The following is a 72,089-nucleotide window of genomic DNA, read 5'->3' as shown; positions in this document are numbered from 1 at the left end:
GCATTGAGTGGCAATGATGTTCGGTCTATAATCTATTTTCGTCACACATCTTTCAACCCGAATGGGTCCTCCCAACATCCTTTAATTGATGGTCCTTTCTCTCTCTGCATTTTCCCCCAGCTTGTGAGGCTGGTTTCCAAGCTGTGGAGCAGAACTACTGGTCCTTATCTCTACTACTCTTGGGTGTTAGTCTCCCATTCTTCTACTGTATATTCCACAATTGAGTGCAATCTTTCTATGCCTGTTACTTTCTTTCTGAATCATTTCACTTAACATGACACTTTCCATGTTGATTCACTTATAAGCAAATTCCATGATTTCATCTTTTCTGACTGCTGCATAGTATTCCATTGTGTAGATATACCAAAGTTTCTTTAACCAGTTCTTGGGCACTCAGTTTTTGCTCCAGAGTTTGGCTATTGTAAACAGTGCAGCAATGAACATAGAAATGCAGATGTCATTTCGACTATACTTTTTTGCCTTCCTGGGACACACTCCCAGGAGTGGTAATTCTGGGTCAAATAGGAGCTCAATTTCTAATTTTTTGAAAATCGTCCATATTGTTTTTTAAAAGGGCTGAAACAATTGGCATTCCCATCAGCAGTGAAGGAAAGTCCCTTTCTCACCATATCCATACCAGCACAGGTTGCTTTTTTTCTTTTGGAAATGGGCCAGTATCTGTGGTGTGAGATGATATCTCATTGTTGTTTTGATCTGCATATCCCTGATGATTAGTGATGATTAGCGATGTAGAGCATTTTCTCATGTGCCTTTTAGTCATTTGGATTTCTTCATTGAGAAAGTTTCTGTTCATTTAATTTCACCACACCATTTTTTGATGGGGTTGGATATTTTCTTCTTGTGCAGTTCAACCAGTTCCTTGTATGATATGGTAATTTTTAATATAGACATGTAGTTATATAAATTGGAAAATTGAGAATGGGAAAAGGAAAATATTTCTGATACCATCACTATAGTTTAATCAACTATTTATTATTATCATTTATTTATTTTTAATATTTTTATTTATTTAATAAATATTTACTTACTAAATATGTGTTTATTTTATAAATAAAATATTTATTAACAATATTTATTAATAACAAATGTATCTTTGTTCCCCATCTAAACTGTTCTCGCCATTCTACAAGGAAGTGATCATCAATGTAAAGAGAGGAGTTTGGCTGGATGATACAATTTCATAGAAACTCTTTAGTGCCACCCTTGAGGACGTCATGCGATGCCTGGAATGGGAGGGAATGGGAGTGAAGATAGACAGTCAGCAACACCACCACCTCTGCTTTGCTGATGACATCATTCTAAAGACACCAAACATTAGCCAAGTGGCACAAATGCTGAGTGACTTCAACCGTGAGTGTGAAAAGGTCAGACTGCAGCTGAATCTCACCAAGACAATGCTTATGAGAAACAGACTCGTTTCTCATGTTCCCTTCGCTCTCAATGGAATGAACATCTCCAAATGCAGCAGTTATGTGTTCCTAGGTTGAGAAGCCAACATGATGAATGACCTGGCATCTGAGTTGTGCAGGAGGAAGACAGCGGCCTGGAACACCTTTAAGAGTGTCGAAGAAATAGCTAAGAGGACAAAGAACCTCCAGCTCTGGGCACATCTCTTCGACTCCACCATTTTTACTGCATTAACATACGCCTCAGAGACCTGGGCCCTACAAAACAGGATGATAACGCTATTCAGGTCTCCCAAAGAGGAATGGAAAGAGCTATGCTTGGATATCACACTTTACTCAAGTGAGAGAAAGAATCCAGAGTTCCGAACTCCATTGATGATCGAAGATGAGGGACTCTGCCTCGTTTGCCAAGGTGTCAAAAGTCAGATTGGCTAGACACATAATGCGATTTGGAGACGACCGCTGGACTAGAGCCATTACCGACTGGATTCCACAGGATGTCAAAAGATGGCATGGCCTCTCACCTACAAGATGGTCGGACTTCTTTGTCAAGACCTTGAATGAACAGTTTGAGGCTCTTCGTTTTCCTGGAGTGAGCAGATGTCATTGGGCTACACTAGCATGCGACAGGGACGGATGGAGAAGTTACTGGTGCCCGCTGGAGCAAATCAGTGAGTAACGAGATGTCAAGTGTTAAGTGATCAAGTGATCTAAAGTTGTTCAGTATCAGCTATGCAAAATTGCACAGAAAAATATTTTTAGAAAACAAATTTCTGAAGAACCTTTTTTAAACTCTGATCTCAAGGTGAAAATAAAGACAGACTGAAGTGGGCATATCATATTGCTAAAATATATAACCTTTAATTTCAAGCTTAGTAGTTAATGCTGTATAAAATAAAATTATAAAATTCCTTGAGTAGAAAAAATCTATAGCTTTAAATTCTATTAAAATATATTTATATAAAATGCTAGGAGTATTTTAATATGCATATAGCTATAAAATTATTGCACTCATTCCGTTTTACAATCTATGAATGTTTTAAAAGATTCGGAATACAGTGCTTGTGGCTCTGGTGAGGTAGTACCAAAGGTAGGATACTTGCATTGCACATGGCAGACCAGAGTCTGATCTCTGGCATCCCATACGGTCCCCTTAGCTCTACCATGAGTGATTCCTTGGTGCATAGCCAGTAGTAATCACTGAGTATTGCTGGGTGTGTCCTTGAAGCAAAAACAAAATTAATAATATTCCAAAATGAAAGAGAAAGCATATTATAAAGAATCAACATAGGGGCTAGTTATAATAAGGAAAAGCAGCTCTGATTGTCCATAAACCAGCTGTTAGTAAAATATCAAAATGGTAGTTTCACTTTGAGTGTTGAAATTGGTATTTAGTATATCAATACAGCATTAAGAGATGAAACAAATTTAAAACTGAATTCTAGGTATTTCTACGTAAATATATTTTAACATTAATTATCCAAGTTTATGTAAATATAAATAAGTTAGATTACATTTACCATCAAATCGTTTTAGTGTTTTGTAAATTTATATTTTGCATGTTCTAAAATTAGACAGAATTCAAATATCTGCTTTAATACAAGTAAGCAATGGATTTGGTTGAATAATATAAAAAAAGAAATTTCAGTCTCACTCAGATTATAAGAAAAAGGGGGGTATATTTTAATATTTTTATGTCCTGATAATATTTGTCTTTAATACTGTACTGACATTGATATGTGATAATTGCTGCAAAATGAATCTAGAAATGCACCTATAACTTTTCCATCGATTTTACATAAAATTCATTAATCTATCTTGCAATTTAACTACAACATTTACCCTGCACAATTTAACAAAAAGGCCTTATAATATAAAAATTTTATTGTTACCAAGTTATTAAAACATTTAAAAATTCGTTTTATTAGACAAATTAAAAACGCAGGTTACTAATTGAATGTTGAGATTGTAATAGTGTAAGATATTAGATTATAGGTTTATATTAGGTTTACTGTAATGAAAACCTAGTTATAGTATCAGTAAATTTGCTTTAGGTATTTTCTCTGGTGCTTAAGTATTATGGTTAGTATTTTTCAGCTTTTATGTTCTTAAATGAAAAAAGAAAATTGATCCTTTGAATAATGCAGTGCATCATACATTATTTATGTGAGTTTATGTCACAATGGCAGGACCAAAGATCAGTGAAAATGGGTTCTTTAAGACTGTAGCAAAAAAACAAATTTTTATGTGTACTTGAAAATTTGGTAGTGCACCTGGTTAAACTATAGATTTAGTTGAAATGCTAGTAGATAAATGCTTGTATTATACATGACATTGTACTTTGTACATTTGTACTCTATATCACAGAAGATATTTCAGTGAATATAGTCAAAGTATGTTAGAAATAATACTATAAGTTTATTCATAACAACTTTTAATTCTGTTCATAAAGAATTTGAGATCATTAGACTGATTCAAAATAATAACTGATGGTGATGCAATGTAAGAATATAGACCCTAGATTATTGTCAATGACACTAATCTGCTTAAGCCCAAATAAATGTTATATTCTAATTATACTTTGAAAATAGTAAACAAAAAATTCTTACATTTTCTGAATGAATCACAATAAAAATAAAAAATGGGCATGAACATATAATATTTTAAAGAGTTAATCCATGAATTCACTAATTCCTTTTATTTATAAATAGTATGGTCACTGTCACTGTCCACTGTCCTCCCATTGTTCATCAATTTGCTCGAGTGGGCCCAGTAACGTCTCCATTGGAGACTTTGCTGTTACTGTGTTTGGCATATCGAATACATCACGGGTAGTTTGCCAGGCTCTACCTGCGGGCGAGATACTCTCGGTAGCTTGCCGGGCTCTCCGAGAGGGGCGGAGGAATCGAACTCAGGTAGGCCATGTTGACTGCATGCAAGGTAAACGCCCTACCACTGTGCTATCGTTTCTGCCCCTGGTGTCAGGAGTGGGATAAATAATAATAATATATGAATGCAAAATATCTGGTGAATCAGTAGTAGTATGTAAATAATTGCAAGCAAAATTATATATAGCATACAGAAATTTTCTTCAGAATCTAAACTCGCTTACTGCAACTTATTTAAGAGACGGATTTCTGATTTGTGGGTTAGGACTTTAATTCACGGAATGAGTCTATTTGTTCTCCTATACCGTTACAGATATTTGTAAAAATGAAGAAATATTACTATCAATTTGGAACATAGTTCCATGATTATCCATATTTCATAGAAAATCTAAAGATAAATTATAAATAATATTTGAGAAAATACAATAAAATACCCAACAGACACATGACAAAAAATTTTCCACTGATCCCACTAGACTTTATCTCATTTAATTTCTTAAGAATGCATTGGCAGCTGTTCTTTGGAGTAACTCCATAGGTTGACCAAGTTTATGTATTACTCCTCATAATTCATCCCCAACAGTACATTTCTTGTAATAATTTCACAGAAATGAGATATACAATACTTAAGGATTTTTGAAATGTGTATTAAACTCTAGGCAAAGGATGTAAGAATAACATTACTATTAGCAGTATATTCTGTATATTTAACATTCCATATCTCAATTCTAACACTTAAGCTGCAGGCTATTTCAAATCATTCACAGAAACATGATTTCTATGTTCTCATAGATTACCAGTAAAGCAGTAGAAAGAAAAGTGTGCTGAAGAGGAGTGAACACCAAGTTAAATATTTTTGTGTGTAGGAGAAAAGATATTAATAACACATTGATCATTTTAATTTCTTCATATAATTAGCACAGCTTTGTGATATGAATCATAGAGAAGAATCTGGATATATCATTAATAATGATATTTCAAGATTAAGAATACTCATCAGTGTAGTAGATCACTATCACCATCATCCTGTTGTTCATCCATTTGCTCAAGCGGGTGCCAGTAACATCTCCATTTGTCCCTATCACGCGCTAATGTAGCCCAATGGCATATTGGGGACTCTTTCAGGATCAGGAGAATGAGAACCATTATTGTTACTGTTTTTGGCATATCAAATACACCACAGGTAGCTTGCCAGGCTCTGCCATGAGGGCAGGATAGTCTGAGTAGCTTGCCGGGCTCTCTGAGAGGGATGAAGACTTTTGGGGCAGCCTCTAATCACCTTTACTGGTATTCCCAATCAGGCATATATGTGGGCAGGATGCTCTCGGTAGCCTTCTGGGTTCTCTGAGAGCAAGATCTAGACAGTAAGTGGTCGTGCAGCCACAAATGCAGCCGTGCACTTCCAGGAGATTGGTTTTATAGTCTCCGGGCCGTTGATGGGGTTACATGGCAGATAGTGGGTGTAACTGTCTAGCTACTGGAAGATGGTGGATCTGGGTGGAGAAGGCCTAGTCCAATCAGAGCAGGCTTGAAGATCTCAGCCCCAGGTCCCAGACTCCTGGGTTCCTCTGCTAGTTCCTTCATGTGTGAGGCTCATCTGAGTGTGTGGAAAGTGGTTGTTAGCATGCCTGTGGCTGGGTCCCAGATGTCTTCAGCTGCCGGGGCTCTGCTCGGGGTGAAGAGGAAACTTAACCCGCCCCCCTCCAAGGGGTCCTGGTGAGGACAGCCAGGCACAGGGGCAGGAGACTTTTCCCATAAGGAAAACCTTATGGGCCTGTTATTGGCATTTATCATTCTGCTGATATTTGACATTGCACCTTTATGGAAAAATTAGTCTATCCATTTAGCTTTATTTCTGCAAAATACAGGAGCAGATTAAACAAAAAGGATTTAGTATGGGTTTAAATCAGAATTTCTCTCTATTTTTAAGATCAAGAATGGAAGAAAAAAAAACAATCTAGGGTGCTACAAGAGTTCAATGCCATGTTGAGTGTAGGATAAAGGAAATAGAAGTTGATGATACAAAAGAAAATAAGAAAGGAAATTTCTGTGACTTTCAATTGTATCTAGAGGGAAGACTATTAAGAGCAAACTTTATAGTAAAGATGGTGTGGAAGCAACCTTATAGGTCTAGATTCCTTTGGATCTAGATTTTTTTTGTAATGTGCAAAATGTGGCCCTTGGGATGTGACTATAAGTTGTTGGTCATTAAAATTGAAGAAATAAGCTATAAGAAAAGGTTTTTAAGCAGACCATCTACATTTAGAATAAAATGGCACATGCCGTAGAAGAAAAAATTAATAATGCTGAAATATAGAGGAGAGCTCATTTCTGATAGTAAATTATGTTGTTATAGGCAGAGTACTATTAAATTATGGGTTTAAAAAGCCAATAAACAGTCATTTTAACTGAGTAAAAAATTAGTAGAGATAATATGTCTATTAAATGACAGTGGGTATGTACACTAATGCTGATCATTATTTTCTTGACACGAAGGCAGGTACTGAAATGATAAGTCTCTACTACAGAAAACCTCAGAAAATGATAAAAAAAAAAAAGCTTTTCTTCTCTTCTTTGTATAATTAAAGCTATGGTTTTCCTTTTCTGATTCTGCTTACTAATATTTATTTTAAATTTAATAGTATCTCCAAATTTGCCTAGAATCACATATATATGCGCACACAGAAATATATATATATACATATATATAATTACAAAATAACTGCAGCTGGAAAAATAATACAGAGGGTGAAGCACTACCAGATGGCCGACCTGATTTCAATCACCAACTTCCTATATAGGCCTCTGAACCACTCAAGAGTAACAATGAGTACAAAACCTGGAGTAAGCCCTGAACACTGGGTATTGACTTACAAAAAAAGTCAAATGTCTGAAATTAATAAAATTTAAATATTTGTCTAGTAAGCCACATTTCAGGTTTTCAAATATGGAAATGAGGATAAGAGAACTATAAATAATGCAGAAATATAATGGTTTGTAACATAATTTATGTGAATTAAAATGTAAACGTACATTAATTTACATCTATTCAGATCATGTAACTTTAATTTTTGAAATATGTCCACACCTTTTTTTCGTAGCTCTTAGTACAATAGCCAGATTATGGAAACATAAAATTCAACTACACATCAATAAAAAAATAAGTTATGATATATGTCTGTAAATATACACTTGCTGGAATACTAAGCAGCTGAAAGAAAAGGTACAATCTTGCAGTCCACTGCAAGCATGAATGAAAATAAGTATCTGTGTAAGCTCAATGTTCTAGGGATAAGGGCAAGTGTTAATATTTTACCTAAACTATAGTTATCTTAAAGATAATAGAAAGTCTCATACTGCATCACAATGGAGAAATATTACAAACAGGCAGAGATGACAATAGTGATTCTTTAGATATAATTTGAGAGTTAGATGGAACTGCCTACCTTTCTAAATACAATAACAAATATTATACATGTATATGTACATTATATGTACATATATACATATATCTTATGATTTTCTAAGATAAAATGTAATGCTAAACATTTTACCAACATGTATTATGTATTTATATAAAAATCTAACTTCCCTCTATATGATTATGACACTTGATGAGTATGTTCTAAATACTGAGTAAAGAGTACAATTGATAACATTTTAAAGAAAAGTATACGGGTTCAAAGAATGTAGGTTAGTGTAGAGCTTTTATTAAATATGTGTGAGACTCTGAGTAGATCCAAAAATTTCAATGATGCTGGATTGTACTTTTCTTTTTTCTTTCTCTTTTGTTCTTCAACTACACCAAGCAGTGCTCAGGGCTGATTCCCAATCTCAGTGCTGAGAGATAATTCCTGGTCATCTCCTCAGGGGACCATGTGTGACTATATGTAAGGAAAATGCCCCACCCAATGTCCTATGACTCGAGCCCTGTAAATCTTATCTTTCTAATATAATTTTTTTTCAAGAAGAAACATGAGATATACTTTCGAAACATGATAAAATCCATTAAAATCAACTCATGATTTTTAGACAAAATTGCCATGTTTTGATCTTTGATCAAGTCATCATTCACTACTTTTGAGAAGTATAATTGATGTCACATTATTTTTGTAGTTCTTGATGATTCACACTATAATTTTGGTTGCCAAGCTGTAGATCTTATTTGGAAATATTTCTCATTGACTTAAATAAGAAACTGGTTTTTCAAAGATGACTGAATTACCCTATACACTACACACTCATTTGTCTAATAGTAATTTTTAAAAGAATGCTCACATGATAATTATTATCTCTTTTGTTTTGACAGCTACCCTATTTTAGAAACATAGAATTTGTGATGCTACATGTGACACTTTTTGTGTTCCTCTTGTTGATGGGTGAAAAAATGACTAAATCGATTTAAATTAAATTTAGGGAAATCATGATTCAAAGTTTAAGTACCTACATGCCAAGTTTCAGGGAAAAGCAAATAAAAACATTCAAGTTATAAATCATTCAAGAAGGGGAATTTATGATGGAAATAACAAGCTGACTTTAACTATAGCTTCTCAGTTGGATGCTGCTCTATAGAATGGTTATAATAAATCATACACAGAATGAATAGAAAATAAAATTCTTTTAAATTTTTAAGGAGAGGCTCCTGAGACTTTTTCCTAAGTGTACACATTTATGCACATATCTTTATTATTACAAATAATTCATACTGTATTGACTGTACTAGATTTATCATTGTTTAGCAAAGTAGACATCTGTGTATGATCAGATATTCAAAATCTTTCACCTTAATTTTATATTATATATATTTTAATTTTATATGATATATATTTATAAATGTAACAAAATAGATAATAATTATCATGTGAACATTCTTTTTATATGATATATATTTAATTTTAAATGATGTGTCTCATTCTCCTGACCCTGAAATGTGGCCTCAAATGTGGCATTTTCTAGAATCTAATGGCTAGGATGAAGGAGACATTACTGGTGCCTGCTCGAGGAAATCGATGAACAACAGGATGACAGTGATACAGTGATATATTTGTGCATGCAGTGTCAGGATTTTAGTATATTTAGAGTTAAGAACATTTACTCTTATCTAGTCGTTTTTGAAGAAACTATGTAGATCTTGATTTCCTCATAGCTTTAAATGCATTTGGTATGTTATAAACAACTAGGACAATACTAAATATCCTCTAAATTTTTTATTTGATTTTAAGTTTATTGAGATTATTCATTTTAGTCTAATCATTATTGTTGAGTTTATTTTAACAAATGATTTGGTTTAAGTGATAAACTAGATTTGGCTTAAACAATTTTATTTACAATAAGTATGATTTTCCAATTTCATTTACATTAATCAAAAGAGAATAAAATTTAGGAAAAAAATGGTAGATTTAATCAAATAAAAGAAGGGATACAAATTGCTGATAGGTAATAAAGTGAAAATGTAAAGAGAAGACACGGAAAGAAATATATTGATAGAGAGATGAAATGAGTAAAGACATTTAAAAATATTTGATGATGTATAAAGGGTGTTTGGAGGATCCTCCCAGGAGGGGAGATGCATGTCGAAAGCGGACTATGGACTGAACATGTTTGCCACTCAATGCCTCTTTTGCAGACCACAACACCCAAAAGGAGAGAGAGAACACAGGGGATTGCCCTGCCACAGAGGCAGGGGGGGATGGGGGGATGGGGGTGGGGGTGATATTATCCATGGTGGTGGAAAATGGGCACTGGTGGAGGGAGGGATGGGTATCTGATCATTGTATAATCAAACCCAAGCACAAAAAATTGTAAATCTACAACTGTACCTCATGGTGTTTCACTAATAAAAAAATATTTAAAAAAATTTGATGTAAAGAACATGAAAAAATAGCCTTCTAGTACAAAGTTTTGGTACTAAAACTTCCAAATGTTGTATGTACATTTGGCACCCAAAAACACCATGGGAATGATTATAAAAAGCTTAAAAAACTGATGATTAGTTAACACATAGAGGGAAAATTCACATTTCTGAAAATTTTCTTTATTGTTAACTACCAATCAATAACTCTAGCTTACTAAGATAAGAAATCCTTAAAACGTCTTATTCTGATGCAGTGTCTTGAATTTAGAACACAATAATAACCTTAATTTTACTTTGTACTAGATAAACAGGGATAATTGTTTTCTGAAGAAACACTTTTAAAGTATCTTTTTAAAGTTTCAGGCAAAAATATTTTGTAAAAACTATCAGAAAGTACAAGGGTAAAAGCACTTGGATATATCATATTTGGTACTCCAGCTCCAAAAAGAATATATATTTTTTTCTGGACTTTATTGTAAAAAATTAAACAGAAATAACCCCTGAGTACTATACACTGTTTCCCACCTTCTCAAAAACTGCTTTTATAACTAGTATATAGATGAGACCAGCATAATGGTTCCCTGTTCATTTTTATTAGCTGTATTATATCAAATAACTACTGTGTGGTTTCTATGAATATGCATCTCTACAGTGAAATCCAGAAAAAAAATTTATGTACTGTCTACTTGCATTTCAAAAGTTAATTACAAAGTGAAAGGAGGTTTGGGAAGCTGAACCATCTGTGGTTATTCTTTGGGTCTTGCTCATGAGAATGAGCAAAGGATCGGGGGATGGAGGGAAGAGTGTAGGAAGGAACCAAACACTAATAAGTCAGTAGGAACAGAATGTGGACAGCATGACAAAAGGAGAAAATTTCTAATACCCTAGATTTCATCATGCCTGTGAGATTTAACAGAGAGCAGAAGATGGTGTGGAGAAGTGGTGCACCTGGTACTTAACTAGGCATTAAATCACTGAAAAACATTAGACAAGATTTATATGCAAATATAGATTTTTGAATTCATATGACTGAATTTTATTTAGAATCAACTATCCATGAGCTCTGCCAAGCAATTTAGTTTGCAAATAACACTCCAAACTTTGCTTCTACAATAATGTTCTAAAAGAATAAATGAAAAGAAATATCAAGGTTATTGAGAGGTGCAAGTCTACACAGCAGGACAACTTTTCTATTCACTGTCGTAGAAAATGCAGCATATGAAGTGGAAAAACGCAATGGACAGGGATTTCATCTTGGTACTGTCATTAATTAGCTATTTGGTCATTGTGTCTTGGTGTCTGTCTCTCAATCCAAATTTTCTCATCTGTAAAATTAAACAGTTGTTACTACCTATAGCCATTTTCAGTGATAAAAAAAATCTATATACATTGCATTCTCTTTTCTAGCAGCATAGGTTGATTTATAGCTGACCATTCCCATGCACTTTTCTCTTCATCTGTGAGTAATGTTATGCTCCAATAACTTTGACAGACATTGTTTACAGATATAGACTCTGGCAGAGGACTCAAAGATTCAATCAAGAATCAAAATCAACCTCCACTGTCAATTAACACAGTCTCCAATCAATGAAGTACCATTGTGATACTGTGATGCCTATGATTCCTTGTGGATGTTATATTTCCATAATGTCTAGTTGATGAGAATAAATTGCATATCCAGAGAAATAATCAATTGCAATTTCAACAAGTGGACAAGTTACATTTTCTTGAAAACAAAACTAGATTATTTTGCTTCTTCTATGCTATCTTTATATAAAATGGAAAGTATAGGGAATAATCAGTGAATTAAGATGATTATAAATGAAAAACTATAAAGTCAAGTATATTTCCATGAACTAAAATAACATCCATAATTATGTTTATATTTTTAATAAGTCTACCATTAAGCACAAATCTCATAGGGTAAAATGAGAATGCACAGTATATACAAAATAGTTAAAGTTACTAAGTTATAGCAAAGAATTAGTGAATAGTTCATATAAAAGTATAGAAATTAGTTAGAAACATTTATATAAACATTATAGATTACATATAAATTTATAAACACATGTGAATGTGTGGGCTGGAGCGATAGCACAGCAGTAGGGCATTTGCCTTGCACGCAGCCAACATGGCCAACCCAACTTCGATTCCTCCGCCCCTCTTGGAGAGCCTGGCAAGCTACCGAGAGTACCTCGCCCGCACGGCAAAGCCTGGCAAGCTTCCCGTGATGTATTTGATATGCAAACACAGTAACAAGTGTCACAATGGAGATGTTACTGGGCCTGCTCGAGCAAATCGATGAAGAACGGGAGGATGGTAACTGATGTGAATGTGTATATTGATCTATAAAGTTTATATACAAAATGAGTTTTTCATTATCAAGAGATAAGGATACTATAAGTTTTATATATTTACTTTTTTTTAAATTTTTGGGTCACACCCAGAGATGCTCAGGGGTTATTCCTGGCTCTGCACCCAGGAATTACTCCTGGTGGTGGTTGGGGGATCATATGAGATGCTGGGAATCAAACCCAGGTTGACCGCATACAAGGCAAACACCCTACCCATTGTGCTAACCCTCCTGCCCTATATATTTACTTTTGATTGCATGATTCCAAGATTTTGCAAAATTTATTTAAAAATTTTATTTTAGTCACCTTGATTTACAGCACTTACTACGATAGGATCACATGAATCAGTGTTCTGACACCACACCATAATATCTTGCACGAAAGTTATATCACTGTAAGTGTCCAGTGGTATCCTGAGGAAATGTTGATACACTGGTGTTACATTTTAATAAATAAGTTACATTATTTTTGCATTTAACAATCTGATAACGATGTGGTAAATGACAAATATACTTTTGAATAGTATTTTACACTACAAAAGAGTAAACAAATTTATTCCTCTTTAACAAATCTAAAACGTTTATGGCAACATTTATGGATATGAAAAAATGAGAAGTTTAGTTTATATGTATATACTTTGAAAGCACTTTGTTATTAGTGCTTTCAAAATCTTTTTTAAGTCATATGTATTAAAAATATCATAAGAGAATGAAGATAAGTCAACAGTATTCAATGTGATTTATCAAAAGTGATAACTAATGAGTCTATATAATGATTAATGAATTAATTGATCAATAGTGGTTCAGAGTCAGTTTTAAGCATTAATAAAAATGCATATCATCAGCTTCGCTCCATCACAGCCCCATTGTCGATGGACCAGTAAAAGCAAATTGTTCTTTCCTTTTCATCTATTTTCTTCTTCTCTCCCAAGCTCTCTGCAATATAATTTAAAATATTACTATTCTGAAATACTATTTGACTTGAAAACTACTGATTCTGTCCAATCCTATTATTTCTGAATTCACTAAGTTCTAGAAAGTTAATATGACTTTCTGTGATCAAATGGTTCAAAGAAACTTAGTTGGAACCTAGGTCTCATGACTTTAAATGTAGCAATTATATTTTCACCTTTAATCATTTTTCTTTTAGCCATTGTGTTGGCTAAAATCAAGAAAAATTATTTTAAAATATGATTTTCTTATGACATTTAATATTATTATTGAACTATTATTATTATTGATGATTATTATTATTGAGATTATCACACCGAGCTCCTGGGAGAGAACAAGGCAGAGTCTCCTACCCTTTGCCTGACTGTCTTCACCAGGGCCCAACAGCTGAAGACCTCCGGGCCCCAGTCAAGGTCATGCTGGGACCACTCTCCACATACTTGGATGAGCCTCATGCATAAAAGAACTGACAGGGGAACCTAGGTGTATGGGACTCGGGGCTGAGATCTCCAAGCCTGCACGGTTTGGGACTGGACGTGCCAGTAACTAGACAGTCACCCACCAACTGCCGTGTAACCCAACAATGGCCAGGATCCAGATATTATCACACCAAGCTCCTGGGAGCATTCGCGGCCACTCAACATTTTATTTACATTTATTTAATTTTTCAGGGTACCTTAAATATCCCACCCACATGGCAGAGCCTGGCAAACTATCCATGGTCTATTTGATATGCCAAATCCAGTAAAAAAAAAAAAATGGATCTCATTCCCCTGACCCTGAATAAGGCAGAGTCAAGAAGGATGTAGAAGAAGAGGCTGATAAAATCCCAAGGCAGAAATAGGCTGCCAAAATGAAGAAAGACAAAAATGATTGTCTGTACGTTCAATGCACGTATGCTGGCATCTGATGCATCCATCGAGGACCTGATGGTACAAGCGCAAAAGATCAGGTACGACATCATTGGTCTGACCGAAATGAGAAGAGATCAATCACATCACGCCGTTTTCGACACTGGAGAAGAACTGTTCCTTGGAACATGTGACAAAAGAGTGTCAGTGGTGTTGGTATCCTTGTCAACACAAACTTAGCCATGAGCATTGATTCATTTGAATGCCTAACAACGCAAATAGGACAATTACACTTGAATAGATGTGGTTCACTGCTGGCAGTTTCTATCTTTGTTGTCTATGCACCAACATCCAATTATGGTGAAAGAGAAATTGAGAAGTTCTACATGGAGCTGGAGAAGTTCTATAAAGAAGATCACACCTTCGACAAGATCATTGTCGGTGATTTTAATGCCAAGATAGGACCAAGAAGATCAGTCGATGAACTCCACATCGGGACCCATGGCCTAGAATGGAACGAACAGGGTGATAGACTGTCTGAGTTCATCATGTCAACCAAGACCTTCCATGGTAACTCACAGTTCCAAAAGGCTGAATCTAAACGTTGGACATGGGAGTCTCCCGGTGGAAGGTCCCACAATGAAATAGACCACATCATATTCAATCGGCGGTTTTGCCTAACCAATGTTGCTGTTGTCCCAAAATTCCAAATGGGATCAGATCACTGTCTCCTTCGTGCAAAATTCTACCTCACAGAACAGGGAGAAAAGAATGCAAAGTTTAAGAGAACTCCGAGAACGATGACCAACTGGGAGTTCTTTGGCTCTGTTACAGCAACATGGGAAGATTCCGTCATTGACAGCATTGATGAGGAATATGATTGAATAATTCAGAACCTCCATGATTGTGTGAGGAATGCCAAGAGAGTGATAACCACAAAAAACTGCCTTTCTCCAAACACTCTTGAACTTATTCGCCAACATGGCTTGGCACATGCCTCAGGCAACCACAAGCGAACATCCGAGCTGGCAAACAATTCAGAGAAGCCATCAAGGATGACCTCAAAGACAGGAAAATAGCAGTGCTGGTAGATGTGGCATAAGCCGGGAAAAGCATTCATAATGCCCACCTGTCCTTCACCAACTACAAGACCAAGATGACTGCCCTCCGACATCCTGATGGATCTATCACATCTTCCAGAAGGGCAATGGAGAAGATTATTCATGACTTCTACTCAGATCCCTTTAATAGTCACATCCACTTGCCCACATACCACATTCCACATGATGGATATATTGTTTCCAATGTTCTCCCTTCCGAAATTCAACATGCCATCTGGTAGGTAAAGAAACAAAGAGATCTGGCCCAGAAAAGATCAGACCTAAACACCTAAAGAACTTAGCATCAGTACTCATCAATACACTGGCTTGGCTCTTCACACACTACCTGTCTGAATAAAAGATTCCATCCCAATGGAAAATCAGCAAGACTGTACTATACAAGAAGGGAGATATCCACGACATTGGCAACTATCACCCGATCTGCCTATTGTCTGTCATCTACAAACTGTTCACTCGAGTCATCCGGAATTGGATTAGCAGAACACTAGATGAAGGACAACCATGTGAATAAGCCGGGTTCTGAAAAGGATTCAGTACCATCAACCATTTCCACACAATTACTAAGCTCATTGAGGTTTCTCAGGAGTTCAAGATGCCGCTCTGTCTAACGTTCATTGATTTAAAGAAAGCCTTTGATTCTTTGAGACGGAAGCAATCATAGAAGCCCTAGCCAATCAGGGCATACAAACTCAATACATCAGGATCCTCCGTGAGCTCTATTACAGATTCACTACCAGGATCTCACCATTCTACAAAGAAGTAATCATTGATGTCAAGAGAGGGGTTCGGCCGGGTGATACAATTTCACCAAAACTCCTCAGTGCCACCCTCGAGAACATCATGCGATGACTGGAATGGGAAGAAATGGGAGTGAAGATAGATGGTCGGCAACTACACCACCTCCACATTGCTGAGGACATTGTTCTAATAACACCAAACATCAGCCAAGCGGCACAAATGCTGACCGACTTCGACCATGAGTGTGGAAAGGTCAGACTACAGCTGAATCTTATGAAGAAAATGCTTATGAGAAACAGCCTCTTTCCTGATGCTCTATTCGCTCTCAACGAAACCCGCATCTCCGAATGCAACAGTTATATATACCTAGGTCGAGAAATCACCATGATGAATGATCTGGCACCTGAGTTACGCAGGAGGAAGAGAGCAGCTTGGAATGCCTTCAAGAGCGTTGAAAAAAATAACTAACAGGACAAAGAACCTCCAGCTACGAGCACATCTCTTCGATTCCACTGTTCTTCCTGCATTATCATATGCCTCAGAGACCTGGGCCCTATGAAAACAGGATGAGAACACTATTTGGGTCTCTCAAAGAGGAATCGAAAGAGCTATGCTTGGAATATCACGCTTCACTCAAATGAGAGATAAAATCTGGAGTTCTGATCTCCGTCAACGCTTAAGAATCAGGGACGCTGTCTCATTTGCCAAAGCATCAAAAATCAGATGGGCTGGACACGTAATGAGGTTTATAGACAACCGTTGGACTAGAGCCATTACTGACTGGATTCCACGGGACATCAAAAGATCGCATGGACGCCCACCTACAAGATGGTCAGACTTCTTCATCAAGACCCTGAATGATCGGTTTGAGGCTCTGCATGTTCCTAGAACGAACAGATGCCAGTGGGCTACGCTAGCACGCAACAGGGATGAATGGGGATGCTACTGGCACCTGCTCGAGTAAATCGATGGATAACAGGGGATCAAGTGATCAAGTGATGACATTCAACAACTTGAGTTTGTTCAGAAAGTCAGAACTCATATATTTTATGGAATTAATAGCACTGCACTGTAGCACTATCCTTCTGTTGTTCATCTATTTGCTCGGGCAGGCCCAATAATGTCTCCATTTTTAGACTCATTGTTACTGTATTTGGCATATTAAATACGTCACGGCTAGCTTGCTAGGCTTTGCTGTGCGGGCGAGATACACTTGGTAGCTTGTTGGGCTCTCCAAGAGGGGCGGAAAAATCAAAACGGGATCAGCCAGATTGGCCCAGTGCATGGCAAATGCACTTCCTGCTCTGCTATCGAATACTATTCAAAAGATGAACTTAACCAGGCACGAAAGGGGACTTGGGTTTGGGATAATTAGAAGCAGATCCAATAGCTCAATAGCATTTACTGTGAAAATATGAAGTAAACTATAAAAGACAGGTTCAGGTAAACTTGCCCATTTGAAAACAAGTGAATAATATATGCATACTGACTGAGGATTATAAGAAAAGTGGCTCCATGTAATAACCTGTCTTAATATCGAGGCGAATGCTCTCAGAATTTTTTTTTAATCACATCCAGCGATGCACAGGGGTTACTCCTGGCTCATGGACTCAGGAATTACTCCTGAGAGTGCTTTGGGGACCATATGGGATGCTGGGACTCGAACCCAGGTCGGCCGCATGCAAGGCAAATGCTTTACCCGCTGTGCTATTGCTCCAATTACATCTCAGAAAATTTTAAGTTGTGAGAAGCATAACCATTAGTAAATGTTTCAGAAGTAAATGGTGATTAACTCAACCCTTGCCTTCTTAGATTCAATGTATAAGACCATCTACTAAAGACATACCAGGTGACCCTATTAAGGAACCACTAAAACAAATAATAAGAGCTCTACATTTGTATTATAATAAGTTTCTGAAAATTTCATAGTATTCACAGAGAGAAACAGTCATCAATAGGTTATGGTTAACAAAAACCTATGCAATAATTTTGACAAACACTACAAAGATTTTATGTTGCTCTATTCTTCATTAAGAACAATGTAGAGTTAGCTGTAGTGCTTTTCTGGGTATGTATCCAGGAGTTTGGAATGTGAACACTTATAAAATATAAGTAAATATTTGAGACTAAAAGCCCAGCCTTGTACAGTAGATTAATGTGAACCCAAATAATTTTAAAGCTTGCTCTTAAAAACATATATTCAGGAATAAATATGTGATGGTTTCTACTTGTGTTTTGACACTTAATTTAGAAATAATCATACACAAAAATCACAAGAGATGATGGCAGTAATATATATATGGGTCTATTACCTCTACCTTCCAACGAGGCACATTATTTTTCAAAATGACTAGAATATCCATAGTCTGATGACTTGAGAGGGAGTGCCAATTTTTTCCTCTGTGATTCTCATCTTGCTTTTTAAACCCGATCCATTAAGCAAAGGCCAATTCTCAGCAGGACATGCTGTATGTCATTTGGATAGTCTCCCTATTCAGCCTCTGAGTTGATTCATGTTCTAATCATATAGTCATAAAGGAGTGTAAGTAAAAATGGAAAGACTGGTTTCCTTAACCCTCATTTTAAGATTGGCACAAGAATAGCACTGTTTGGTAAATAACTAAGGAAATGTATGATACATATCCCTGACTTCCTCCAAGAATAAACTTTTTTTTGAATTAATAGCTTTCAGAAATGTCAAGGGAGATACAGTGAGGTATTGGTATCTGGCAAGAGACTGATGTAGCCACAAAATTTGCAGCAGGCCAAATAATATCAGACAAATTTGAACCTTGAACATAATTTATTATCAGAATTCTTTATAAGTAAGTATGTTTTTTAGTGTCTTAGAATGTACAGCTACAAAATAATAATTGTATAATAGTAACTGTAATACAGGTTATTATTTTTATTCATTGGATTTTAATGACTTTAATTGCAATATAGGTTATCATTTTTATTCATTGGACTTTAATGTCTATGGAAAAGGAATATCAAATAATCAACTTTCAAAGGACAATTTTACTTTTAACAAACACTTGAATCTCCATGTATTTCATTATTCTCAATCTTAGATGATGACATATAATAGCTTTTTCTGTTATTTGAACTCTGAACAACATATATATTACTAAACAGTTCATAAGAAAATGAAATATTGAAACACTTCTTTGGAATATAGAGTAACTATCTAAATATGATATCCAGAAAACTCTGGACTCTAAGCCTAGAAAAAAAATCTCCTGAATCTTCTGCTCCCACTAGTATTCTCATATAAAATATAATAACAATACCTACAGTACATTGTAAACTTGTAACTACTACACTTGTAACTAGAAAAATACTACAGCTTTTCTATTTACTCTTATAAAACAAAACCTAAATTTAACTTTTCAACATTTTAATAGTATTTATGCTCTAGCTTACTGCCAGTTGAACTATTACAGCCTTGAATTGAATTATGCAAGCTAATGAACTATAAGTAGGAAAAAATGGAGCTTTTAAATAAAATATTTTGAATATGATAAAAGATGTGTTAAAAGCGCATTGCTAAAAATTCAATGAAAGTATATCTACAAGGTTCTTTTAATGAAACATTTAAAGAAATTCTTTCATTATCATTTTAGGTAATGTAACCTGAAATCATAAGTGATATATATATACATTTATAGATTTATGGGGACCATAGTGATAGTACAGAGGCTAGGGCAATTGCCTTGCATGTAGCCTTTCTGTGTTCTATCTCAAGAATGCCATAAGTTTCCCCAAGCTCACAGGTATTGATTCCTGGGTGTACAAACAGAAGTAAATAAGCCATGACCACTGCCAAGTGCGGCCACAAAAAAATAAATAAATAACAAAAAAAATAGATTTCTATAGGAAAAACAATAATAGAACTCTCACCAAGTAAACTAAGACTTCTAAGACTTTAACCTCGTACAATGACATTTTGTAACAAATGCCAACTTATCTATATTGAATCTAAATCATAGCAACAGGTGTTTGTATATGGGGTTGTATATCTGAATGCAAGACCCCCCAAAAAATTCATAAAATATTTTTGTTTTATTTTATAAACCACAATCTGGAATGTCTTCTGATGGGTTCATGGGACCATATGGGATGCCGGATAATCAAACGCAGGTTGGCCACAAGAAAGGCAAATTCACTACCCACTATACTAACAGCACTGTAGCACTGTCCTCCAGTTGTTCATCGATTTGCTTGAGCAGGTACCGGTAACATCTCCATTTTGAGATTTGTTACTGTTTATAGCATATAGAATACTCCACAAGAAGCTTGCCAGGCTCTGTCATGCAGGTGGGATACTCTTGGTAGCTTGCCAGGCTCTCCGAGAAGGATGGAGGAATCAAACTCGGGTTTGGCGCATGCAAGGCAAACACCCTACTCACTGTGCTATCGCTCCAGCCCATACTAACAGCATGGCTTCATAAATGCCATTAAAAAGTATTCTCTATGGGAACTGTAGTGATAGCACAGCGGCTAGGGTGTTTGACTTGCAGATGTCCTGACCCAGGTTCTATTCCCAGCATCCCATATGGCCCCCCGAGCATGGCCAGGAGTAATTCCTGAGTGCATGAACCAGGAGTAACCCCTGTGCAGCACTGAGTGTGACCCAAAAAGAAAAAAACGTATTCTCTATGATCTATCATCATGAATAAAAAAATGTTCCTTGAGGGATAGCAAATAAGAAGGTCGAGTGTTTGCCTTGCAGACTCCACAGCAACCTATATGGTTTCCTGAGTACTGCCAGTAGTGATCTCTTAGTGCAAAGCCAGGAGAGAGTCCTGAACACCACTGACTGTAATCTAAAAGCAAAAACAAAAAAGGCAGGCATACTTTTATGTTTCGTTTTGGTTTTCAAGACCACAACGTTATGGGGCTCTTGGATACCATATGCAATACTACGGATTGAACCTGGTGGGGTGCAAGGAAATTTTCTTACCAGTTGGACTGTCACTCTGGTACAAACTTGATATTCTTCTTAATTTGTTTTATTTTGGTTTTGGGCCACTGTGGTTAAGGATTACATCTGGCTCTGTACTCAGGGATCACTCCTGGTAGGGCTCAGGGGACATTGTGTACCAGGGATTGACACCGAATAAGATATCAACTCTACTATCTCTCTGGCCCCAAATGAGATACTCTTGATTTAGTCTTTTCTTTTTTATGAGGAATTTTGAATTTAAATAATTATTTTAAACAATAATTAAAAATCAATAAATGTAATGGTTAGAGATACAGCCCTGTGGCTAAGACAGTTGTCTGGCATGCAGCAGACATGGGTTGCATTCCAGTCATCGCATGTGATTCTCAGACTACCAGCATGAGTGTTTCCTGAGTAAGCCTTGAAAAGTTCTGTATATAACTGAAAACCAATAATTAAAGTATATAATCATATAAGTGGTTATAAGTCTATGGATGTGTAACGTATATTTAAGTGATTTGTGAATTAATATGTTTTGTTATAGTAACTGAGAAACTATAACTCCAAATTCAAGTTGAAACAAAATATGTATATATGGAATATTTATTATATACATATTTTGGTAGAGAGTGCTGAGGTTTTGACTTTGACTCTGTGCTCAAATATCACTCTTATCCCAGTGCTCAGGGACCAAGTGCAGTGTCAAAGATCAAACCAGGGTCAACTGTTTGCAAATCACATACTTTAATCTTTGTACTCTCTTTATCTCCAGTACCTCTTATATACATTTGTCTCAATAATAAATAATGGTGTTGACTTTCTCTTCTATCTCCCATTAATTGGCAATATTAAGTATTCAATTGTTCTACAATAAAGTAAAAGGTCTATTCCTTATTAGTTTTAATTTCAATGCTTGACATGAAAATTGAGAAAATTCTAGAAATGCCCATATGACATAATATAAACTATAAATAGTTAAAACAAATATAGTTTGAGGGCATGAATCACAACTTGAAGCAAGTTAAATCCTAAACCCCATAAGGAAAACGTTGCAATGTATTTTTGCTTCAAGTTTATATTATGTCATATGACATAGAGCTCATAAAGCATAAACAATTTTCTGAGTACTTGGAGTATCTAACATTGAACTCCTTAATCTCTTGGAATTTCAGAGGTTATAGAAAAATTTTGTTTTATTTGGTTGATTTTTGCTTGCTCATAGATGGGGCTAGTCACCAGAATGACCATGCTATGACCAAGGGCTTGGAATTGTTAAACCCAATAATTTTCACATGAGATAGAAGAAAGGACTTGGAAATAGTGCTCTAATTGATAACATCTTACATGACAATTCTCCCATAAAAAATTCTAATAAAATTTCGAGGAGCTTTGTGGTTGGTAAATAAAAGCTCCTCAAAATTTTACTAGAATTTTTAAATAAAATTTATGTATATATATATATATATATAAAGTGGTACTTCACAACTACATAAGATTTGAAGATATTGCACTCAGAATAGATACATCCATACTTAACCTATCTATTTGGTTCTTCATCTGTGTCCTTTATCATATCCTTTATGACAGTCATGTAGAGCTTACAGGATTTCAGTCAATCAAAGACAGCATTTACAAAATTTCTTCCAAAACTTCCAATGTGCAGTGAAACAGTGGTTATCATAAGGCTTTTGACATTATTCTCATAGATTGTGAATGTGTCTACATTTCTCCAAAGGGGTGTTTTCACAGTGTTTGATTTAATTGTGTTATTTTGTCTATTATGACCTCTAAGAACACAGATTTTACTGCTCACCTTTCCTTTATTAGGTCATATTGAATGAATCGGCTGGAGCAATAGCACAGCGGGTAGGGCATTTGACTTGCATGCAGCCAACATGGCCAACCCATGTTCGATTCCTCCGTCCCTCTCAGAGAGCCTGGCAAGCTACTAAGAGTATCTCGCCCGCCCCGCAAAACCTGGCAAGCTACCCGTGACGTATTTGATATGCCAAACACAGTAACAACAAAGTCTCACAATGGAGACATTACTGGGCCTGCTGGAGAAAATTGATGAACAATGGGAGGACACTGACAGTGACAGTGACAGTGACAGTGATTGAATGAATTAAATGTAAAGAAAATTAATAAGAATACAAAAAATGGAAGGCCTGTTATTATTGCTAGTCAATTAGGCATGGCACATTCAGCCTTGAATTAGGACAAAGTGAAAAAAGCTATTAAAGAACTTTCTTCATTGAAAGCAACAGAGTCAGGGGGAGGGTTGGGAAGGGGTTGTATACTGGGGAGATTGGTGGTGGGGAATGTGCACTGGTGGAGGGATGGACATTTGATCATTGTGTGATTGTTACCCAACTATGGAAGCTTGTAAGTTTCTCATGATGATTCAATAAAATTTAAAAAAAAGCAACAAAACTAACAAAAAATCAAGAAAGCACTATATTACATATTGAGATACTTCTATTGCTTCAAATTAAATAAAAGAACAAAACCCATAACCCTGTAAGCACTAGTCACTGTCACTGTCACTGTCCTCCCATTGTTCATCGATTTGCTGGAGCAGGCCCCAGTAACTTCTCCATCGTGGGATTTGTTACTGTGTTTGGCATATCACGGGGAGCTTGCCAGGCTTTGCTGTGTGGGCCAGATAGTCTGTAGCTTGCTGGGCTCTCCGAGAGGGGCAGAGGAATCAAACCCGGCTGGGCTAGCCGGCTGTGCACAAGGCAAAAACCCTACTGCTGTGCTATCCCTCTAGCACTAGGATCACAAATCACAAATCATACTGTTATTCGTCGATTGCCTCGAGCAGGTCCCAGTAACGTCTCCTTCATCCTAGCCCTGAGATTATATTCAAGGCTCTTTACGAGAATGAGACCCATAATTGTTACTGGTATTTGGCATATTGGGTACGCCACGGGGAGTTTGCCAGACTCTGCCGTGTGGGCAGGCTACATTCGGTAGCCTGCCAGTTTGTCCAAAGTAGGAATGAGATAATAAGATGTCATAATAGAACGTCATCTGGGAGCTGGTTTTTATAGTCTCTGAGTCTTGGCCGTTGATGGGATTACTCGGCACCAGGGGGCCAGTTGGTGGGTGTGACCCCCCCCTACTGGAATTCACCCAGCCCTAGGATATTCATAATCAAAGATTAAAACTTCTTAACCCACTGTTCTGTTGAATTACTGCTAGATTGAGTGACTTAGAGAATTGTTGTTCATTATTTAGCTGTAAACTTTCAGGAAACTCCAAATAAAGCTAATTGTGGTATACAATTATTTGTTAAAGCAAATCTATAATATGGATAAAAGCTCCCTATTTTGTTAGTGAATCACTAAAAGAATTATCATTCAGATGAACACATAAAAGGAAGTTTAAAGTTCAAAAAGGAAAAGAGTTTGCTTGGAGAAAATGCTACAGGCTACAAATTAAAACCCTTTGTTATCTGATAAAGTAACAATCAATGCTCCTCAATTAGCTCAAGAAATACCCATTGCAAATGTCCTATAGGAGCAGTAAGAGGTCATTCTTGGGGCCAGAGGGATAGAACAACACAGCCACAGGGGATGGGATTGAGTGCTTGCCTCTAATGTGACCTGGGCCTGACCAATTTGGCAACATATATGATGCTCTGCCATTCCTGGACTGATCCCTGTAGAGCCAGAGGTAAGCCCTGATCATGACAGGAGAGTGTCACCCAAACACGAAGAAGCAAAGTTATTTTGAAATCACTTGTTGTGATTTATTCTCTAGCATTGCTATGCAGATAAATAGAACATAGCTGTTTGCAAAAAAATAAAATTAAAAAAAGTCTTTAAATTTTTTTGTAGTTATTTCTTTGTATGTGTTTGTTTGTTTTGTTTGGATGCTGTACCACAGAGGTCTGTGCTAACTCAGTGAGACTGACAGAAATTGACTTTCTGTTCTGAGCTGGAAATGATACAGAATTTTATCAGTTCTGCTCTCCAGGGATTTTACTTCACAGCAACACTGAGCCACACATGAGGCAGTGCTCTTTCTTTCTTGTCTCCATCCTCTCTCTTTAAACTTCACCTTTTCATTTACCAGAAACATCACCAAGCAATGATGTCTAAAAGACACTCATCAGATTCATCAATAACATCAAAAAATTTACCAGGGGAAGGAGACTGCAAGAATCAAATGTAGATGTATAAGGTCTGCTGGGGTGGGAATCACAAATCGTGTTACTGAGTATGGATACACTGCACTGCACTGCCCTCCCATTGTTCATAGATTTGCTTGAGTGGGCCCAGTAACATCTCCATTGTGAGACTTGTTACTGTTTTTTGCATATTGAATACACCACTGGTAGCTTGCCAGGCATTGCCATGCCAGCAAAATTCCTTCGCCCTCTTGGAAAGTCTGGCAAGCTACCGAGAGTATCCCGCCCCCACGGCAAAGCCTGGCAAGCTACCCATGACATACTTGATATCCCAAAAACAGTAACAAGAAGTCTCACAATTTGTTATGAGATGTTACTGGTGCCTGCTCGAGCAAATTGATGAACAATGGGAGGACAGTACTACAGTGCTGTTATTTTATGATATAAAAATAATTTTTTGGAATTGTCCACATATTATATTTTTAGTGAAAAAAAGTAGCCAAATGCTTTGTATAAATGATAAGGTATAGATCAAATGTTAAATTGATAAAATCAGAGATAGTCTTTTAAGACCCAGGTACTACTTAGCTCTGGGTTCTGACACTAACTTCATGCAGTTTCAAAAGTCAGTCAGATAATAGAACATCTAGCTGGAGCCACTGGTGCACAAATCAATTGTGACTTTGTTCCATGTATAATTTATAACTTGTTTTTAAACATAGAGGTACAAGAAGGACAGTCAGGCAGCTTCTGATAGTAAGTAACAATTTTAATGAACAAGAGAATTTACTTTGGTGAGTTCTATTGGTGAGTTCTACCAAATTATATTTGGTGACCACAAGAAGTTTAGTTCTCTGTACCACTCTTGTGTCATACCTCAAAATATAAATAATATAAATTATCTATACATGGAACTTTAGAAATAGCCCAGAAATTTTTATATGCTAGTCTAAATTCTTTATTCAATATAAATAAAGGATAGGATGTCCTATAATTTAATCTCATGCATTTATAAATCAGATAAGTTTCAAAATAGTATATATAAATATTTTGTATATGTATATGTATATTTTGTTAATTATATTTATTTTACTTTACTTGGTTCAGAAATCACATTTTAAACTTGAGAATTTTAAGTCAAACCAAATGATTTATATAAATGCCCCATGAATATTTGTAAATAATGTGCATTTTGTTATTGTTTGTGGAGGTATTCTACCAGATACCAATTAGGTATAGTCATTTATTGTATTGTTCAAGATATTTTACCACTTACTACTTTTATCAAGTTTTTAAAAACTTAGAATCTCCTATCACAATTGAGAATGCAAATATATTTTTTAACTTACATTAGAAATGTTACATGTATTTTTCCGCTTTATCATACATATTTAGAACAGATATTACTTCTGCTGAATCATTTTATCAGTATAAAATTACTACTTTTATCACAGGCAACATTCTCTTCTCTGAAATAAATTTTATTTGAAATAAAGATATCATTATAGATCCCTGCAACTTAAAAATGAAGGAGGAAAAATAGCAAAGCTAGTTTAATTAAGATCAACACATATAATTTGGAGTATAAAGATTCCATTCAAAAACACAAGATATGACCGAATAGGAAAACAAAATAAGAAAAATTTTTTAGGGGAGAAAAAGAGGATGAGGCACGTATTAAAAAGGGTTAAGTAAACACTGATTATGGTATTGGTATTAAAACACTATATGCCTGAAACTTAATTATGATTAACTTTGTAAATCATGGTGCATTAGCATAAAAATTTTAAAAAGTGCCAGTGGTAACAGGCTTTCAGTATTATTGACAAAATAAAATTTATTTTTAAAGAACCAAATGAATGCTGAAATATTTTATCTTTCATTTTATAGTTTATAATTCTCACCTCCAAAACATTTATTTGCTAGATGATTCCGGTGTCTCACTAATAAAAATTAAAAAAAAAAGAAAAGTGAAAACATAAAGTAATATCAATGTAATAAAGTATTAATCGTAAAAAAAATACATTTGAAACAGTCACTCTGAAGATTTTTGGCTCAGTTACAATAAAAGAGGTAATGCTTCTTGGTAATGCGTCTCTGGTTTCCGTTTTAAAACGACCTTACAGGTGTCAAATTCTTACATTTCCTTGAATGCTTTTTGTATGGAATATAAATTTTTCTTTCATTTTATACTGTTTTTATAGATGATACACATTTTATGATTATTGATTTTTGTCTAACCAGATATGCTTTGATTTTAAATAATCATATTTATATTCTGTTTTATTTTATCATTTAATTATTTTTATGCCATCACCAATTATTTGTTGTCTGTTTGTCCTCAGTCATTTTTAAAATCTTTCTATGTATATATTATTTTTTACATAATTATTTCATATAATATGATTATTTTCTTATTATCTAACAATCTATGTTGTCATTATTTTAGTAACATTTTAGGTCTATAATGTGTACTTTATTTGTGTTAATTTGTTACATTATAAAACTTAATTCACTCTATATCCCCCTTTTGCAGTCCCAACATTATGCATTATACTTGAAATATACACACACACACACATATATATATATATATTCATTATTACCTTATTTATTTATTTTGGTGCTTGAATTGTGTCACACCTGTAAGTCCTCAGGCCTTCCCCTCGTTTTGTGTTCAGGAAAAATTTCTGATGGGCCTCAGGAGTCTATATGGCATGCTATCATGGCAGAAGGCAAATATCCTACATACTTAAAATTGCTCTGACTCTGTAACTATATTTTTAAATTCACAATTAAATATCATTAAATGCATTAACATTTGCGGGCAAGCATAACTGATATTCATCTCCAAAAGTTTTCAGAAATTATAAATGAAGGGGGTGATATGGCCCAAACCTCGAACTCTAAAAGCTATACACTAAAATTCTGTGTTCATTAAATACTAATCTCTAATTCTCTTTTACCTTAGTCATAGATAGCCATCATTCCACTTCCTACATTGTAAATTAAACCATGATATTACTTCATATACAGAGAATTATTTTTAAAAAACTATTCTTTTAATCTCGGATCACTTTAGGCAGCATCTCCTTTTTTAAAATTAATCAACTGTTTCCTCATGTATAAGAATTTTATTCCTTGTTGTAGCATTGTAGCACTGTCCTGCCATTGTTCATCAATTTGCTCAAGCAGGCACTGTGTAAACTCACACAAATAGGGGGCACGGCACCCACAGCGGCGGCGGCTCTATCTCTCCCGCCGCCCGCGTTCGGTAGTCTCACCCTTCTCCCACCCCAGAGAGGTCGATGGCGATGGTCAGGAAGAGGAAGGAACGAGGGCCAGGCTGCTAGGTATTAGTCGTAGTTTATTCTGATTCTCTCCTCATCTGTCTCTCTATCTCTGCCCCCATTCTTCCTCCGCCAGCTACTTCATTCTCCTTCTCCATTCCCCTTCATCCTCCTTCTCTGGAGTCTGGGTTCTGATCCTCTCTGAACTCTCTTCTTCCTTCTCCTCAGCCCCCTCCTACAGTACAGTTAAATCCTCTCTCCATGAGGAATTGGGGGAACAACTACATAGGTGTGGTCACAATCAATAGGGGTGGAGATCAACAGTGGTAGAAATCTTAGCCTCAGGGAAGACCGCTCCTAGGACAGATCCTTCCTCAGCAGGAGGACCCACCCTAGAGCAGAATCCCATGGGCGTGCCTCTCCTCTCCTTGTCCAACAAGCATATAAAAATATAATATAAATCATTTTGTATGGATACAGTAAGAAATATCTTAAACTTATAGAATTGCTCTCCTAGGGCCATCTTGATCTCAGACTACGGTGCTCAGGCCAGATAGTCTTTCCCACCCCTAGCAGTATCCTAGTCTTGTCGTTACCTTGGATCATGACAGCATTTGTCCATGATCAAACTCTTAACTTATAGTTAAGAATCGTGGCACTTTGGCCTGGCCCATTTCGCTGCCAGGGTAGCTCATTGCTTGTCCTGGGTCCATTCAGTCCCTCGTCGGGACCCTGCTTTTGGGGTGTTAGGAACTAAGGGCAACTGAGGCTTAAGTCGAGAAAGATGCCCGGCAGTGAATAATATTCAAGGCCAATCAAATCCTAAATTACAAAGCATAATGTTAATGGTCTTCCTGTATCTATACAAAAAGGATATTACTTTAAGGTAAACTATTCATAAGGCATAGGGAGAGGAGGAAGGCAATATTTCACTCATAAATATAAAATCATAGATTTCTGGGAAACTGATCTTACAAATTAACAAAGTCTGATTAAGGGGAAAGCTGATTAACTGGGTGGGAAGGAGAGCATAGGGAAGACTGTTTACATGTTTACATGTAAACACAATGGAAGTGGAAGTGCTTCAGGAGCACTGTGATGGGTGTAACCAGATTGATGGGTGTAACCAGATTAATGGGTGTAACCAGATAAAACCTAAGCTTCTTGAAGGACAAAGCAATGTTACCCAACAGGGCACCAGTAATGTCTCCATTGTGAGACTTGTTACTGTTTTTGGCACATCAAATATGCCACAGGGAGCTTGTAGGCTCTGCCCTGTGAGTGGGATACTCTCCATAGCTTGCTGGACTCTTCGAGAGGGACCAAGAAGTTGAACCCGGGTCTGCCGCATGCAAGGCAAACACCCTACCTGCTGTGCTATCACTCAGCCTTGTTATAATTGAAAACTTATTTCCTCTATATGTGCAGTATCAGATTTTATTTATTAATCTCTTCCTGGTTTTTATTTGTTATTTGTGTAAACACACAAAAAATAAAAGGCCGGCGGGCAAGGGGGTGGCAGCGGCCTATCTCTCCTGCCGCCCATGTTTGGTAGTCTCAGGCCATTTCCCCACTCCACGGAGGTCGATGGCGATGGTCAGGCGAAGGAAGGAAACGAGGCCAAGCTGGTTGGTCTTAACAGCAGTTTATTACATGGAAGAAATGTATGTCATAGAGGCCTCAGGAATCCTCAAGCACATGCACCTTTGTTCTCTCAGCTTCTGTCCTCAGCCCCATCTTCCCAGGTTCTCTGATGCACATGTCCCCCAGAGAGTCCTGAAATCTCCCTTATATAGATCATAGTACCTCTAAAGGGCACAATATAGTGATGTCATCAAAAGGAGTTGCAGAAAGAATATTGAGGCAAAACATACATTGTTTCTTTACATCCACAGGCCAGTAATCCTGGCCTCATCTTTTAGAAACTACAAGCACTTGGATTAGCAGTTTGGAATCTACATCTCCAAAATGCCTGGAGCCAGGCATTTACATCCCAAAGATCAGGCCTGCTTTAGCACCTGGGATCTGCATACCTAAAACCAGCTAGGTTCCTGAGAGATTAGGGAAACTGCCTCAATATACTGAAATCATTTACTGAAGGCAGTTTGAAGGGGAGAAAGTTCAGTCTCATCCAAGCTAGTCAAGATACACAGGAAAACTGCTTCTAGAACGTGTTTCTCCTCTTCTTGTCCAACCAACATATAAGCATAGATAATAGTAATCATTTTGTATGGACACAGTAAGAAATACTTTGAGGTTATAGAATTGCTCTCCTAGGGCCATCTCAATCTCAGACTGCAGTGCTCAGGCCAGATATCTTTTCTATTCTTAGCAGCAGGGTCCTAGTCTCATCGTTACTTTTGGATCAAGACAGCATTTGCCTATGATCAAACTCTTAACTTCTAGTTAAGAATCGTGGCACCTTGGCATGGCCCATCGCGATGCCAGGGTAGCACATAACTTTCCAGCTTGCCCTGGTTCCATCCAGTCCCACGTCGGGACCCTGCCCTTGGAGTGCTAGGAAGTGAGGGCAACTGAGGCTTGAGTCGAGAAAGCAGATGCCTGGGAGTGAATAATATTCAAAGCCAATTAATTCCTAATATATATAGCATAATATTAATTGCCTTCCTGTATCTATACAAAAAGGCCACTGTATTAAAGTAAACTATTCAAAAGGCATAAGGAGAGGAGAAAGGCAATATTAACTTACAGTACAAGTTCGGTGTCCTAGGAGGATGAGACCTTAGAAATTGGTTGGGGAAAAGAGCACAAAGAAGTAGTTATGGCAAACAAAGTAATGGGAGTGACTCGGGAGCACTGTGATGGGTGCAACCTGATAAACCTAAGCTCCTTGTACTCCAACAGTTATTATCCCATTTTGGCTAATATAAATAAAACTAAGGACATTGTATGCTGAGTCTTTCTCTCATTTATTTTAATATCTATCTGTATATACAATTGCCGGAATATGTTATAATTTTAATGTTTAAGTTTTGGAAAAAGTAACCAATGCTGCAAAAGTACACGTATTACTTAAAGAGTAAGAGAGTCATTTTGCGTTGTCAACAGTAATAACAACACACTGTCACTGTCACTGTCCTCCCGTTGTTCATTGATTCGCTCGAGCGGGCCCAGTAACATCTGCATCATAAGACTTTGTTGTTACTGTGTTTGGCATATTGAATACATCACGGGGAGCTTGCCAGCCTTTGTGGTGCCAGCGAGATATTCTTGGTAGCTTGCTGGGCTCTCTGAGAGGGGCCGAGGAATCAAACTCAGGTCAGCCATGTTGGCCGCTTGCAAAGCAAACGCCCTACCCGCTGTGCTATCGCTTGAGCCCATAACAAAACACAAGCATTTCAATTTACATCTGATGTGTCGAACAATTTTCTATTTCTTAAATTAGAATAAAACTATAATGGATGCTAAGTGCTACATTCTTGACAAGTTGATATACATTTAGCCAATGAACTAAAGATTAATGACAATATATCAAGGATTTTGTGGCTCTTTATATAACATGTTTGAAGAACTAATTTTTCAACTTAACTGTATTTTTCTAATTTTTTGTTGAAATATATTCTAAATATCAATTCCTTGTCAATAATATTTCTTATAATTTTTCTTACTTCTTTGGTTTGATTTTCACTGCTATTGCGTTTCTTTATGCTCATTCTAATGCAACCTAATAGTTTTTTTTTAATTCTTCTCTTTCGTGTGTTTTAATTGTTTTATCTAAAAAGAACACTGGAAATCTCATTGCCACAAAGTTTTTCCCTATTTTTCATTGAGAATTTTGATACATTAATACTTCCATTTTAGTTTTTAACAATCTTAAGTTAATGCCATAGACACTCACTTTTTTTTCCAACCATCATTATAAAACTACTTGTTCCAATAACTTTCTTTTCTAATATAAGTCCTATTTTCCCTTATAAAATAATTTCAACATAAAAATGATGATTTATCTCTTAGTCCTCAATGTTACTATTGGTCTACATCTCTGACCTGACTCCATTCTATACTGTTGAGATCACTTTATCTTCCTAGAAAGTCTTTAAATCATTAAGTACAGCAATTCTAACTTTGTACTTTTTTAGGTTTGCTTTTGTTAGCTAGATTTTCTTCAAATTCTCTATCAGCTTTACAATACTATATTCTTTATTTTTTATTGTTTTCTGCACCATGGCCATAGATTACTCAAAAGTATATAATGAAAAAGCAATTTTCTCTAATAAATTTTCTTGGACATCGATATAAAATCACTCTTGAAGAAATAATGTAATGGTGTAAACATGAAAGGTGTCTGGCTATGTTAGAGTTATAGTATAGCAAATAAAAAATATGGAATAAAACAGCACTCTAGGTGGTAAATTCTAGTAAAATATGTCTCTCTTTTATGTGTTTTTTCCATGAATATACCAATTTGAAACTCCATTATAAAAAGAGAAAAATTAACTGAGATAAGGACTAAATTCGTAAAATGTATTATGTTGATCAAAAGCACTTTAAAACGTACATTCTTGGTCCTAATAGCTAAATCATATTTTACTCTTTGAATTTGAGCAGATGAATACATAGAACTCCACATACAATTACCAGTTTTTATAGTATCATACATTTTTCACTGTTCATGTATTCCTTTATCATTGAGAAATACAATTACTATACTGGATTTCCTTTATTGCTTAAAAAGCTTTTTTAACTCCTGCTTAACAAGACAGTTTAAAATATGTTGCTACTTTTTAAGAAGTTTTTGTGTAAAATGACACACATCAAATTGCTGAATTTTTTAATTAAACATTTCCTCAAGTATATGATTTCAAGCACTTCAAATTTTCCTATGCTGTTTATTAAGAGGACTATATTTAACATTCAGTAGACTGGGAACACCTACAGGGACCATTAGAGATTGCCCTCAAAGCCCCTATCTCCTTCCCAGAGAGCCCGGCAAGCTACCGAGGGTATCCAGTCCACACGACAGAGCCTGGCAAGCTACCTGTGTCATACCAAATATTCCAACAATATTAGCTAAAATGGGTCTCATTTTCCTAACCCTGAAAGAGCCTCCAACTCAGTTGGAAGAATGAGAGGGCTCATACTAAGCAGACCAAGTCAACCGGCAGGAAGGTGCCCCGCAAGCCACTGACCACCAAGGCAGCCCACAAGAGCACACTAGCCATGAGTGGCATGAAGAAGCTGCACCTCTACCGGCCCGGCATTGTGGCACTAGGGGAGATCCGCCAGCTGCTGTTCCAGCAGCTGGTGCAGGTGATCGCATAGGACTTCAAGACTGACCTGCGCTCCCAGAATTCAGCCATCATGGCACTGCAGGAGACTTGCAAGGCCTACCTGCTGGGGCTCTTTGAGGACACCAACCTCTGCCCATTCCCCGCCAAGTGCGTCACCATTATGCCCACGAACATCTAGCTGGTGTGTCGCATCTGCGGAGAGAGGGCATAAAGTTTACAATACTAAAATCTCAGGGCTGGGACAACTGGAGATCCTACTGGTGACCATTTGAATAAATCAATGATTAACAGAATGACAGTGACAGTGACAGTGATATTTTTTCAAAATAAATATAATGAACGGCTGAGATATAGTAGAGTGATATGGTACTGGAGCAATAGCACAGCGGGTAGGGTGTCTGCCTTGCACGCAGCCAACATGGCCGACCCGAGTTCAATTCCTCCGCCCCTCTCGGAGAGCCCGGCAAGCTACCGAGAGTATTCGATATGCCAGACACAGTAACAACAAAGTCTCCAATGGAGACGTTACTGGGCCCGCTCGAGCAAATCGATGATCAACGGGAGGGCCTTTACTTACTTTGACTTATGGTACTTAAATTGAATGCAGCCGACCAAGGTTCAATCCCTGGCACCCTGTATGTTACCCTGAGCATACAAGGAATGATCGTTGAGTACAGATCCCAGAGGAAGGCCCGATCATCAGCTCCACTGGGTGTGATCTCCAAACGATATGTAGAAACATGAACACATATATATGTTTATATACATATATGTTTTATAAGTTATAAATTAGTAATAGGAAAGTATAGGGTTCAACACATAGATGAATTTTAATTCTACTCCTCAGTTAATAATTTTTCATGTTTAATATTATAATAATATTCTTTTCCTGAAAATTTTAAACTTCTGAAATTCTTGAATCTGACACATTTTCCTTTGCTTCTATTTTGGAAACTCATAATGTTGAAGTGATATTTAATTCTGATTCTGATAAATGAGCAATTAAGTTAGATATGCCCACCATTTGAAATATATAAATAGACAATGCATATTTAATATTCCTCTTTTTAAATTTCGCATTCATCAAGGGAAAAATGAGGTGGTTAGATTTATATCCATGGGCACTGTTCAATTGTCTCTGCTTTTATGTAACATTTAAGTATTATAACACCAAATTATTGTCTTAATGTTGGAGAAGTAAATGAATTAAAATAAGATGCTTGCCACCGTTGGCATTAATACATGTTAATGCAAAACAAATAAACTATCCTTAAATTGTGTATAAATAATGTAAAACATATCCAGATTCCAAGATCAGATTATCTGACTTAGTCATGTCTAGTTTTGAGGTTAATGCTCTCATCCACTCTACAAAAAGATGATATTATTTTTATATCATATAATTCTAGAATAATTATTCAGTTTTAAAGGAATATGGGACTTAACTCAACAACATCTAGGAAAGATCATAATAGGGAAAAATAAAAATAAATAAAAATAAAGAAATATTTTAGTATGACTAGAAGGCACAAGAGATTTTTAATCTAGAAACCAAATAGTACCCAAACCAATTATCTATTTTTACAAACACAGCTTGATAGGATTTTTGCTAAGTGGCTTCAAGATAGGAGTAGTTAGTTTAACATAAATCACTTTTACCTTCACTATGTGTTTCACATGTTCTTCAAGGAGTCATAAATTAATACAAGTAGATGAACACTATAAACCCTCTGTGCATATCTATCTAAAACTGCTCTGTATATCCAGATATATACAGATATATATATATCCAGATATATATATATATATATATATATATATATATATACTTATTACTAAATAAGTAAGTAGAGGCTGCTAAAATCTCAGGGCTGGTATGAATGTAGACATTACTCCCACCCGCTCAAGTAAATTGATGAACAGATGAAAAATGGGATGACAGTGATACAGTGATATAGTGATATATATATATGAATTTATATTTACATATAGATTTAGACACATATACAGATGTGTCTTCATGAAAATATAAATTATTATATATTGCTTATTTTTGTCAGCCAATGACACCAAAGAACAAACACAGATGTTTTGATGGGAACACCAATACCATATCAGATGTAGGCGAGCAGGATACAGAGGACCAAATCACACAGTGTCCAGGAGATTATGTGGTGTAACAATTGAACTCATTGCCTCATGCTTAGTAGATATTTTGACTTACACTGAGATAAAAGTGTTTATAAATTATTTTATGAGGAAAACAATAAATTAACATGTTGTGAAACAATGTGTATATTCAGGTGTGCATATATAATTATGTTTTGTGACAGAGTTTGTAATAATAAAGAACACTATTTTCTAAGTTAATTAAAACTAAGTAATAAAAAATAAAATGTTTTATGTGTCTTAAAAATGTTTTGAGGTATATCCATATGAAACAACATAAATTTTATCTGCATCTTCAAATCATCTTTAAAACATAGCAAGAAAAGGATTGGCAGATAGTATATGGGTAAGGCACTTGCCTTGCAAGTGGCCAACCTAATATGCTTCTTCCCGTTCCCCTTCTGAGCCCGCCAGGAGTGATCCCTGAGTGTGGAGTCAGAGTAAGCCCTGAGTATTGCTGAATGTGGCTCCAAAACTACAACAATAACCAAACGATAGGAAAAAAGTACTATACACTTTGTCTTTTATCTGAGTTTAATTGATTTGAAGATAAGAACAATATTGTGTACATTTTTTGTATATCTTCACTTTAAAAACTCCAATTCATGTTAATATAAATTGGTAATATAAATTGAATCCTGGTAATCCTGGCAATATAAATTGAATATGTTTTAGTTCCACACATTTTACAATTTATGTAGAATTTAAATTTAAATTAAGGGATTTATTTCATTGGTTTATGGAAATTATGCAAATTATTTTTCAACTGGAGCGATAGCACAGCGGGTAGGGCGTTCGCCTTACACGCGGCCAACATGGCCGACCCAAGTTCGATTCCTCCGCCCCTCTCGGAGAGCCCGGCAAGCTACCGAGAGTATTCGATATGCCAGACACAGTAACAACAAAGTCTCCAATGGAGACGTTACTGGGCCCGCTCGAGCAAATCGACGATCAACGGGAGGGCCTTTACCTTTTACCTTATTTTTCAACTAATTCAGATATTAGATATTTAATTTAATTATTTATTTTTTGTTTGGGAGCCACACTTGGCAATACTCAGGAGTTATTTCTGGCTCTGCCCTCAGTAATTACTCCTGGTAATGCTCAGGGGATCATATGGGATGCCGAGTATTGAACCCATATGCCTACTGTGATTGGGGGTTTCCTGAGAATCAGACTATAGTCATCCCCATATCAGGTGTGTGCTCCAACCATTCAAGCAATCTCTCGGCCCTTTAGAAGATTTCAAAGTAGAAAAGTCATTAGAAAAGTAGAAGAATTAATAAAAATTCCAGTGGTTTGATGAGTTAACTGGAAAGCACTAAGTGAAGCTTGGGAGTACGTGTTGAGATGAGAATAAAAACAGGCCAAAGGAACTCATTGTTGCAAAATGAATAGAAATGGAAATTAAATTAGAATCTCATCTTTTTTAAAACTTCACCCTAAGCGCTAGTGAAAGAAATCACCCATGTATAAACAAATTTTTATTTTGTTTTGTGTCCACCCAAGGATGTATTCAGAGCTACCTCCTGGTTCTTCTCTCAAGCATCACTCCTGGCTTGATCAGGGGAATAGTAGAGGTATTGAGAATTGCACACAGAATGGCAAGTGCAAGCAAAGCACCCTAACCACTCTACTATCTTCCTGGACCCTGTACATTTTTTTCCCCATACATTTTTGTGAAATGGATTTCATTTCACAATTTGTGAAATGGATTTGTGAACATTTGTGAAATGGATTTCACAATAAACTTTGACCAATAAACTTTTAAACTTACTAACGTTTATTTTCTTTCTGTATATTTTAAAACATTCAGTATTTATTGAATGCTGATTGGTTCAATAAATTCCCCATTTTATTACAAAATTCAATAAATTGAAATAACAAATATCTCAGGCAATCTAATATTATATGTAAAAATTAACTAAGTCTATGTGATAAAATTACAGAAAAGAATGAGGTGATAAGGCAGACAGCAACAACCAAAAGTCCAACAGCGATACCATAAGATTTAATATGTAAATAAATATCAATTGTCTTAAATAGAATAGTAAACCTCTATATGAAATATGCCTTCACAAAATTTAGTATTTGCATGCTAAGACTATTTAAAATGTAAATATGGGATAAAAGGTACAGAAAACTCAATGGGACAACATGCTTCACAAGTATGATCCTCAGGTTCACTCTTCAACACCTAATGACTTCCATAGCATCATATCACCGGGATTCTCCCCAAACATCTTTTCTTTTATTTTAATTTTTATATTCTTTCTACTCTACCAGCTTACTTTTGTTCTTCTCCTTTTTGACAAAATAAAAGAGGAGCAAGCTTTTTCACTGCTTTGTCCCCTTGTGAAGAACTCTATAATGTGATCCACTGATTTTCTTTAGTACTTCACTTAACTGAAGCCAAATCTTAAAAGTTCTTGGGTGATTATTGCTCCAATATCACAAAACAATACAAGAGTAATATGCATGAATATGATGTTACTGATATATATTGCAAGATTCTGTATTTTTCACAATATTGGATTTCATATATAAGGTATCAACAGACTTATAATAAAGATTAATTCATCAATAACATTGTTATTCAATATGTTCTTTATTAAATCCTAAATTGCTCTATTACAGAAAAATCTTGGAGTAAATTGAAATTATACAATAAAATAAGTGCCAAACTGAAGTAATAATGTTGGGAAAGTGATAATAGCAATCCTATTTCATATGTTCGATAATTTTCTCTAAGTCATTTGATATTGGAATGTACCAATTATACTTAAAATTTAATTTACTGATAATAAAATCTAGGAGAAGTACTGGACCAAGAAACCAGAAACTAAAAAAATAATTTATTATAATTTCTTTACTTTGCAACTGCTGACACAGATATAACAAATGATATAGAATTGTTATAAATGATGCTAGCAGATTCATAAACATTTTGGTCGGTTTAAACTATGGAGAAAATAATTTAAGTTGCTCCTTTTGAAGGAAACTTTAGAGACAACAAAAGAGGAAAAGGTAACTTTTGCAAATGGCAATGTCAGAAACCTAAGCAGTTTTGATTGCAGCCACTTAAGAGATGTCATGCGTAGGAGCCATAGCATAGTTACAGTGGGTAAGCTGCTTGCCTTGCAGAACACTGATGGGGGTTTTATCCTGGGCTTCCCTGTGATTCCCCGAGTACTGCCAGAAGAGATGCTGAGTGCTAATACTCCCTGAGAACTCTTGGGTCCCCACTCACTCAAAATTACTGTCATAAATTCAAAACTAACACAAAGTGATTTATTTATGAAGTCTCCATGCATATGGAAACAAAACAAGTATAATAACATAAAACTTAAGAAACCAAGTTTAAAATCTTAAAAACTGATTCTAAAATGAGCAGTTATTAACAGATATTTCTACTATAATTTTATATTGCCATTGTAAAAATCAAGACCACATTCAATTGTGTTAGGAATTTTTATTAATAGCTTAGTTCTTTTTCTTATTATAGGGAACAGTGATACTAGACCAAAGATCAATGTTCAACAAGAACAGCTGTCTAAAGACAAATATGATTTAGACATGTTTTTTCCACCTCCAAATGCCAACATTTTCTGTGTCACATTGCATTCATGACTCAGGGACCAGCCCAGAAGGGGATTTTATCACTCATCTGCCCTCAGTGGTCTGTAGTCCACCTGTTCTTCCCTATACTTTGCCTTAACAAAAAACAAAAGAACAACAAGAAAAAAAAATCTGACAACACAGGCAAGATGGTTGTTTTAAGGATGACTGAGTCATTTTTCAACATGTGCATGTGTTACTAATAAATTTTGTCACCATCTATCACCATGTTAAATAAGCCTAGAGATGCATTGGAACAAAAGGAGTAACCTGGCTCTGTACTTCGAAATTACTCATGCTGGTCTTGGTGCCAGAGTGATAAGTATAGCAGGTAGAGTGTTTGCCTTGCACCTAGACTGCAAGTTCTATCCCTGGAATCTTTTATAGATCTCCTGAGCACCATCAGGATTGACTGCTGAGCAGAGCTAGTAGCAACTCTTGAGACTGCCAGGTGTGGCACCAAGCACTCTACACTCCCCCAACCACAGAAAAGGACACTAATGGTGGGCTTATAAAACCACAAGGGATATATGGAATCGAATCCAAGTCAGCAAGTGCTTACCTCTTGTGTTACTATCATTCGAGCCTCAGTACTTTTAGAACAAAAGGGAATGCCCAGCCACAGAAGCAGGGTGGGGTGGGGAGGATGGAGGGTGGGAGGGATACTGGGATCCGTGGTGGTGGAAAATGGGCACTAGTGGAGGGATGGGTCTCGATCATTGGATCATTGTGTAACTGAAACCCAAGCACAAAATTTGTAAGTCTACAACTATACCTTATGGTGTTTCACTAATAATTCTTTTTTTAAAAAATGCCATTTAAGTGACACAATATAATTATTTCTCTAAATGATTAGATTTATAAATTAATTATTGCATCTTTTGACATTATACTATTTGTTATATTTTATGTATAAATGTTAGTAATTTGTTTGATCTTTTGTTTTTCTCTTTCTTTTGGTGGGGGTGGGGAAGTTAGATCACACAGTTCTCAGAACTTACTCTAGGCTCAGTTGTTCAGGATGATTCTGAAGGGGCTCAGGGGACCTTATGGGTTGTTGGGGATCCAATCCAACGTGTACGAGCTGAGTACAATAAAAACACTCTGTCTTCTGTACTATTGCTCCAGCCCCACTCCTCTTTTCTTTTAGGCTATATATTAGTTGATATAATAATTAAGTTTTTTTCCTTACCATCAGAAAGTGAATATCAAATTCTTAGGAGGCCGATTGCAGGAACCAATCTATAATAAAGTTGTACCTATGTGTTCTTTTTCATATTTGAAATAAAAATTAGAAAACGATATTGGAAATATAATAAAGATGTTAAACAATTCAAGTGTCAAAACTAAAATAAAAATAGAATAAACTGAACATTACTCTACATGTGTATATTTAATTTCTGCAACATATATCAGTTTGAATACTGATTATGCATCATAACCTTTGTTAAATGGGATGGTTCTAAAAAGGACAATCAGAAAAGTGTAACCTATATTTTTAACCTATATATTTAACATTAGGGGCATGAATGAAAAAATGACTCATTAAATAGATTATTATTACTCACCATGCTAAATGATATAGTTGTTATGAAGTAAATTCTGTAGCACTGTAACACTGTAGTACTGTCCTCCCATTGTTCATCGATTTGCTCAAGCGGGCACCAGTAACGTCTCCATTGTGAAACTTGTTGTTACTGTTTTTGGTATATCAAATATGTCTTGGGGAGCTTGCCAGGCTCTGCCCTGTGGGCAGGATACTCTTGGTAGTTCACCGGGCTCTCTGACAGGGATGGAGGAATCGAACCCGGGTCAGCCGCATGCAAAGCAAACACCCTACCTGCTGTGCTATCGCTCCAGCCAACCATACCACCCCGAATGTGCCCAATACTAGAAATTAGATGCAAAATTTAAGAAAAATTGATCTAGGAAAAGAGAACATTACACATTTGTGTGTCTGGACGTGTGTGTACACATACATGTGCGTCCTTGCACATACTTATAAAACAAAGAAAATGCATTAATATTTTAAATGAATATTTAAAAATTTTATAAATATTTTAATTTCAGTATTAGGAATACTGAAAGTGTACATCATTAGGGACTTCAGAACAAAATCTTTAGAAATTTCAAGTGTGCAAGTCATTTGAACCAGAATTTTTATGATGACAGCTTTGGAATGAATTTTTTAAAGGATAAGGATTCCAGATAATTAAGTTTGTACTTCTGGTTATGTTTTGATTTATTGAAAACTTTCTGGAGACATGTTCTTGTTGTCTTTGCGTATTTACCCTGATCTTATTGAGGGAGAGTGATATTTTAAGAAAAAATGGTGAACTTTATTTCTTTAATTTTATTTTAGGACTAGAATTTCAACATTGTTGTCATTTTGTTAATTAATTTATAATATAAATTTAAAATTTTTCTGAAAAATATTTTGTTTTAAGTACTAAACAATACAGTCCTCTAATTTTTGGACATATTTGTTATTGACCTTAAGGACAAGCAAGAATTATTCTGATGAATTGATTTAGAAACAGACAAAAAAAAAGAGATGATAGTTTTGTGTCAAGATTTGTAACTGCAAATAATTTTTGTAGAACCCTCCTCTATACCAACCACCTTATTTCTGCTGGAATGGATAACAATGTTACCTCCATGAGATACAAGGCACATGAGTTAAGCTATGTGATGATTGATAGACAGGTGGGCACTCTTTTCTAGCCTTACAAATGTATTTAATTGAGATTTATTTATAATGAATTTTTACATTCCCCTCCTTTATATCTATGTCTGCAATAATAAAACAAAAGCAGCTGGAGCGAAAGCACAGGAGTAGGGTTTTTGTCTTGTATGCAGCCAGCCCTGCCAAACCGGGTTCGATTCCTCCACCCCTCTCGGAGAGCCCGGCAAGCTACTGAGAGAATCTCGCCCACATGGCAAAGCCTGGCAAGCTACATGTGACGTATTCAATATGCCAAACACAGTAACAACAAGTCTCAAAATGGAGACCTTACTGGGCCTGCTCGAGCAAATCGATGAACAGAGGACAGTGTTTGTTTGACATATCTATGTCAGTTCCTAAAAATATTATTTCTGATCAATAGCCTAGTAAATTCTCACATTTAAAGTTCTCTTTCCCCATAGTGCCAAAAACTCTTTTCCTTCCTAGAACAAGTTCAATATGCAAATGGCGAATTTACTATAGTCACATTAGAGAAACAAACATGATTTTTTAAAATATGGACTATTTTTCACAGATATTCTCAAGTAATAGGCTATAAAGACCCTCACAAACTACTCTAAGATCAGAATCAATTCCTATTGCTGATGTCATTTCTTTTCATTCTTTTGTTCTTTTTATTTGGGGTGGGGGTAAGTCACGTTTGACTTTTTTCAGGACTTATTCCTGTACGTTGTATGTGCCCAGAGATCAGTCGTGGTGGAGCTCTGGGGTTCACATGGAGTGCTGTGGACTGAATCCCAGTTAGCCAAATGAAGAGCAAGCGGCCTATAGCTGTAACTGTTTCTCAAGCCTTACATATATCATTTCTACATAACCAAGAAATAATGAAATCAGAGCTAAGCAAATAAAACATAAACAAATCATAATAAAACTCACCTGCATAAAATAGAGCCAGACCATAACACAAAATCAAGCCAATTTTCTAAATATCTCTATGTGCCTTTCAGCACACTTAATGTACCCAATTAAGTGACTTTTAATTTTATATAAATAAATATCTGCTTTTACAGAGGAATTTCTTTACGGACAAAGGTAATATTGAAATACCACAAATTGTTACCTCTATTATCAGCAATTAGATAATCAAATGATATCTCTCTCTCTTTCTGAATCATTTCACTTTCCCTGATACTCTCCATGTCTATCCATTTATAAGCAAAGTTCATGACTTCATCTCTACTCACAGCTGCATAGTATTCCATTGTGTAGATGGATCTTTTGGTAAACCCAAAGATGAAATCTTGTAACTATCTCATGGTGATTAAATAATTTTTTTTAAAAGATGCCTTTTGTGCATTTTAGGTCATCTTTGAGCTAATTTGTTCAATTTATTTCCCCATTTTTTGATAAATTATTTTGTGTTGATGTTGTTGAACTTGGAGAGTGCTTTGTACACCTCTGATGTATAATGTGCAGATATTTTCTCCCAGTCATTGGAGTGTTTTTTATTTTAAGCCTCAATTCTTTTACAGTATAGAAGCTTTGTAGTTTATTGTATCTTCAGTTTTTTAATTTTTGCTTTTGCTTTCTTTGAAAAAAATGAAAAGGGAAAAGAAATTTTAAAGGTTTTTTTTCCAATACATAAGATATCAACAATATAAAGTATATTTCTTAAGGTTTTATCTCGCTAAAGCATTCTGTGAAAAGATTCATCATCCAGAACAGTTTTTTGACAGAGGTAAATAACTCTTTACAATTAAATACATGTTCTTTAATAAATGGTTTTTCAAAATAGGCAGGAATCAAAAACACTGAAAATTCTTTAACTATCCTGAAGTATAACTTGATCACTTAACATTCTGTTACTCATTGATTTGCTCGAGCAGGCGCCAGTAACATCTCCATTCATCCCTGTTATTTGCTAGTGTAGTCCAATGGCGTCTGCTCATTCTAGGAACATGAAGAACCTCAAACCGATCATTCAGGGTCTTCACAAAGAAGTCTGACCATCTCATAGGTTGGTGGCCATGGGATATTTTGACATTTCATGGAAGCTAGTTGGTAATGGGTCTAGTCCAGCGGTCATCTCCAAATCTCATAACATGTCCAGCCTATCCGATTCTCGACGCCTTGGCAAACAAGACAGAGTCCCTGATTCTTGAGCGTTGATGGAGGTCGAACTCCGGATTCTTTCTCTCATTTGAGTGAAGCATCATACTCCAAGCATAGCTCTTTTTGATTCCTGAAGTATAACAGTTTATGAATTTCAAGGGTTGCATTTGAGATTTAGAAGGCCAAAGAGAGGGACTGGAATGACAGTACAGTGGGTAGGGTGTTTGCCTTGCACGCAGCCGACCCAGGTTCAATTCCCAGCATCCCATATGGTCCCCTGAGAACTATCAGGTGTAATTCCTGAGGGCAACTCCAGGAGTAACCCCTGTTCATTGCCAGGTGTGACCCAACAATCAAAAAAGGCCAAAAAGAATGCTTCTGGGCAAGATATTTGGTCATGTATGACCAAATGAGATGATTGAACTTAGTAGATATGGTGAAAATTCTTGTACATTTTACACCAATCACAAATATTATGAATATATATATTATATATATAGTGTGTCTGTTATGTGTGTGTATGTGTGTCATTTCACCACTCCAAGAAAATGTATGGATTATTATTTTGCAGGAAAGTGTTTATGGGGGGCCACACTCCATGGTATCCAGGGTTTTTTTTTTTATTCATGATATTTTTGGCATACACACTGTTGGTATTTCATCAAGGGTGGTCATATACAAGACAAAAGCCTTTCATTCTAAAATGTTTATCCTGATCACTATATAGCTCACATGAAATTTGAAAAGTAAGTATAATTGTTTCCAAATAACTCTGTCTACATAAGTCAATACTCTGTTAACAATAAGAAGAGTTCTGTCCAATGACAACACATAGAGGAGATAAATAAATTTATTGATATTTAAGATGGATACACTGAAAAAATCCCATTATCAGAACTTAAAGAGCATGACATCCAAAAGTTACTCAATAGCTGTGATAATTGCTTTCCTTGAATTGCATTTGTACAGGTAGGTTGGACAGGTAAGCAGGTGCTATGCCTTATTAATATTCCTCTATCATAGTTCATTCTTTCATGCTATTGTTTTTTCCACTTCACCAGTCGATTGTACATACAATGTGATTAGAAGTGAAAGTATTAGAATCAAATGTAAAACATTCTTTTTGTTTCTTTGCCTATTTTTATTGTATTTGTCTGAAACTTTGTTCTAAATTTCATACCAACAGTTGTTGAATTTCTTATTCTGTGCTCACTTAGACAGCACATATATTATAACTGAATTTCTCATTTTTTTGTATTTAACTGATGGTAAATTTTTTAGGCCTCCCTGACCAATTTTTTTAAAGTATCAATTAGAGAAATATCCCTTGATCATGACAGCAGTTGAATACTATTATTTAGTTTAAGAGCATAATTTCTCATGAAAATCGCAGCAAGGTGATTTTCTTTAGCTTCTAGGAAGTCAGGTTTTTAATGTCCACATATTTTAATTATATCTAAGGCAGCAGTATAAAAGTATAGCATAAACAAGATCACATTTAAATTTCATTCTACAATATTTCCTTTAATAATAATGTTGTAGCACAATATTCCACGATTAAAAATTATTCCTAATGTATATTTATCAGCATAATTATTGGCAAATTTATCTTTGGCTAGGATACAGGCTCACATGAAACTTTATAATCATGCGACTTTCACTCAAATACACAAAGGCAAATATGCTTTTAATTTTATCAATGAATATTGGTATTTCTTTGTGCAAATAGTACAACATTTATGTTTTTTTTAACCCAGAAAACAAGGAATGTCACTAAAATATATAATACCAACATTATCCAGAGATAATACTGCAAATAATTATCATGGTTCAGCAGTTTTTCTTTCAGTATCAGGTGTTCATACGCAATTTTATTCATAGTCGCAGAAAAGAATGCTGCCAGTTAAGGCTTGTAAAATATAAAAAAGTGAAATAGTAAACTTACCACAAGATTTTCATAGAAGATAAGACAGTTGATAGAAATGTTGAATGTTAATCAAGGAGCACTATTGCATCTATTGCATGAGATGCAAAAATTGCTTAAGAATAAGATTCACAATGATTTCTGCAAAAGCAACAATGTCTCTGAGTCATGGAGAGTTACACATGCCACTCTGTCTGAATGTGGATCATTTCTTTTACTTAGTTATGGTGTCTATTCTTCTTATTGATTAATTCAAGATCATTTTCTTGCTTTTAATATAAAAAAAGAGAAGGGAATTTGGTAATTGAGATATCTAAGTATTGTTTGGTTTATTAAATTTCGAAATCATGAAGGCTTATTTAGGGTATTAATCAATGGAAGGAAGCCTTTAAAAAATATTTGGCCCTATAATATCATAACAATTTTCTTCCAGAATTTTCTTATTTATGAAGAGAAATAAATGCTTATCTATGAAGCTTCAGTTCATAAATAAGACTGAGGCATTGAGAAGAAAAAAATAAATGAAAGGAGTTTTTCTCTAATTTATAAATAAAAGGAGAAGGACAGAATATAGCTTTTTAAAATAAAAATCTCCATAAATGAGCCATTTACTGTATGTACTTCAGCACTGAAAGTTTAATTCCAGTCTCAAATCTATACAGAAAATAAATCATATAGAAGATTGGGATAGAGTCCTTGCATTTCCTGGAAGAACCATTACTGGTAATAAGAAGGAACCTGAAAGGACTAATTATAAGCCTGCCCATGTTTAACACTTAAATTTGATGATCTGTCTCCCATGTCTAGGCAAAAAAAAAAAAAAAAAAAACTAGGAGGAATATAGTTTCATGTAATAATCTTTATTTTGCATTGTTGAAGTTCAATAATCTTTTCAACCTTTCCATTTAGATTACTCATCTAAGTGTTAACAAACTGATTTTCAAAATTAATTATATCTGAAATAGACATGGTTTTATGTTCGATTTTATTTTATTGTTCAGCTTGGGGACCACACCCGGCGGTGCTGAGGAACTACTCCTGGCTTTGCACTTATACTCAAGGCACACCGGGTGGGGTTCAGGAAAGCATATGAGGTGCTTTGTATCACACCAGAGTTAACTGTGAGCAAGTCAAATGTCCTATTGTTCTTTACTATCGCTTTGGCACTCCACTTTTATTTTATTTTAATGAGAAAAAGGAAGAACTAAAATCAGAACTTTAGCAAATAAAAATAAAGGTCATCCTTGTTAATCCAGTATAAAGAAGAAACCTAAATTATCATTGAAATCAGTTTGAAGAGAATTATAATTACAAGAGTATATTCAAAAGACTTTGGATAAAAGTTTAAATTTTATTCTAATCCAGTAACTTAAGAAAGCAAGTTGAAATTACTCAAGGAGATCTATTCACCAGTTTTAAGTCTTGGCAAGAGATAGAGATTTATATATTTTCAGTATTATATCTTTTGGCAAGTTTGACCCAATGTTTGACATAACTGTCACTAACAGCTATGTAAATTATTTGGCATAAGTCAAGGAAAATATTTGGTAAATTTTCACAATGATATGAAAGTTTTAAACTTATATGAAGGTCCTCTGTTTCTTTGGGGAACTGCTTAACTATAATTACCACTTGGTTTTAGTTTAAAGAATGGATGAGATCTGAGATCTGCCTAATTATCAGAAGAGATAATCAAAAGGGTATGTTATAATGAGTTCAGAGATAAATCTCAAGGGACGCTTCATCATAAATAATTAATTGTGAACAAATTAACTCTGTAGGCTGAGATTCTGGGGGCCAGTAAAACTCAGAGAAGAAGAACAAAGAGTTATCTAGAGGCAGGACCTGAACATATAAAAAGAAATGTGTTAGTATTCATAAACAGAATGATTGTGTAGGAGAAAGGAAAACTGTGATAGAGGCAGGGTCTACAAGCATAATTGTTGCCACAAGATTAATTAGTATAAGGAAAATGAACAAAGAGAAAGAAAAGCTTCAGATGCTGTATTTTTATTTGTTTTGTTTTAGGGCCAGACCTAGACATGTTCAGAATTTTCTGCTGACTCTGCGTTAAGAAATAATTCCTAGTCGGGGCTGGAGCAATAGCACAGCAGGTAGGGCATTTGCTTTGCACACAGCCAACCTGGGTTTGATTCCCATCATCCCATATGGTCCCCCGAGCACCGCCAGGAGTAATTCCTGAGTGCAGAGCCAGAAGTAACCCCGAAGCATTGCCAGGTGTGATCCCCCCCCCAAAAAAAAACAAAACAGAAATCACTCCTGGTGATTCCCAGGGGCACCATGTGAACTGCCAGGAATCAAATGGGGTCTGCATTAGGCAAGACAGGCATCTTATCTATATGTACTTACCAATATGTACTATCGTTCTATTTTTTAAAATATTAAGATCTGTAAAATACAAGTTTGTAATGAAATAACTCAAATTTTATTCAACTTTATCTACATATTCTTGCTCAAAACCACACATAACATGGCATATATATGGATATAGTTATATATGCATATAAAGTCTCCTGTCCTCACCGAGGCCCCTTGGAAGGGGGAGGGTTTAGTTTTTCTCCCCCCCCCCCCCCACCTCAAGCAGAGCCCTAGCAGCTGAGGACCTCCGAAACCAGCCACAGCCATGCTGGGACCACTCTCTACACGTCTGGATGGGTCTCATGCATGAAAGAACTGGTAGAGGAACCCAGGCATGAGGGTCCCGGGGCTGAGGTCTCCAAGTCTACTTGGATTGGGACTGGGCCTTCTCCACCCAGACCACCCCCCCCCCCCCCCATCTTCCAGTAGGTAGGCGTCACACCCACCAGCTGCCGCCAGCGCCAGGTTGGTCCCATCAACGGCCAAGACACAGAGACTATAAAACCCAGCTCTCAGAAGTGCACGGCCACATTTGCGGCCATGCGACATCTTATTTTTTTCCTTTGGAAAACCTGTCAGGCACCAAAAGTATCCTGCCCGCACAGCAGAGTCTGGCAAACTTCCCGTGTCGTACTCAATATGCCATATACCAGGAACAATGATGGGTCTCATTCTCCTAATCCTGAAAGAGCATTGAAATGGCCTTTTTAAAATCTCAGGGCTAGGAAGAAGGAGATGTTACTGGTGCCTGCTCAAGGAAATCAACGAACAACAGGATGATCGTGATCATGATATTTATTTATGTTAAAATTTGCATTATATATTAGCTTTATGTATTTAAATATTTATGGAGTGATAGCACAGCGAAAGGGTGTTCGCCTTGCACACAGTCAACATGGCCGACCCAAGTTCAATTCCTCCTCCCCTCTCGGAGAGCCCGGCAAGCTACCGAGAGTATCTCGCCCGCACAGCAGATCCTGGCAAGCTACCCATGATGTATTCAATATGCCAAACACAGTAACAACAAAAGTCTCCAATGGAGATGTTATTGGGCCCGCTCGAGCAAATCGATGAACAACGAGAGGACAGTGATATTATTTGGATGTATATTATATGTTTGTAATATAAATTTATTTATTTTAAATTTTTTATTTAGGGTCCACACCCAGTGCTGCTCAAGGATTGCTCAGGGATCATTCCTAAGAGTGCTCCAGGGGAGAATATGTGGTACTTTGGATGGAGTTGTGGTCAGTGACATTCTAGGTAGGACTCTTAAGCCCTGTACTTACTTCTTTTCCGTTCCTAACCTCCATTTTATTTTTTAAACTCTTGGTTAGCTTCAGTTCATTTAAAATCTTCATTTGCACAAAAACAATTTTAGATTGTCAATGACTTTTGAAAAGCTTCATATGCCAATTGAGTAGAATTTTTATTTAACTTTTTCAATTCAACAGCTATATCTGTCTCATTTAGTTTTAAGGAAAGCAAGTTTGGGGAGTTCAAAATTTCCTCATAAGGGTTGATGGGCTTCTAAACTATTTTTACTTTAATTTAGTCCACTTAGTTAGACATGCATATGAAGAGGAAATGTGTTACGGAAATGTAAAGTTTGTAAGTTTTCTAAAATAGTAAGATTCTTAAATACAAGTTAGTAATAAAATAACCCAAACTTTGTTCAAGTTTATATCCATTTTCTTGTCCAAAACTAATAACAATTCCAGGCTAAAAAAAACAAATAAAATTTGAATTAAACTTGTAATTCAAAATGTGTTTCAATTTCTTCCTTAAAGCAGTTAAGCTGTTAAATCATCTTGTTCTGAGTGAAATAAGCCAGAATAAACAAATACATTTGTAAACTGATAAGAATTCCACACCTCTGACTGAGCAGATGGGTTCAGTTAAGCTGTACAACAAAGACCTTTATTCACGAGTCTCCCTCACTGTAATAAAAAAAAAATGTTAACTAAAGATGTCCCTCTGCCATTTATATGCATGCTTTGTATGATTTATGTATACTCATTATAAATTTCTCAGTTGTGCTTGCTCAGTTTCCCCTAATAAATATAATTTCCCTTGGGTAACTCCCAAAATATATCAACAATCTTGTCTCTCTAATTTAAACATGTATCTAGCTATTTCTATCTCTCTCCAAGCTGGTTTTCTTTCTTACTTTAGTTAGACTTGCATCCCAAATTATATTTTATTTCCCGTCTATAAATAAGATTTTTTTTCCTCCACGGATAGTTCTGTGATTTCTGGGTGACAACAAGTCACATTTCCATTTCTTTGGATGATCATGATGGATTCCCACAAGACTGCTCCATCACAGGTGGCTTCACCTACCCAAAAGGAAGTTGGATCAAGGTCAAAATTCAAGTTTCTTAATCAAGTGCAAATCATGCAGTAAATCATCTAGTATATAAAAAAGTAAGCAAACTGAAAGTCTGATATTGAAAGTACATTTGTATCACAATATGTAATGACTGTTTTTTAAAAATTTTCCTTTCAAGAGGGTATGGTGCTGTCAGCAGGTCAATCTGTACCTGTGAGGTGAGTGCAGCCTGATGGCACCTTCAGACTTCCAGATACCCCAAAATTGCTGCTGTGCCTTTGGCCAGACCCCCAAAACTTGGGGCAAAGTTTACTAAGAAAGTAAATGGCAAAAAGTTAGTTACGTGGGAGACACAACCAGAAACCACCTCCGGCTCAGCTATATAATTGAAGGATGGCCTCTCTGGTTCCTGATTGAACTGCTTAACGGCCATGACCCCAGAGACTCAGAAACAAATTTCAAAACCCAGCGGCTTTTGGCAGAAATGCATCCAGTGCCCGCAGTAGGTTACTGGCGCTGGACCACCTCAGGTGGAAATGGGTTTTGTGCTTTGGCCTGTTCCCTCTGGTGGCCCAGTAGCTGCCATCCTCCAGAGGCCACTGGACAGTCAGGTTTGGGCCCATAGTGACAAGACACATGGGACCTCATGGGATGGGGGTGGAGCAGGCCCTTTCCTCCCAGTCCCAATGAGACCCCGAGTCACCGCCCACAAATGGCCTCTCTGGCTCCTGATCAAGCTGCTTAACGGCCATTATCCCAGAGACTCAGAAACAAATCTCGAAACCCAGCGGCTTTTGGCAGAAATGTGTCCGGATCCCATGGTAGTTTACTATCGCTAGGCCACCCCAGCGGGGAAAGTGTGCTGCCCCTCTGCCTGCTCCCCCTTGGCGGCTCAGTGGTCACCATCCGCCAGAGGCCATTGGACAGTCAGGTATAGGCCCACAGTGACGAGACACTCAGGGCCTCCTGGGATGGGGGTGGAGCTGGCCCTTTCCTCCCCATCCCAACGAGATCACAAATCGCTCCCCACGAATGGCCTTTCTGGTTTCTGATCAAGCTGCTTAATGGCCATGATCCAATAGACTCAGGAACAAATCTCAGAACCCACCAGGTTTTGGCAGAAATCCCTCCAGATTTAATTGTTACAATTTTGGAATTTCAAAATTGCACAGCTTCTACTGCAGCCATGCGACATCTTATGTTATTTATAACCGGCAATAGAAAACAAATTGTCCAATGTTGCTTTTTCAGCACATCCGAGTGATGGGATAAAATCCCAAATAATAATGGTGGGTCTGGTGTCAAAATGTTGAATGTAATCAAAGTAGAGAGAGAGAAATGTGGAGATCATCTGCCCCACAGGTAGGGGGAGGGGGGGATGGGGGTATACTGGGGATTTGGGTTGTGGAGAATAGGCACTGGTGAAAATACGGGTGTTTCATTCTATGACTAAGACTTAAAGCGGAAAACTTTGTAACTGCTATCACAGTGATTCAATAAACAAAATTATAAAAAATGAAAAAAAAATTCCTTTCAAACTAAATATTTTGGGAATAAACATATAGTACAGTAGGAAGGGAACTTGCCTTAAACACAATCAACCAGAGTTTGTTTCCTGCATCACATATGTTTCCCTGAGCAGGCAGGAATGATCCTGCGTACAGATCCAGGAGTAATTCCTGAGCACAGTCAGACATAATACCTAAACAGTAGCAAAGCAAATCCAACGGACCCCAAACACCCCAAAATATAAATATATTTTCCTAATATTTGGTCTGTGTTCAAAAAAATTATGGTTATAAATGCCAATACCATTTAATAATACAGGTAAATATATTCTAAACATTTAAGCAATTAAGATATCTAAATTTTACTTTATATTTAAAACTTTGCTCTTTCAACAGTATTTCATATCTGACCCAAAAAGTATAAATCCTAAATGTTAGTTGTACTACTAGAAATGCGTCTGCCAAAAAAATAAATAAAAATGACATCTCACCCTGAATACATAAATCAAAGGTAATTTTACTGAACAAATGAAAGCGGAAAGGCAGGGAGTTCAAGATTTTCTAAAACGCCACTATTTTAGAAACATGAAGATTTTTAAAATGTGTTTTTCTAAATAATTTCATTTGAACATTTGAACCTCATAACAACTCTATAGAAGAGTGTTTGTTCTCATTTCTACTACTGTAAAAACTACAGTCTAGAATGGTGTCAGCCTGAGGTGGGAAGTTTGTTGCTTCCTGTCTTGGCCTTGTGGCTGCAGCGAGCCTCACATGACCATTCTGTCCACGGTTGCTGGGATTGGTCAGCTGTAGTGCTTGAGTAGTGGACAGAGCCTAAAAAAATAACTGGGGGCTGTGTAGACCAATGATTGAACCTGAGATAGTTTTGGAGAGGCATGGTAGCAAGTATTTGAGTCAACTCTCATGTTGTATGCAAATGTTGGCCTACATTCTCATACAAAGATATGATAAAAACCAACCACTCAGATTGCCCCTGAAGTGGTTTGAATCATGATGTTGGGAGAGACCTGGATGAGAGATAGTATGTTGCTGCCAGAGAGAAAATAGAGTCCAACTCAGGAACGTACAACGACTTTAGTGTCAAAGAAACCTTGATTAGACCAGATTTCCACTGACAACCTCTATGCAGAAGATATTCAAATGGATGAGAGGGTGAAGGTGAAGATTTTGAAGAGAGTGATGGTAACAATACTACAGCTCTTTTTGCAATCGTGGGAAAGTTTTAAAAAGGATGAGCTGAAGAGCAGGCCAGGGGAAAAGGGGAGAAATGAACAAAAAAAACAAACAAATAAACAAAAACAAAGAATAAAGGATTCCTATGGAAAGTATTCTGGAGTGGCACTTTCTCTTCAATCTCCCTGGACCATCCCATACTGAATCCACCTTCAGGGTTCAAAGATAGTGGGATGACGATGTTCTCAAGAACTGCATAAAGAGCTTGGATGATCAGAAGAAAGACAAAGACTTGTCTTTGATACATTGAGGCCTGAGTTTCACACAGACAAAAATAAGTTCATGGAGAAATACATAAATTATTGCAGATTCATGGGCTTTATTAAAGAGTTAGATTTAAACAAACAAAACAAAAACACACAAGAAACGTCTCCCAAAAGTCATTCAGGGTTTGCTAATCTTCTGGTGTTCTCCCTTCAACATATATTTCGGATGCTTATTTCTTTGGTTAGTTGCTCTCTCTCTTGAACACATTATCCCTCTTTTTCTCCTTTTACATTTTTCTAAGTTTCACTTAAAATACTATCTTGTTTCACAAAAAATAAATAAATAAATCAAAATTTTAGGGATTAGATGAATTTCATAATATGTGATGAAGTATATAGATTAAGAAAAATTAATTTTACTCTCATTTTTCTGATTTTGACCAATGTAGCTTTCTCCAGACCTCCCAGAAAACAAAACAAAACAAAACAAAAGAACTAAATGATAAAAAATTGCCTTACAGAACAATTTTTAACTAAGAGAGAAAAGTTTTATTAACATTCCAATTTGTGTACATATCTAAAGAACAGATTTATTTTGGTTCTTTGTGAAGATCATCATAAATCACATATATTTGATATCATGATCATTTTCTTACACCCAAGAAACTTCTTCATGACAAACTTAAGTTATCTTTACTAAGTTATGTTTTTTTTTTTCCGAGTGCTACTAAATTTTTTCTTTTTTAATTTTTTTTCTTTCTTTCTTTTTTTTTTTTTTACAGTTGTAGATTTACAATTTTTTGTGCTTGGGTTTCGATTATACAATGATCAGATACCCATCCCTCCACCAGTGCCCATTTTCCACCACCATGGATAATATCCCCCCACCCCCATGCCCCAATCCCCCACTGCCTCTGTGGCAGGGAAATACCCTGTGTTCTCTCTCTCCTTTTGGGTGTTGTGGTCTGCAAAAGAGGCATTGAGTGGCAAACATGTTCAGTCCATAGTCTACTTTCGACATGCATCTCCCCTCCTGGGAGGATCCTCTAAACACCCTTTATTTGGTGCTCCCTTCTATATCTGAACTGCCCTTTCCTCTAGGATACCCGGCTGGCCTCTAAGTTATGGAGTAATCCTCCTGGTGCTGATCTCAGCTATTCTTGGGTATTAATCTCATACTTTGTTATACTAAGTTATGTTTTTAAAGATTAAATGCTACTTTTATTTGACAAACTAAACACTTCGTAATTTATTATCAGGTCTTGAGTTTAATGGTTAGGATTTGTCTGTCATCTACAAACTGTTCACTTGAGTCATCCTGAATAGGATTGGCAGAACACTAGATGAAAGGCAACCATGCGAGCAACCTGGGTTCTGAAGAGGATTCAGCACCATTGACTCTATCCACACATAAACCAAGCCCAGAAGCTCAATGGACTTTTGAGTATTGATTTTATTGCCTGCAAATTTACTATATAAGTCTATTGTTTCTAGGAGTTTCTTGTTAGAGGTTTTAGGGTTCTCTAACTATAGTATCATATAATCTGTGACTAGTGAGAGCTTGATTTCTTCCTTTCCTACCTGGATGCACTTAATATCTTTTTCTTGCCTAATCGCTATTGGAAGAACTTCCAGTATTATATTGAACAGAAGTGGAGAGAGAGGACATCCTTGTCTAGTCCCTGATCTTAGGGGGATGGCTCTCATTTTTTCCCCACTGAGTATGATGCTTGCTGTAGGCTTGTAGTAGATAGCTTTAACTATATTGAGGAAAGTCCCCTCTATCCCTATTTTGGTGAGTGTTTTCATCATAAATGGGTGCTGGATCTTGTCAAATGCTTTCTCTGCATCTATTGATATGATACTATGGTTTCTTTTTCTCTTTTCTTCTGTTGATATGATGGATTATGTTTATTGATTTCTGAATGTTAAACCATCCTTGCATCCCCTGGATGAATCCCACTTGGTAATGGTGTATGATCTTTTTGATTAGTTGTTGAATTCTATTTGTTAGTATTTTGTTGAGAAATTTCTCATCCTTGTTCATCAGGGATATCGGCATGTAGTTTTATTTTCTTGTGGTGTCATTGTTTCCTTTTGGTATTAGAGCGATACTGGCTTTGTAGAAACTGTTTGGGAGAGTTTCTTTTTCTTCAATTTCCTGTAAAAGCTTGAGAAAATATGGCAATAGTTCCTCTTTAAATGTTTGAAAAATTCACTAGTGAAACCATCTGCACCAGGGCTTTTGTTTTTTGGAAGATTTGATTACAGTTTCAATTTCCTTGATGTTAATAGGTCTATTCAGGCACTCTATATCTTCTTGATTCAGCCTTGGGAGATTGTTGGAATCCAGGAATTAATCCATTTCTTCTAGGTTTTCTTGTTTCGTGGCACACAGACTTTCAAAGTAGTTTCTGATGATCTTTTAAATTTCTTTGGTTTCTGTTGTAAAATCCCCCTTCCCATTTCTGATTCAGTTTACTAGGGATCTCTCTTTCTTTGTGAGTGTTATTAGTGGTTTATCTATCTTAATTATTTTCTCAAAAAACCAGCTCTTGTTTTCATTGATCTTTAAGATTGTTTCTTTGGTTTCCATGTTGTTGATTTCTGCTCTTAGTCTCATGATCTCTTTCCTTCTGCCTGATTTGGGCTCATTTGATTGATCCTTTTCTAAGATCTTGAGCTGTAAAGCCAAGTTGTTTTTATGGGCCCTTTCTACCTTCCTGAGAATTGCTTGCAGAGCTATAATTTTTCCCCTTAACACGGCTTTAGCTGCATCCCATAGGATCTAGTAGTTCGTGTCTTCATTTTCATTTGTTTACAGGATTCTTTTGATTTCTTCCTTGACTTCCTTTCTGACCCACTCATTGTTCAACATTGAGTTGTTTAATTTCCAGGTGTTTGATTTGGTTCTCAGGGTCTGTGTGTGGTTCACTTCCATCTTCAGTACATCGTGGTATGAAAATATTGTTGATACCTTTTCTATCTTCCTAATTCTATTGAAGTATATTTTGTGGCCTAGCACATGGTCTATCTTGGAAAATGTTCCTTGTGCACTGGAGAAGAATGTGTATTCTTTCTTTTGGGGGTGTAAAACCCTGTATAGGTCTATAAACCCTCTCTCTTCTAATTCATCTTTCAAAGCCAATGTTTCCTTGCTGAGTTTTGTTCTTGTTGATCTATCCAGAGGTGATAATGCAATGTTGAATCTAACCTCCCTAACTTCAAACTCTACTACAAAGCAGTAATAATTAAAACAGTATGGTACTGGATTAAAGGCAGAGCTGTAACCAGTGGAACAGGGTTGAATATACTGGCATCTCTCCCAAGCATATGATAATCTAATCTTTGATAAGGGAGCAAGAAATGTGAAGTGGAACAAGGAAAGGCTCTTTAAAAAATTGTCCTGGCAAAAGTGGACAGATACATGCAAAAAATTGGGCTAGATCTCTGCCTAACACCATGTACAAAAGTAAGATCAAAATGTATTAGTGACTTCAACATCAGACCCGAATCTATAAGGTACAGTGAAGATAAATCTGGCAAAACCTTCAATGACATTGAAGCTAATGGTATCTTCAAAATGTCACACCACTGGCCAAACAATTGAAAACAGAGATAGACAAATGGGACTATCTTAAACTAAGAAGCTTCTGCACCTCAGAAGAAACAGTGACCAAAATACAAAGGCAGCCTACAGAATGGGAAAGGATATTCACCCAATACACATGTGCCAAGTGGTTGATATCAAGGATATACAAAGTACTGGTTGAACTCCACAAGAAGAAAACGTCCAACCCCATCAAAAAATGGGGAGGCGAAATGAACAGAAACTTTCTCAAAGAAGAAATCCGAATGGCTAAAAGGCACATGAAAAAATGCTCTACATCATTAATCATCAGGAAGATGCAGGTCAAAACAACAATGAGATATCATTTCTCAACCCAGAGACTGACCCACATCCAAAAGAACAAAAGCAATCAGTGTTGGCACCGATGTGTTGAGAAAGGGTCCCTTCTTCATTGCTGGTTGGAATGCCGACTGGTTCAGCCGTTTTGGAAAACAGTATGGACAATTCCCAAAAAATTAAAAATTAAGCTCCCATTTGACCCAGCAATACCACTCCTGAGAATATATCCCAGAGAGGCAAAAGAGTATAGTCAAAGTGACTTCTGCACTTTTTTGTTCATTGCTGTACTGTTTGCAATAGCTAGAATCTGGAAAAAACCTGAGTGCCTGAACAGATAACTGGTTAATGAAACTTTGGTACATCTACACAATGGAGTACTATGTAGCTGTTAGAAAAGATGGTCATAAAATTTACATACAAGTAGTACTATATGGAAAGTAGCATGCTTAACAAAATGATACAGAAAGAGTGGAACAGACATAGGAAGATTGCATTCATCTGAGGAACATAGAGTAACAAAATAGGAGACTAACACCCAAGAATAGCCGAGATAAGTAGCAGGAGATTTAGTCCATGGCTTGGAGGCCAGCAGCACACACTAGGGGTAAAGGCAGCTCAGAGAGAGAAGGGAGCACCAAATAATGGGTGTTGTGAGGATCCTCCCAGGATGGGAGATGTATGCTGAAAGTAGACTATATACCGAATATGATTGCCACTCAATGACTCTTTTGAAAACCACAGCACCCAAAAGGAGAGAGAGAACAGAGGGGAAACAAAAGGAAATGTTCTGCCACAGAAGCAGGATGGAATGGGAGGGATGGGGGTCAGAGTGATACTGGGATCAGTGGTGGTGGAGAATGGGCTCTGGTGGAGGGATGGGTATTCAATCATTGTATAACTGAAACCGAAGCAAAAAAATTACCAATCTGATCAATCACTCAAATAAGAAGAATGTAGAAAGAAGGAAACTTTTTCTTTGGCTCTAAAGTAATTAGTTAATTCTGAAATTACCACAAATTCATAAGGTATCTATTGTTTATTGTTATCAATCTCCTTCAGAAAGGTATAGAAAAAAAGAGCTTGCTTGAGAGTTTCTATGAGGCAATATTGCCTTAATACTAATAGTATAGGTCCCTAAAAAATAAAATTACTTCAGGAACAATATCTATGAGGCAAATAGATAAAAATTATAATATAAGTCTTAAGAAATGGAATTCTACATTATTTAAGAAGGACTATATCCCAGTGACAAGGTAGGATTTTTTTGAATGTAGGATGATTCCATAAATGAAACTCAATTAAAATGATACATCACATAATCTAAAGAAATGCATTTTTAAATGTAATATCAGTGATTGCAAAGAAGGCGCGTTTGACTTACCTATCAATATCTAATTATTAGTGAAAAAATTAAGCCAACAACAACAAAAAATAACTAACTCTTAACAATATAGTATATACCTCAATATAGTAAAGGATATATTTTTAAAGTCACAACTAATGTCATTCTCCAGTTAAAAAAAAAGGAAAGAGGTGTCTCATGTAAGTCAAAGATGTCCACTTTCACATCTAGAATTTAACATAATATCGTGAAACAATAAGTATCCATGAGAAAAATGTGCAATCATATAAGAGAAGTTAATTTATCACTATTTTCAAATGGCATTCTTAAAAATAGAAAACTCAAAATAATTCACCAGAATATTTTATGAGCAAAAAGCCTGCATAATCAAGTGGCAGGATACCAAAAAATTCACAAAGATTGTGCCATTTCTATGTGTAAGTTATGATGCTGGAAAGAAAAAGATTTTTAAAATCTTATTTATAATGCTAATAATAACTGTGTGCATAAGTAGTAGATAGATTTACAGCAATTTATATAAAATTTCCAGTATCATTTTCAGAGACATAGTGTATACTAATAAAACTAGAACTATAAAACTCCCAAAATAATCAGAGGAATCCTGATTAATAAAGAAACGTTACACCTCTAAAATATGCACACTCATAGCCTTATACCCAATGTCACATCAATTTAAATAAATATGTAAATAAATAAATTAAATGCTAGAATTGAAGTTCATTTGCAATTTTCTGTCAAGGTCTGGAAACTTTCCAAGACAAGCTTAGCATAAAAATCCTTATTGCCCAATTTCAATACTACAATTCTGAGATGCGCAAGGGGGATAGCTTGATAGAACCACAGAAACAGGAAAAATAAACAAATTTATCTGGAATTTAGGGAGAAAGACAGAATTGCATGAAAAAAAAATAAAAAACTCAATTCCCATTCAGTCAAGTTTACATTCCACAGCTGCCACCATGTAAAACCATCATCCCAGCTTTACTATTTACAGTGCATCTCAGAACAGATGCAAGCCATGCAAGCAACAAACACAACAACAACAACAACAAAATTCACGGGTACATGGGTGTTAAGGCTGAAAACTCTGAGCATCCTCAGAAGGGGCAGGCTGAATCATCATCCCACTGAAGTTTCACTTGCTGCACCATTGGCAGTTGTAGCTATGCCAGTGGTCCAATTCCATCATAGAGATGCTGAACCAATGGAAATTCCTGATAGACCAGTTTTCAGGCTAAAACTCTGGTGTCTTCTCATAATGTTGTGGGAAGCCTCCCACACATCCCCTAGAAACCATACCCATATCCCACAGCCACCATCATGTAGAAATCAACAGCCAAGTTCTACAGATCCTGGAGTTCCTGGAGCGTGTGGAAGGGTTTCTGAAGGGTTATGTGAACCTCTAAGCTCCACAATACTGACATCCTAATCGGAATATACCATATGGGGAAAAACGGAAGTCAACTAAGTTCAATGAACAAAAACAGTAACACAAAAGACTTAACTAGCAACAAACAGCTGAGTAAACTTTCATACAAGGACTTAATGGTCCCATGAAGGTATGTAACAATTTTCATAAATTTTCTTTTACAGAAATGTTTGTTTATAATTCCATTCGTCATTTAGTTGTAACAAAAAAATGAAATGAATCATAATGTGCTTGCTAAGGGGATGGACTTGAGGAAATTGGTATTAAATGGGACAATGGTGGAAGGAAGGCCCACTGGTGGTTGGTTTTGACTGGTACCATTGATTGCCCGCAACAACTTTATTATGAACAACTTTGTAAACCAGTATTCAAGCATAGTATTGAAAAACATAACAACTCATGTTCTATAATGTCTCAGAAAATATGAGAATATAATTACATGTAATAAGACCAATGAAATTAAAAGTATTCCCTAAATTAGAAATGCACTACAAATATCCTTTAGTTCAGTTGGATCTGAAAGTGCTGGGTTAAACTCTCTTCCCACAATTTCATAACTGAATAGAAATTTTTAAAGGTTGTGTTGAGAATGTAGACTTTCATTTAGGATGATTGAAAATGATTGGGGGACAACAGGTTAATGAAAATATGTTGATAGCTAGTTCTTTTTTTTATTTGTGAAACACCATGAGATACAGATGTGACTTACAAATTTTTGTGCTTGGGTTTCGATTATACAATGATCAAATACCCATTCCTCCACCAGTGCCCATTTTCCACCACCAGGGATAATATCCCTCCCACCCACATCCCCCCATCCCACCCTGCCTCTGTGGCAGGGCATTCCCTTTTGTTCTCTCTCTCCTTTTGGGTGTGTGGTCTGCAAAAGAGGCATTGAGTGGCAAACATGTTCAGTCCATAGTCTACTTTCAACATGCATCTCCCCTCCTGGGAGGATCCTCCAAACACCCTTTATTTGGTGCTCTCTTCTCTATCTGAGCTGCCCTTTCCCTTAGAATGCCCGGCTGGCCTCTAAGCTATGGAGCAACGCTCCCGGTGGATAGCTAGTTCTTAAGATATGCTGTGGTGAAAAATAAATTTTATGTTCATGGGCTTATGGAACAAACAAGTGACCTGTGAAAAATTTGGAGAAGAGGTAGATAAATAATAGTAGTCCACTTGGAACAAAACTTGCCAAAACTTTAGACTCAGGGATATAGAACAGGGTTTAAAAATAAATTCCACATGTCTGTATTTCTCCCCTCCTTCCCAATATTTTATGGAATCCACAGCTAAATTGAATAAATTGTTACCAACCTGGTGAGATCTATAAATTTACTTATCTGTGAAGCAAGCTTTAACAACAGGCTTTAAGACCCATGTCTACTTCCATCTCTTCTTTTCCTCCTGTTGTATTCAATACAAAAGGTAAAGAAAAGTGAAAATAGTAACTATCTCTGGGAGGAATGAAATGAATCGAAAAAAGTGAGAACTCAAAATAAAATTTTACCAGAGTCCTTCAATCTATGCAATTAGAACAGACTAATGTCTTCTTCCTATCTATATTTAGAAAAAAGAAAACACTCTTCCCACTCTTGCTTCCACCAGACACAATAAGCTGGGATCCAGAAGACTGATGTGGCAAGACTGGGATCATCCTGCTCCTTCTTTTTCAGATTCTAGATTCTCTCAGCAGCAGCAGCAGCTGAGGAGCATGCCATGTCCAGGACTAGAGGTCTCATGCTGGGTACCAATTTTCTAAGTACAGACTTTCCTTCTAGGTACTTTTGGTGGGGTCTAAAAACTGAATTGACATAAAAAGATTAACAGAAGGGAAATAATGTCATACTTCATGTCTGAGGTCCTGAAGTCCACCAAACAGATAAGCAGGTAACTTGAGTACCATTTAGAAGGAAACCTTTTGGAAGTAATACTTGGGTTTTATAAAATTTGATTAGTAAAAATAATATGCTTTCCAGATCCTGGCTATTGTGAACAGAGCTGTAATGAACATACAAGTGCAGATTTCATTTCTGCTGTGTGTTTTTGCAACCCAAGGGTATATTCTTAGAAGTGGTATTTCTGGGTCTTATGAAAACTCAATTTCTAGTTTTTTTAAGAATATCCATATCGTTTTTCAAAAAGGCTTCAACAATCATCATTCTTACCAACAATGAATGAGAGTTTCTTTTTCCCACTTCCACACAATCATTGGTTGTTCTTGTTCTTTTTGATATGTGCCAATCTTTGTGGTGTAAAGTGAATTCTCATAATTGTTTTGATTTGCGTCTCCCTGATGATTAGTGATGTTCAGCATTTTTTCATGTGTCCTGTGGCCATTTGTACATCTACTTTGAGGAAGTTTCTGTTCATTTCTTCTCCCCAGTTTTTTGTGGTTTGGAGTTTTTCTTATAAAGTTCTACCAGTGCCATATATTTATCTTGGATATACCTTTATCTGATGAGTATTGGGTATATAATTTTTCCCATTCCATTTGATGTCTCTATATCTTGTTCACCATTTCTTTTGAGGTTCAGAAACTTCTTAGCTTAATTGCAGTCCCATTTGTTTACCTTTGCTTTTACTTTCTTGTTCAGTGGTGTTTCATCTTTAAAGGTGCCTTTATCTTCAATGTCATGGAGGGCTCTATCTATGTTTTCTTCCAGTAATTAATTGATTAAGGTCTGATATTGAGGGCTTTAATCCATTTTTTGTTTTTCTTTTTTGGGTAACACCCTTTGATGCTCAGGGGTTATTCCTGGATCTGCACTCAAGAATTACTCCTGCCAGTGCTCGGGGGACCATCTGGGATGCTGGGGATCAAATCCAGGTTAGCTGCTTGCAAGGTGAATGCCATATCTGTGGTGCTAGCGCTCCAGCTCTTTAATCCATTTTGATCTAACTTTTCTGCCTGTCATTAGACAGAGGTCTAAGTCCATTTTTATTTTATGCATGTAGTTGCCAACTTTTCGAACACCACTTGTTGAAGAGGCTTTTCTTGCTCCACTTCACATATCTTGCTCCTTTCTCAAAGATTAAGTGATCAAATAGTCGAGGGTCTCTGTCAGTATATTTAGCACTATTCCACTTGTATGCAGGTATATCTCTATTCCATTACCATGTTCATCTATGAAATGGAATACTATGTCGCTGTTAGAAAAAAATGAAGTCATAAAATTTGCTTATAAGTAGATGGAAATGGACAGTAACATGTTGTATCATGCTGAGTGAAATAAGGCTGTAGGAGAAGGACAGACATAGGATAACCACACTCATTTATGGGATATTAAATACACACGCAACATACACACAGTATGAGACAAACACCCAAGGACGCATTTGGGATAGAGAAGGGATCATTATGACAATGATGGTTGGAAGGGATTGCTCTGGATGGGAGATGTGTGCTGGAAGTGGCTAAAGGGCCGAACATGATGGCCCCTCAGTACCTGTATTGGAAATCATAATGCTCATAATGAGAAAGACAGAGAAAGAGAGAGAGAGAGAGAGAGAGAGAGAGAGAGAGAGAGAGAGAGAGAGAATGAGGCATTCTGGAGGGAGGGGTGGTGACAGGAAGGATATGGGGAATATTGATAGTAGGAAATGTAGCTGGTGGAGGGGCAGGTGTTTAAACATTGCATGACTGAAACCTGATCCCGAAAGCTTTGTAACTGCATCTTATGGTGATCAATAAAAAAAATAAATTAATGAAATTACATGCTTCTTTCAAATAGAATTATCAGTCCTATATTCTTTATGTATTTCTGGATGGCTACCAACTGTCCTGAAGTTACAGGTAGAATGATATTCTCATAGTAAAATTCTTTCTTTTGTTCTTTTTTGTTTGTTTTGCTTGCTTTTAGGAGGACAGATGTGGATCTGTGTCCTTCCTACACCTACTTTTTCTTATGTCACATCATTTCAAAATAATCAACATGCCAGTGTGAAACATTTCGGGGTGATATGATATATTGTTCTCTCCTTCAATATTAAGATGAACATTAAGGATACAAATGGTTTTTGTATGAGGAAATTATACTCTGAACTTTGATGTATTGAGGCAAAGAATGGGGAAAAGTTACATATTAATCACAATAGGAGACACTTGGAAAATGTTTCTTCTTGTCTCAAACATTTGAAGATACAAAATTTAAAATTGAGACTATTGAACACAGTGACTCTATTTACTGCTCTGTATTAAACAGCACTTATGTGACCGTATTAGCATCTGTGAAATGCAGAGGAATGAAGATGCATAAGGGGAGAATAAAATGGTGGAATATGATCACAAATATGCAGGAAGAAAATTATATAGTCCAAGCTTTTTAAATAAATTATTTAGGGACTGGAGTAATAGTATAGTGGGCAATTAATTTTTCTTGCATACAGTCAACCTGGCTTCAAATTCTGGGATGTCATATGATCCCCTGAGTATGACCTGGAGGGACTCCTGAATGCAAGGTGAGGAGTGACTCCTGAATATTGTCGGGTGTAGCCCTAAAACAAAAAAATAAGGTATTTAATTTGTAAAATACTTAACTTTTAATTTTTAATAAGGTTCTTTCTTTACATTTTATACAAGCAGATATGCAAAATGCAAGAGTAAATTATAGAAAAATAAATTTATTACATAAAATTTAAATTAACAAAATATATGTTTAATAATTAAATGTTCTCTAAGAAATAAGTCTGTTTTATAAATTTATCATAAACATATATTTGTAAGAATAAGATGCTCTCTTTTAGTTGTCATCAAGTCTTAGAAACACTAAACTTTACTCTCCTTTATGTATATTGCACATGTTAATTACTAAGAATTAAGTAGGGGAAACTGACTAAACTTCTCAATTTACTCTAATATTAAATATATCACTGTATTCTGTAAAGTATTAAATTTCTTTAAATATCCAGCATTACATAAAGAAAGTCATTTCTGAAAAGAAAACATGCTATCAAAAGGATTTCTGAAACAGATTTTAAATATTGATACAATCTAAAATAAATACGTTGAATGATTTTTATGTCTTTTTCTTCTGACAATTCCTTGATGTTCATACTTTCTTTTGTTTATTGTAAACTATAAAGGATAAACTTGTTAAATTCATATTTTCCCTTTAAATTTTTAATTCTCTTTACTCTCAGTAAATTTTTCATTTGCAGGTTTGCAGGTTTCCCCAATTTCAAGTAAACAATAAAATACACTAGTGTAGAAATTTTAAAAAATTATGTTAGAGAAGGCATGAAAATTTCCATTATAGTATCCAAGTACAAAATAAAATTTAATGTAATATATTTTAGATGCCAGAGTTGAAAACCTAATTATGTAAATGAGAATAAACATAGACGTTATATTATATTATTTGTATTTTTATTTACACAGATTTATATCGTATAGAAATCAATACAAAACCAACAAACACTGTCCTCCCATTGTTCATCGATTTGCTCAAGCCGGCCCAGTAACGTCTCCATTTTGAGACTTGTTACTGTTTTGGCATATTTAATACATCATGGGTAGTTTTCCAGGCTTTGCATGTGGGCGAGATACTCTCGGTAGCTTGCTGGGCTCTCTGAGAGGGGTGGAGGAATCGAACCTGGCTCGTCCGGTCTGACTGCTCACAAGGCAAATGCCCTACCGCTGTGCTATCGCAATATTAATCCCTTATGTTTTGGGAAAATTCCATTTGCAATTCTCTTTAAGTTTTGTTAGAGCAAACAATATAAAATAAATTAGTTTTACAAAGCCAACGGAGCAAACTGATGGGATAGGAAGGGAAATGGGAAGAGGGAAGATCACTTTGGTGGTGGATTGGTGTTGGAACATTGCATATCTGAAACAACTACATTATGAACACCTTTGTAAACCATAGTGTCTTAATAAAAATAAGTAAATGTTAATGATATGTTTCGAAGTGTTTTGTTTCTTCAATTTTTTGGAAAAGATTGAAAATGACAGTAGGTCTTCTTTAAAGGTTTGGAAGAATTTACTAGTAATCTATCTGGTACTGGGCTTTTGTTTTGGGGAAGACTATTGATTACTATTATAATTTCTTTGAAAGTGTTAGGTCTGTAGAAGTATTCCAAATCTTCTTGGCTCAGCCTTGGGAGATTATTTATCCATTTCTTCTAGGTTTTCTTGTTTGTGGCATACAGATTTTCAAAGTAATTTCTGATAATCTTTTCAATTTCTGTGGTTTCTGTTGTGATTGTTCCCCCTTTCATTTTTTATTCAGTTTAATAGGGTCCTTTTCCTCTATTTCCTTGTGAGTTTGTTAGTGGGTTATGGTTCTCTGTTAGTTTTCCTAAGAGCCAGCTCTTGGTTTTATTGAAATTTTGGGATTCCAACTCATTAATTTCTGCTCTAAATTTTATTATTCCATTCCTACTGCCTGATTCGGGTACTTTTGTTTGTCATTTTGTAAGATCTTAAGTTGTAAAATGAAGCTATTTATGTGGGCCCTCTGTCCTTCCTTATGATTATTTGTTGAGCTATAAACTTTTCTCTTGACTTTCATTCCGCTGTGTCCCACAAGGTGTGGTTACTCGTATTCTTATTTGTTTTCAGGAATCTTTTCATGTCTTCTTTCAGTTACTCCCTAATTCAGTGTTTGTTCACTAATGAGTTGTTTTATTTGATTCTCCACTTTTTTGTGTGTGATTAACTTCTATTTTCATCGTGTTAAGGTCTGAAAAAATAGTTGATGCAATTTCTAGGATTTATTGGAGGTATATTTTGTGGCCCAGCGTGTGATTTATCTTGGAAAATGTTCTATATGCACTGGAGAAGAGTGTGTGTTTGGTTTGTGGGGGATGAAAAGCCCTGTATTTCACAATAGCCAGAATCTGGAAACAACCAGAGTGCCTGAGAACAGACTACTGCTTAAAGAAATGTTGGTACATCTACACAATGGAATACTATGCAGCAGTTAGGAAAAATGAAGTAGTGAAATTTTCTTATAAGTAGATGGTCATGAAAACTATCGTGCTAAGTGAAATGAGTCAGTAAAAGAAAGAAAGACATAGAATGACTGCACTCATTTGTGGAATATAAAATATCATAAAATAAGATTAACACCCAAGGACAGTTGAGAGAGGGCCAGAAAGATTGCTTCATGGTTAGAAGCCTGCCTTATGAGCTGGGAGAGAAGGCAGCTGGGATAGAGAAGGGATTACTAAATCAATGATGGTTGGAGGGATTGCTTGGGATGAGAGATGAGTCCTGAAAGTCAATAAAGAACCAAACATGATGGCCTCTTATCTGTATTGGATACCATAATGTCACAAAGTAGAGAGAGAGCAAGAGGGAAACTGCCATAGAGGCAGGGGGAGCGATGAGATGGCGGGGAGGGGGAGTAGAGATACTGGGGACAATGGTGGTTGAAAATGCTCATTGCTGGAGAGATGGGTGTTTGATCATAGTATGACTGAAACACAAACATGAAAGCGCTGTAATTGTATCTCACAGTGATTCAAAAAAAAAATGTGTGTCCTCTCTCTTTCATTTCTTCATTCAAAGTCAGTACTTTTTTTTGCTAAGTTTTAGTTTTGTTGAACTATCAAGAGATAACAAGATGACCATTAATAATTAGAGAGATGCAAATCAAAACAACAGTGACACATTATCTCACATCACAGAGGCTGACACATATCCAAAAAAGAACAAGAGCAGCCAGTGTTGTCATGGATGTGAGGAGAAAAGGACTCTCCTTCATTGTAGTTGGGAATGCTGACTGGTCCAGCCTTTTTGGAAAACACTATGGACATTCCTTAAGGAACTAGAAATCGAGCTCTTATTTGATCCAGCAATACGTCTTCTGGAAATATACCCTGGGGGCGCCAAAACATACAACAGAAACACCATTTGTGCTTCTATGTTCATTGTAGCACTATTCACAATAGCCAGAATCTGGAAACAACCAACAACCTGAGTGCCTGAGAATAGATGACTGGAAAAAGAAACATGGTACATCTACACTGTGGAATACTACAGAACTGTTCTGAAATATGTAGTCATGAAATTTGGTTATAAATGGATGGGCATGGAGAGTATCATGCTAATTCAAATGAACCAGAAGGAGAGGGATAGATATAGAATGATAGAGTAACTACATTCTTTCATGGGATATGAGATTAATATTCAAAGTCATGGAAAACAGGGTCTGGAGGACAGGTCAATAGTTTCAAGCTTGCCACAAGGGTGTCTCTGCTGGGTGAAGGGTAGTTAAGATAAAGATGGGAACAATATGACAATAACACTTGGAAATGATCATTTAGGAAACTGGTGAAGATATGGGCATTGTAACATTATATGACTGAAACCCATCCATGAACAACTTTGTAACTCTGCACCTCACTGTGATTCAATGTAAAAATTAAAATTTAAAAAAGAAATAAATAAAATTTAATGAGCTAACTAAATGAGTTAAAAGAAATTTAAAAATTAAAAATAAATGAGAGTCTAGCCATGTAAAATATTCTTGGTGAGGTCTTCATTTCTTTAATTTTTTTGTTTTAAAAATCTCACCATTGATCTTGGGCATGGAGAGTTCATATAATAGGTCTGCTGTAAATCTAAGGGATGCTCCTTTGTATGTATTTTACTTTTATCTTGTTGCTTATAGTATTTAATCTCTAGCTATGATATTTGTAGTTGTGAATAGCACATGTCTTGGAGTCTTTTTATTGGGGTTGTATTCTCCATCTCTGGAAACTTTTCAGTAATGATATTTAAGCAATAGCACAGCCAGTAGAGTTTTTGCCTTGCACACGGCCGACTTGGTCGGTCCAGATTCAATTCCTTGCTGCATCTCGGAGAGCCTGGCAAACTACCGAGAGTGTCTCGCCCCCACGGCAAAGCCTGGCAAGCTACCCATGACATATTCGATATGCTAAACACAGTAACAGCAAGTCTCACAAAGGAGACGTTACTGGGCCCTCGAGCAAATTGATGAACAATGGGAGAACATTGCTACAGTGCTACTTCCTCACTGGGATGCCTCCCTTTCTGGGACTCCAGTGATGCTTATAATTTTCCTCTTGAATTTATTGTATAGTTTTCGCCTGCCCTTGAAAAATTTTGAGTTCATTTCCAGTCTTCTGTTGTTCCCTGTTCTGCAGCTCATCTTCAAGCTCATTAATACTGTTTGTAGCTATTTTCACTCTACTGTTGAGGGCACCAATTGATTTTTTAATTTAATCCGTCAAATGTTTTTTTAATAGCACTTCTTATTTCTGCTCTCATTTTCTCCTGTATTTCATTCACTCTCTGTTTCACTGTTTCACCCACAGTCTCCTCTATGTTATTGCATATTCATTCCACTATTTCTTTGAGCTCATTAAACATCCTCACCATTTCACATCTGAATTGTGCCATAGTGCCTATGGCATTCTGGAGGTAGTGATCTCTTCTTTACCCCTCTAAGATATTTCCTTTTAGGTGTGTAACTGTGTAACTATGTGGAGCCTTATCGGAAATGGATATTATGGTCTATAAAGGTGAAAGGTAACTTACTGCATGTTAGCAGCCACCAACTGGGAAAACCACATCCACTGCTGGTCTACAGTGGGTAAGGGACATTACCTTGAGTTCTCTGAGTTCACTTCCCATTGTGGTTGCCTAGGAATGGTGTTATAATTGTTAACCCTATTTTCTTTTTCTTTTTATTTCATTGTTTTATGGCAAACCCTTCCCAAGTGTCAGAAGCATGCTAAGATTATTTTAATTAAAATGATATACTGTATATATTTGCTAAAAAATTTCCTCTTTAACTTATTCATAATGGTGCTATTTCTAGGTATATAAATGCTTTAATACATTTTATAATGTTCATTAAAAAATGATGGATTCACACAAAAGCATTCACGGGAGGGAAAGTTGTAGTAGTGGAGGCAAAAGCCTGTAGGGCAATCGATTTATTATCCTGTGCGGTAGATATTACTTGTTAACCCACTGGTCATTTTGGTTTGCTTTCCTGCTAAAATTGCTCACTTTCATTTGGGAAATCAGTAGGTCTCCCTTGATATTAGGAGAAAAATATAACACTTTATAGACCCTCAATCACATTGTTTTCAAAGCACTATTCATTTTTCTATTCTAACCACTGTAGAACGTACTGTAAGAAAATATTTCTGGTAACTTCTAAGAATATTTTATTTCATATTAATAAATATTGGCTGAATGAGACTGTTTTATGATATTTTTATTTGAATACATATGTATCTTATATATGTGTATTTAAGTGATTTTTTTGTTCCTTTCTGCAAACACAAGTTGACCTTTGTAGTACTCTCAGTTATTGGAATATAATGATGAAAAATACTAGTTTTCAATGGTGTTTTATACTTTAAGGAATAAAATTAAGCAATGTTTAAAATATTTTCTGTTAAGAATCTAAATATTATTAAATATTAAGTCAGTCAGGATTTGAAGATGAAGATTTAATTAGGACTTAGGGCATACATTTATGATGTAAAGCAAATTGTGAAGATAAGAAAAATAAACCCATATATTTTAGTACCTTAGTAATATTTCTAAGTGTGGTAAGTGTATGAGTTCATTTAATATTCAAATAAACATTATGTGATAGAGACCAATATATGGACTGAAGAAGAAAGTGAAATACAAAACTATATAAAGTGCTAAGATAATATATTTAGTAAAAACTGAACCAGAATGAAAGACCATCTAGACTGGTTAGAATGTAAGCCCTTCTAGATAGTATTTAACTACTAAATTAAGGCATTTCTTGTGAATAAAAATACTTTGTGGAAAGTAGTACTATCTCCTAACCTTTTGTCCTCTTGTAGACTCCATAAAATTTACTTTTAACTATAGCATTGCAGCACTGTTCTCCTGTTGTTCATCGATTTGCTCGAGTGGGCCCAGTAACGTCTCCATTGTGAAACTTGTTGTTACTGCATTTGGTATATCAAATTCGTCACGGGTAACTTGCCAGGCTTTGCCGTGCAGGCGAGATACTCTCAGTAGCTTGCCGGGCTCTCTGAGCGGGGCAGAGGAATCGAACCCTGATTGGCCCAGTCCATAGTGTGTAAGGCAAACACCCTACCGTCTGTGCTACCGCTCCAGCTACAGAAAAATTTGCAATGTAGTTTTTAGATTGTAAACAACATAGTACAATGAAATTTTAACACCTCCATTTTTTTTCATTAAAAATATTTTTATCTTGTCAGATGCTATTCTATTTTATTATATTGTTTCCTCAAGTCTAGAAAAAAAAAGACAGGAAATCAGAATCATAATGTAGTAATTTATAAAAGTGTGTACTACAATTAAAGAGACACACTTCCTAGATATCCTTCAATCATTGCACATAATTTATTAGAAATCAGTATAATCAGAGTTGTTTCTCTAAGAATGTGTGTATATAT

General features: G+C 36.0%; 1 pseudogene; it reads left to right on the top strand.

Moving 5' to 3' along the window:
- The first annotated feature begins 53,511 nt into the window (after positions 1 to 53,511).
- On the top strand, positions 53,512 to 54,261 carry LOC130019327 (spliceosome-associated protein CWC15 homolog; annotated as a pseudogene).
- The last annotated feature ends 17,828 nt before the right edge of the window (positions 54,262 to 72,089 follow it).

The sequence above is a fragment of the Sorex fumeus genome, unplaced genomic scaffold, assembly GCF_029834395.1.
Source record: "Sorex fumeus unplaced genomic scaffold, SorFum_2.1 ptg000008l, whole genome shotgun sequence".
In the NCBI taxonomy this organism is placed as follows: domain Eukaryota; kingdom Metazoa; phylum Chordata; class Mammalia; order Eulipotyphla; family Soricidae; genus Sorex; species Sorex fumeus.
The sequence above is the reverse complement of the archived record's forward strand: the minus strand, read 5'-3'. Positions and strand labels throughout refer to the sequence as shown.